The 72,089-nt window shown below is 31.7% G+C and overlaps 4 protein-coding genes across 4 annotated transcripts; all 4 read left to right on the top strand.

Annotated features, from left to right (window-relative positions):
- The first annotated feature begins 23,586 nt into the window (after positions 1-23,586).
- LOC130967469 (21 kDa protein-like) lies at positions 23,587-24,522 on the top strand. The gene has a single exon (XM_057892334.1). It carries the CDS (start codon positions 23,670-23,672, stop codon positions 24,288-24,290), a length of 621 nt encoding a protein of 206 aa, XP_057748317.1. The 5' UTR covers positions 23,587-23,669; the 3' UTR covers positions 24,291-24,522.
- An 18,526-nt stretch (positions 24,523-43,048) lies between these two features.
- On the top strand, positions 43,049-43,878 carry LOC130970540 (pectinesterase inhibitor 4-like). Its single transcript, XM_057896656.1, has one exon. The coding sequence runs from the start codon at positions 43,075-43,077 to the stop codon at positions 43,735-43,737; it is 663 nt and encodes a 220-aa protein (XP_057752639.1). The 5' UTR covers positions 43,049-43,074; the 3' UTR covers positions 43,738-43,878.
- A 3,916-nt stretch (positions 43,879-47,794) lies between these two features.
- LOC130965562 (uncharacterized) lies at positions 47,795-51,401 on the top strand. Its single transcript, XM_057890330.1, has 6 exons — positions 47,795-48,035; positions 49,565-49,648; positions 49,993-50,057; positions 50,169-50,324; positions 51,216-51,284; positions 51,393-51,401. Exons 1-6 carry the CDS (start codon positions 47,795-47,797, stop codon positions 51,399-51,401), a joined length of 624 nt encoding a protein of 207 aa, XP_057746313.1.
- A 3,474-nt stretch (positions 51,402-54,875) lies between these two features.
- LOC130970847 (pectinesterase inhibitor 4-like) lies at positions 54,876-55,566 on the top strand. The gene has a single exon (XM_057897046.1). The coding sequence runs from the start codon at positions 54,883-54,885 to the stop codon at positions 55,474-55,476; it is 594 nt and encodes a 197-aa protein (XP_057753029.1). The 5' UTR covers positions 54,876-54,882; the 3' UTR covers positions 55,477-55,566.
- The last annotated feature ends 16,523 nt before the right edge of the window (positions 55,567-72,089 follow it).

Raw genomic sequence — 72,089 nt, 5'->3', positions numbered from 1 at the left:
TGACCTCCGGTGGGACTAAATTGAAGCTAAATGAAACTTTTTTGGATTCAAATAGAACACTTTAAACCTTAAGAACCAAAACAGAATTACACCTAAACGTAAGGGACCAATTTAGTACTTTACCCTATAATAAATTTTAAGTTTTTAAAATTTAATTTTTCTTTATATATATAGACAAATAATCTAATTAGTTGGGATAAAATTTAAGCTAGTTAGTTAGACTTGGAGGGTTAGGCTTGAACAGTTTGTGCTGCCTCGAGTTGCCTAAGCCGAGCTTGAGGTATAACTTGTTCTGTTTAAGGATTGAACTCTCGTTCACCTAAGTGGGAGAGGTATACGTCGGCTTAAGAAAAACGGCGGCGGCGGACACCTACAAAGACACTTCGACACTTATACTCAAAGTGATCGAGTAGCATCCCTTTTACATAAGTAGGGTTTGGTATTTATAGGTGTAATCCTCTGCAGAGGGGTTGAGATATTTGCCTGATCTTTCGATAACCACCTTAGTGTGTTTCTGAGTGGGTTGTTATCAGTGAAATTCTCTCTAATTGAAGATAAGCCACATTTATTATTGTATTTAAATTCTGACTTATAGACATAGTTGGACCGAATTATAACCACCGGATCATAGCCCCCAAGCTTGATCTGTGGTATTTTCAATACGACGGGTTGAGCTTCTGGGTTTTTTGTGGACCTATGAATTGGAATGGTGATAGTAATAATAGTTCAGAATAGTGATAGTAATAGTAGTAGTCCCCAAACTCAACTTGTTGTATGTTGAAAAATGATAGTCATGCTTGGGAATAGCTTAAGGTGAATAGTAAAATAAAATAAATTTGAGAATGATTAGGAATAATGGTTAAATAATGAGATAAGGATTAGCCCCAAGATTAACTTGATAATCTTGAGAATGAGATTTGGTGTTGCTTGCATTAATGTCCTTTCGAATGAACTCATAGTTGATTGTTTGTTGGATTGATTCCGACTTAGATGTGTCGTTTTGCTTTGACTGGTTCCGACTTATAAATGTTGTTTTGTATGGAGTGGTTCTGTTTGTTTGGATTGATGTTAGTTTATAACTGTCGATTTGTTTAAAATGATTCTAACTTATAGGTGTCAGTTTGTTTGGAGTGATTCGAACTTATAATTATCATTTGTTTAAAATGATTCTAACTTATAGGTGTCGGTTTGTTTGGAGAGATTCGGACTTATAATCGCCGATTTGTTTGGATTGGTTCTGACTTATAGTTGCGATTTGTTAGATTGATACCGACTTATAACTGTCGGTTTATTTTTGTATGTAAACATTAATATTGGTTTATCGTAGTTCCTCTGAGATAAGAGTTCTATTTGCTTTTAAGAATTGATATAGCAATAACAGAATAGAGGATTATTAGTCATGGTCTCATGAAAATTATAAAATATAGAAAGATAATGATTAGTAGAGCATATAATTGTTCGCAAACTAATTGATAACTGAGTTTGTTCTCGAATTGATAGAAAGCCAAGATTTATTTTCGGATTGATTGATAGCTGAGTTTATTCTTGGAGTGATTGATAGCCGAATTTATTCTCAATTTGATCGATTGATTTTGAAGTTGAATGATTGTATCAAAGTATCACTTGTGTGAGTTGTACTCGAGCTTGTGTATCTGATCTTTATGGTCGATCATTAGGAATAATAGAACATGATAAATAACTTGGTATATTGTGCGTCTGAAAATCAGAGTATAGTTCGGTTTTGATTTGATCATATTAGATGGCTTATAGATCAATTAAGGATAGTGATAAATGAAACTAATAGAAAAAATTAAAAATAGAAGAGTAAAGATGTTTTATTAATGAAAGAATAAAACATCACCGTATTTTAACTTGTGAGATTAGCTAAAATGCACCTTTAGGCCAATCTTATACATTAATTTTGGAGTTGAGCTCTGTTAGAAGGTTCAGATTGTTCGAGTTATAGTCCGCATGGCGGTACTGTTACTGGAGTTATTTTTGATGAGTTTGTTTATAGCACCGTCTGACTTTCTTCTGGTCGGCATGACTGTGTTATCATGTATACAAAACTTGACGCAAAAGTATATAGTAGAAACAGTGGTACCAGATATACTTAAAGAAGGTCTATCAGAAATGAAACATAGACTGACAATTTACGAAGAAATATAGTGTAACACCTTATCACACAGAATCTTATGCTTAAGTCATAAAATAGAGGTGGTGAGTTATTACGACCTCTAAAAGTGAAATATTATATAAAATATAATTGAAAGAAAGTTTTATCTAGGAGCCTTTGAAAAAAAGTTAAAACAAAAGTCTTAAACCGAAAAACACAACACTCACGTAAACATTAGCATAACTAAAGCAAGATAAGAGTAAACTAAGCATGGATATATATACAAGAGAGTTCCAAGATACAGATAACAAAGCTTCTGACTCGGCTCGTGAAGATGAACCAGCCAGAGCATATAGGCATATATACATATATACAAGAGAACCCAAAATAAGCCCAAAATACAGTTTTCAGAACCTGTTTCTCCAAATCAACTTGTAAAAGGGATAAAACATCATATACATAAATAGTGGAGATAATAAGTATCTACATATTTACTTTAGAGGAAAAAGTAACGTAATCTGAACCCTTGATAATATAAATGGTTCTGATCATCTTAAATAAATAAATAGTAAATAAATGCATTAAAAGAGAATCAAAACGTTAAAAAGATAAAACGTGCCACTTTAAAAAGATTGCGCGCAAAGTTGAATTTCTGTAAAACTAAATGCGTACAACAATAAAATTTGTATTGAGTAAAAAATAATGAAGAGGACCATACAAACATTGAAGACGACAGTGGATACTGAACCAAAAAATGGTAGTTATAGAGATGATAGAATTACCAAGTGAAACGAGTATGTTGGTTCCATCTATGGACACTAAGACGATGGTGTCCCTAATGGAGACGAGTTTTGTGTTGTCACCTACTAGAGAAACGACGATAGGATTGCCTAGCAAGTCAAACATGGAGGTTTTACTCCCTAAAACTAAAACGGTAGATTTATCAGAAAAAAATAAATGAGTTGATGATCACAATGATACCACCATGAAAAGGTAATTTTTTATTGAATAATTTCAAATTTCACTGCAATATATTTGATAAAATTTTATTCAATATATTTTTTATATATATTTGCCGAAGATTGTCAATTGATTACTCAGAACATAGAAAAAACTCAAATTGCACAACACAATTTTACATTAATTACTTTTTCTAAGTATGTTTATAACAATTATATTTAGTACTCTTATTTTAATACTCTTATCTTTGTATGTTTATAACAATTATATTTAAAATTTTATTATTTATTTTGTTCAGGCCAATCATAGCAAAAAAAAAATACCAAAATTAGGCATGGAATTTGATATGGTACTAGAAGCTAAAGACTTCTGTAAAAATTATGATAGAATGATGGATTTTGATGTTCAACAATTGTATGCAAATAAATGCAAGGTTGATAATTTTGTGAGTAGTTTTAGATTTATTTGTGCAAGGTTGATAATTCCGAAAACCAGTCATATGATGCCATCACAAAGAAAGATTTCAGAAGTACAAACACTGCAAATAGATTTGGCATGGCATAAGACCAAAGGAAACACATGAACTAACAAGTTTACAAGCGGGTGATAAAGATGTTCTTGGATATACCAAACAAGACCAAAAGAACTATCTTCGAAGCAAACGAAAGTGAGACTTGGCCTATGGTGAAACAGGTAGTTTATTAAAGTATTTTGATCGACAACTACTTGATAATCTCTCGTTTCAATATGCTATACAGTTAGATAATGAAGAGAAAATAACAAATATTTTTTGGGTTGATGCAAGAATGGTTATTGATTATGCTATTTTTGGTGATGTAATCACATTTGACACTACATACTGCACAGACAAAGAAAATAGACTATTGGGTGTTTTTTGTGGATTCAATCACCATCGAGAAATATTAATATTTGGCGTTGCTCTTTTGTATGACGAATCAAAAAATCTTTTATGTGGTTATATTAATCATATTTGGAATCTCACATGCACAAAAAAAACCTAAAACTATTTTCACTGATCAAGATCCTGCTATGACAAGTGCTTTGGTAGAAAAATGCCTGAAACATATCATGGATTATGTGTCTAGCATATTATGCAAAATGCTATTAGACATAGACATTTAGGGAATAAGTTAAAAGACGGTTCTTTTATCTTGGAAGATTTCAAAGCTTGTATGTATAATTCTGAAGATCAGTTTCAATTTCAAGAGGCATGGGATGTATCGCTTTAAAGATACAAAGTGGAAGATAATCCTTGGTTAAAAAGTATTTATAAAGTGAAGGAAAAATATGCTCATTGCTATATGAAGAAGGCGTACACTATTGAAATGCGAAGTACTCAACTTAGTAAAATTTTTAACAATGATTTGAAAGATTTTATGCGGTCAAGTTTAGACATAATACATTTTCTCAAACAATTTGAGCGAGTTGTTGGTGGCAAGCGATATAAAGAGCTACAAGCTGAATACAATGTAAGACAAAAACTTCCTAGACTTAAGATGATTCACTCGCCATTATCAAAATATGCTGCACAGGTATATACTCCTAGTGCATTTGATTTATTTCAAAATGAGTTTGATTGGAGTTCTGTTGCTTATATTGTTTCTCGTAAAGAGAGCAATCAAATGTCTGAATATTAAGTTGCCATTTTTAAAAAGATGGAGAATATACCGTATCCGGCAATGTGAAAGATATGATAATTACTTGTAGTTTTGGAATGTTTGAAACAATGGGATTCTTATGTTGTCATAGTTTAAAAGTTCTAAATATTTGGGATGTAAAGTAAATTCTGGATCAATACATTATAAAGAGATAGACTAGAGAAGCAAGAGAGATAATTGTTCATGACTCAGAGAGAAAAGTTGTTCAAAGTGATACTAGAATAGATGCTACAGCACGGTATAAAAATATATGTTCTAAAGCTATCAAATTAGCTGCTCGATCATCAGATTTTGAAGTAACATCTAATTTTGTTGAGCAAGTTATAGACCAGGCATATAAGAAGGTAGATTCTTTTTGTAGACACAACCAAGATGATGATGTTTCAAATATTTTGAATACAAAAAAAAAAAATCGTTAATAGCTGATGGAGATGCGTTAGAAAGATTACTTGAAAATGTGAAATGATTGAAAAAAAAAAGAAGGACGAAAAAGTAGAAAAAGACTCAAAAGTTAGATTGAAAAACAATCAAATAAGAGAATGGCATTAACAAAGAAACATTTCACCCAAAATTGTCAGATTGTAATATTTTTTATTTCTTATTATCATTTTTTAACGTTTTTAAAATTTTTTGAAGTTCTTCTATATTATTATTTTTCTTATAAAAGTGTTTACATTGTAGGCTGAAATTTTCACTTCAAATCCTAAAAATCAAGCTGTTTTGCCACTTTATTTATGTCAATACATCACTGATTAATCATGGAATCAAATTATAGCATCAGATAGAGTCAAGTTACAACACCAAATTCAGATAACTAAATAATAGAATGAAAAGCTATATATTTAAACTTTGCAATTTTTCTTTTGGAATTTATAATGAATGACTTTAAGGAATTAGATATGATTATTTTGTTTATATTTTTTACTATTTGTCTATTCTGATCATAACATATTTTCTTTCACTTTATCATATTTATTGTTTTACATCAATACAATGATGAGAATGATAAGTATAGGCTACTTAAATTAGGATTAATAAGTCACACATTTAAATTTAAACTACAACATTAGACATGAAACAAGCATCCTAAAAACATAAAATTACATAAAAATATAAATAAATTAATTTAATTTATATCAATATAAATTTATTAGAGATCTATTAAACCAACGGACTTCACACTTTAACTTGTGAAGGAACTCAAATTTTATCAAGTTAAGTTAATGCAGTCCTTGGAAATATGAGAGAGAAAAGGTCAAAGTGATTTGATGGCAATTAATGGTAGCTTACACGCTACTACACAAAGCATGGAGAAGTGCACCTAATTTCTTTATTCATCATAACTCTCATAGCTTTGCTTTTATTTTCTCTTTCTTATCTCTCTCTCTTTCTCTTCTCTTCGGTCATTAACCAGGAAACCATGAAAGTTACATTAAGCTACTCTCACCGAAAAGAAGGAGCTGCATGCATCAAGACCATCAAGTTAATGATGGCAGGAAAAAGAAAAGTATGTAGTGGCTGAGATTGTCACCAAATATGGTTAGATTTGGTGAGGTAATCTCGGATCCTTCATACTCAAAAAGAAAGATGAAGATTCGGCCAGTAAGGGAGATTCTTGAAGCATGGCTTGTCTTTGATTCTGCTCAACCACCACAGGAAGTAGCTAGAGTGGCGAAGTGATGGAAGAGGCAGAGATTGAAGCAGATGAAGTCATCATCATCATGAAGCATCAAGGGCCAGAAATCCATCTTGGAGAGCAAGCCAAGGATGGAGAGCTCGGATTGATGAAGAGTGATGATCAAGAAAGGACTAGAGGTAATTGCATGTTGGGTTTTGCATGGTTATCTCTTCTCTCTCTATGTGGCCGAACCGGTTCTGTTTCTTGAAGGAGGAAGAAGTTGGTTTGGGTGTTGGCTTCAAGTGTGGAGGCTTCCCTCTTCTTTAAAAAGAGAGAACAGCCACTGTTTGGAGCAAGGAGTAAGATTTGAGAGTGCAAGGCACAGAGTTCTCAGAGCTACCTGAGCTAATAGATTTCTCTTCTCCTTCAATGTTTTCTATTTTGTAATTTTTCTGTTTAATTTTGTCATGTCTTGAGTTTCATGGAAAAAGGCAAACAGTGAGGTTTGTATGAAAAAACCATAGAGCGAAAAAAGGCAGAGAGTGCAAAATTAAAAGAAAAAGCCATAGATGTCTTAGAGTTCCTTTGTACATCTGTGTTGTGTTACATGATTCTGTGGGAATTCCCTTGTAAATTGGGTTAGCACTTTACAATTTGTAATCTGGATGATTATAGTGAAATTCCATCATTGTTGTGATGGAGACTGGATGTAGGCTGCACTGCACTTAGCAGCTGAACCAGGATATATCTTGGTGTAATCTTCTCTCTCTCTTCTTACTTCAATTTTGTTTTTACTGTTCAGATGAAAAATCAAAAATGTATCGTGTCAAGTGATGAGACAAAATAAAAATGTCTCGTGGCTAGGGACGAGCTAAAAACAGAAAAGTTTCCTCTAAGTCCAGCAAGTGTTAGCAAGCAAAAAGGGGGCTAAGATTCAACCCCCTTCTCTTAGCCACTGAAACCATCAATTGGTATCAGAGCTTGGTCTCAAAGAGATCAAGCTTTGCAGCTTGGAGTAAAGATCCTCATGGCGGAAAATCGTGGCGCAAATGTGGTGTCCTATAATCTGACCGAAGGACAATCAAGCAATAGACCTCCTCTTTTCAATGGGAAAAATTATACATATTGGAAGGAGAGGATGAAGATATTTGTACAAGCTGTGGATTACAGACTTTGGAAGATTATCTTGGAAGGGCCTCAATTTCCAACTACCACAAGTGCTGAAGGAGTAGTCACCCTCAAACCAGAAGCAAAATGGACCGAGGAAGATAGGAAAAAGGTAGAGTTAAAAGCCAAGGCAATAAACCTGCTCAACTGCGCTATCAGCTTTGAGGAGTACCGACGGGTATCACGATGCACAACGGCAAAGGAAATCTGGGACAAGCTACAAATCACTCATGAAGGAACCACCATTGTAAAGAAGACTCGGACAGACATGTTGAACAGAGAATATGAAATATTTGCAATGAAGGAAGGAGAGTTCATTGATGAACTGTTCGAACGGTTCAACACTATCATTGTTGGCTTAGATGCTCTGGGAATTACACATTCTGATTCTGTGCTTGTGAGAAGAGTGCTGAGATGTCTCACTAAAGAGTGGGAAACAAAAGCTTTAATTATTTCTGAAAGCAGAAATCTTGATTCCATGACACTTGATGATTTGAGAGGAAATCTTCTTGCTTTTGAAAACATGATAAACCCCATTTTGACGGTTTATCTTGCATTGATTCTAAGAGATTTTAATACCTTTTACCCTCATTTATCCATTGAAATAGCATGGTTTTGTGATTGTCTCCTTATTTGTGCTTAGATGTAAAAACATGCTTTTCAACCCTTAATTTGATGGTTTTAATCTCCCTTTGATTCCACTAGATGCCTTGATATGTTTGTTAGTGATTTCAGATTGAAAAGGGCTAGGAATGGATCAAAGGAGTGAAGAGGGAAAGCATGCAAAGTGGAGAAATCAGGAAAAGTCAAAGAAGTTGAACTCGCCCATGGACGCGCGCTCACACCTGGCGCTTGCGCGCACCTGCGAATCACCTCATGGACGCGTACGCGTGCTGTGCGCATACGCGTCGGTGCTGATATATGATTTTTTAATGAATTCGCAACCAACGAATTCTGAAGGGTTGTGGGGCCCAATTGCAACCAACTTTGGCGCTAAAGATGCTATTTAAAGCCAAGGATTGAAGAGGAAAGGGGATTCCAACTCATTAATTCATTAAACACACATTAGGATTAGTTTAGAAGTAGTTTCTAGAGAGAGAAGCTCTCACTTCTCTCTAGAATTAGGATTAGGATTAGGATTAGTTCTTAGATCTAGGTTTTAATCTTTGCTTTCTTCTACTTCTACATTTCAATTCTTTGTTGTTAGATTCATCTTCTTCTACTCTTTTGTTGTAATTTCCTTTATGTTGTTCTTACATTTTGTTGTAGATCTAGTATTGTTCCTTCCATTTTCCTTCAATTAAATAAGAGGTAATTCATAATAATTGTTCTTCTTTGCTTTTCTATTGTTGATCTCTTGCTTTTGTAGTTAGATCTCTCTTTAATTCTTGCAATTTATGTTGTTTACTTTTATTGCCTTTTATGTGTTTGTTGAAATGCCTCTTCTAGATATAGTATAGATTTTGTTCCTCTTGGCCTAGGTAGAGTAATTAGTGACACTTGAGTTATCTAATTCATTTGTTGATTGATAATTGGAGAGATAGCTAATTGGTTTGGAGTGCACTAAAGCTAGTCTTTCCTTGGGAGTTGGCTAGGACTTGTGGCTCAAGTCAATTCATCCACTTGACTTTCCTTTCTTTAGTAAGGGTTAACTAAGTGGTAGCAATGAACAATTCTCATCACAATTGAGAAGGATAACTAGGATAGAACTTCTAATTTTCATACCTTGCTAAGAGCCTTTTATAGTTGTTAGTTTACTTTCTTGCCATTTATCTTTCATGCTTCATATCAAAACCCCAAAATAACTCACAACCAATAACAAGACACTCTATTGTAATTCCTAGGGAGAACGACCCGAGGTTTCAATACTTCGGTTTATAAATTTAGGGGTTTGTTACTTGTGACAAACAATCTTTTGTATGAAAGGATTATTGTTTGGTTTAGAAACTATACTTTACAACGAGATTTCATTTGAAAAATTCTAAACCGTCAAAAATCCAATCATCAAAACACTTATTTGAAAAAAGAATCAAAAAAGAAAGGAATTGCATTTTCTTCTGTCACTAACCCCCTGGATGATGAATCCAGTGATAACTCATCTGAAAGTGAATTTGTGTTGTTTGCAAAAAAATTCAGGAAAATGATGAAGCACAAAAACAAAGGCGGCAGCTCAAGGAAAATGAGGAAAGACCTTAGCAAAGTTACTTGTTTCAACTGCAAGGAGATGGGGCATTACAAATCTAATTGCCCCAAGTTAAAAAGGGAAGAGAAGAAAAAAAGAGGAAAGAAGAAAGGTCTGATGGCCTCATGGGAAGACTTAGAAAATGATTCAGACAGTGATGAAGAATCTGAGACTAAGTCACAGCCTTGTCTCATGGCAGATCATGTAGATCAGGTATTTTTTCAAAACCCTGACACCGAAGACCTTCATCTCATGATAGATCACCTCTCTGAAAAAATAAGATATTTTTTGACTGATAATCAAGATCTTGAACAACAAATTTCCATTCTTAAAGCTGAAAATGATTTTCTCAAAGAAAAACTAAGAGAGGCCGAAACTGCTTGTGATCTCGTTGAAGAAAATAAGCAGTTAAGAGCCCAAATTAGAAGCTGTGAAAGTGACCATTCTATCCTTGCATATGTGGACTGTTTTAAAATAAATGAAGAGTTGCTTAAAGAGGTTAAAAGGCTTAAGGAAGACTTAGCCAAGTTTACACTAAGTTCTGAAAATCTTAATCAAATTTTGGCTAGTCAAAAACCTCTTTATGATAAAGCTGGATTGGGATTTTATAAAACTGATGAGAAACCATCTTTTAAAGATAAACCGTCTTCATCCAATGACACAAGGTTTCAAGATCCCACCTACTTTAACAAAATAGCAACTCCAAGATTTTGTAGATTGTGTAACCGAAGTGGTCATTTTCCAGTTCAATGTTTCTTTGGTGAAAGAATGATTGGTGATAAAGTCTACAAAGTTGTTTTTGATTACAATGATTTGGGACATAGGAGATGGTTTAACGTGAAAGGATCCAAGAAAATTTGGATACCTAAGGTCACTTGAGCTTATTTTGTAGGTATGTCTAGCATCCAAGAAGAAAGAAAATATGTGGTACATGGATAGCGGATGCTCTAGGCATATGACCGGAAAGACAACCTTCTTCATAAAGCTTGATGAATATGATGGAGGACTTGTCACTTTCGGTGATGATGCAAAAGGAAAAATAGTGGCTGTTGGGAAAGTGGGTAAAAATCTCTCATCGTGTATAAATGATGTCCTTCTTGTACATGACTTGAAACATAACTTACTTAGTGTTAGTCAATTGTGTGATTTGGGTTTTGAAGTTGTTTTTAAGAAGTTTGTTTGCTTAGTTGTTTGTGAGAAAACTATGGATGTTCTATTTGAAGCTTAAAGATGCAATAATGTGTATGGATTAACTCTTGAGGATTTAAAGGAACAAAATGTAACATGCTTTACCTCTCTTGAATCTGAAAAATGGCTTTGGCATAGAAATTTGGGTCATGCTAGCATGTACCAAATTTCTAAGCTAGTCAAAAAGAATTTGGTTAGAGGAATTCCAAACATCAAGTTTGATAAGGATCTTACTTGTGATGCTTGCCAATTGGGCAAACAAGTAAAATCCTCTTTTAAATTAAAAGATGGAATCTCAACCAAAAGGCCATTGGAGATGTTACATATTGATCTTTTTGGTCCTACTAGAACTCAAAGTTTAGGAGGTAAACACTATGGTCTTGTGGTGGTTGATGATTACTCTAGATTTGGTTGGGTACTTTTCCTTGCTCATAAGAATGATGCATTTTATGCCTTCTCCACCCTTTGCAAGAAAATTCAAAATGAAAAGGATTTGAAAATTGCCCATTTGAGAAGTGATCACGGAAGAGAATTTGAAAATCAAGACTTTGAAAAATTCTGTGATGACTTAGGAATTTCTCATAATTTTTCATGCCCTAGAACCCCCCAAAAAAATGGGGTGGTTGAAAGAAGGAATCGAAGCCTTCAAGAAATGACTAGGGCCATGCTATGTGAGAATGAAATTCCTAAATTTTTATGGGCTGAAACTGTGAACACAGCATGTTATATTTTGAATAGAACAATCATTAGAAAAGGGTTAAAGAAAACTCCTTATGAGCTATGGAAAGGAACCCCCTCAAATCTTAAGTACTTTCATGTTTTTGATGCAAATGCTTTGTTCTTAACAATAAGGAAAACCTTGGAAAATTTGATCCAAAATCATATGAAGGAATGTTTGTTGGATATTCCACCACTAGCAAGGCCTATAGAGTTTATCTCAAAGAATATAGAACCATAGAGGAATCCATACATGTTACTTTTTGTGATTCTAACTTAATTCCCAGTACTGTAAAGGATAATAATTCAGATTGTGAAGAGGATGGAACATGTAAAGAAAATCCCAAATCTGTGCAAAATGAAGAATCTGTCAGTCCGGTTTTATCTCGTCAGATTGGAGGAGACATTTCCATTTTGTCTCCTGAGCAGGCACGAGCAACTGAAACAGTGAGACCACCAGAAGCTCATCAAAGTTCTACACCTGTCCGAAAGCCTAGAGAATGGAAGTCTATGAGGGGTTATCCTCATGACTTCATCATTGGTGATCCCTCTCAAGGTGTAACGACAAGATCCTCCACCAAAAGGCAAACCGAACCTAGCAACCTTGTTCTCTTGTCACAAATGGAGCCCAACAATGTCAAGCAAGCTCTTGAAGATCCATCATGGGTCAAGGCCATGCAAGAGGAGCTTGCTCAATTTGACAAGAATAAGGTTTGGACATTAGTACCTCATCCGGATGGTAAGAAGGTAACGGGTACTAAGTGGGTATTCAAAAATAAACTTGGTGAGGATGGACAAGTTGTTCGTAACAAGGCTAGATTAGTGGCCCAAGGTTACGATCAAGAAGAGGGAATAGATTTTGATGAGTCTTTTGCTCCAGTAGCTAGAATGGAAGCAATTAGGTTGCTTCTTGCCTATGCTACCCATAAAGGTTTCAAAATGTTTCAAATGGATGTTAAATGTGCTTTCCTTAATGGCTTTATTGATAGAGAAGTGTATGTGGCTCAACCCCCCGGTTTTGAACATAAAGATTTCCCTAATCATGTTTTTAAACTTTCAAAGGCTCTTTATGGCCTTAGACAAGCTCCAAGAGCTTGGTATGAAAGGCTTAGTGCCTTCCTATTAGAAAATCATTTTCAAAGGGGAACCACCGACACTACTTTGTTCATTAAAGTTTCTAATGATGACATCCTTCTTGTTCAAGTTTATGTGGATGATATTGTGTTTGGATCAGCCAATGAGTCCTTGTGTGAAGAGTTTGGAAAACTCATGACTAGTGAGTTTGAAATGAGTTTAATGGGAGAGCTATCCTTCTTTCTTGGCCTCCAAATTAAACAAACTCCTAGTGGTACTTTTATTCACCAAGGCAAGTATGCAAAAGAATTGATAAAGAAATTTGTCTTAGAGAATTCAAAACCAATGGGAACACCAATACATCCTAACACTAAACTTAAAAAGGATGATGATGGCCTAGATGTGGATGAGACACGGTATAGGGGAATGATTGGTTCACTAATGTATCTTACATCCTCTAGACCGGATATTGTTCAAAGTGTGGGTGTATGTTCAAGATTTCAATCTCACCCAAAAGAATCTCATTTATCGGCCGTTAAACGCATCATTAGATATATTAAGGGAACATGTGATTATGGTTTATGGTATCCAAAATCTGATAATTTTTGTGCAGTAGGATTTTGTGATGCAGATTATGCGGGAGATAGAGTGGATAGAAGGAGCACCTCCAGGATATGTTACTTCCTTGGAAGCTCACTCAACATGTGGTCAAGCAAGAAACAAGCCACAGTGGCTCTATCCACAGTTGAAGCTGAATATATTTCTGCATCTGCTTGTTGTTCACAATTAATTTGGTTAAAAACTCAATTGGAAGATTACAAATTAAAAATCAATAGCATACCCTTATTTTGTGATAACATGAGTGCAATAAACATTTCCAAAAATCCTGTTTTACACTCAAGAACAAAGCACATTGAAATCAAATATCATTTTATTAGAGAACATGTGCAAAAGGGTACTATTGATATTCAATTTGTAAAATCTGAAGAATAACTTGCTGATATTTTTACAAAACCCCTCTGTGAAGATAGATTCTGTTTGTTAAGGAAAAACTTGGGAATGTTTGATTTAAATCATGTTGAAAATTTGTGAATTTCTGATTCTGTCTGATTTTATCTCGTAGGAATGGATGAGATAAAAATAAGGCATGCAGAAGGAGCTATGATTAAGGGGGAGGCTGCGCAGACTTTGCTTTTGATAGGCCCCACAAAATATTGTTTGACCCCTCATTGACCTTTTTATTGATCCCTCATTTTATGATGATCAAAATCTTTTTGATTGTCATTTCAAATCTCATTGGAAGTGGTTATTGTCAAATTAAATCCCTCTCTCCATCTAATCCCTTGATTCTAGGAAACCACCTTTTTCAAAACCCCTTGGTTAATAACCGCGCCACTATGGTTATTAACTTCCCCATCATCTCTCTCCAATCCACATTTATTGCACCACTAACCTCCTTCTCTCCTCACTATCATTCGGCACTCCCACCCTTTCATATTCAACTTCTTTCTTCATCCTACCATGAAAAAGAAAACGGCACAAAAGAGAAGTGGCCGAACCCCCATTCCTAAAAGTCCACCTTTTTTATCACCTCAAACTCATACACATATCCATCTTCATTCTACCTCCTCTTCTACTCAATCACCTCCTTCCAAAAGGACCGAAACCATGCGTCGCAAGGTTATCGCTCACAAATCTTCAGGGAGAGGAAAGAACAAAGAACCTAATGTTCAAGAAGAAGAAGAGGAATCACATACTTCACCACCACCATCACCGCTAAAAAGACCTACTCCACACACAAAAAGTTCTCAGAAAAAGCCGAAAAGCTTTGTTCTGCATGATACAAGAGAACCTGCAAATTTGGAGTCGCTCGATTTCAAGAACAAATTTCACAAAACTCACTCCCACTTTGATCCATCTCGATTCTACTCATGTGCTTTCTATGAATTTCACAAGGAAGTTTTGCTGAAACGTCCACTCTGCCTCTCTTACTTGGTAAATATTGAGAAACTGGCCACCAAAAGAATCAACTTTACTCCCATGTTTGATGCTCTGAAGTGGACTCCACTGATTCACATTCAGAAATTTTCTTACCCGGGGCTGGTCCGGGAATTCTATGCAAACATGCGTTTGATTGATGGCTCAATTCACTCTTACGTCAAACGTGTTTACATGACCCTCAATCCTCAAACCATAGGCGCTGATCTTGGATATGAAGATGAAGGGCCAAAAGTTTACATGATTGATAAGTGGGATGATCAAGTTGGCATTGCACAACAAACAGTCTTGCAACACATCTGTGCAAATCTCTCTGGTTTGGATGGACTAATCCCAACTCATCGAGCACTCGGCCCTAAGAACTCTCTGTTGCACCGTATCATCACTCACATTCTTACTCCACAAAGTGGTTCTCACCACAGAGTAACAGTTTCTGATTCTATCATTTTATTTGCTCTTCTTACTTCTTCCCAAATTTCATTTGCTTATATTATGATACGTCATATGTGGGAAGCAGTGAAAAGTACCAAAAAGGCTAATCTTCCTTATGGCATGTTCCTCACATGTATATTTGAGTATTTTAAGGTTGATTTGACTAATGAATCTATTGAGAACAAGGTTTCAATGATTAAAGGAGGAGGAATTTCGGGCAAGAAAGGCAAGAAATCTGTCCCTTCTGAACCATCTCTCAGTGATCTAGAGAGCCATCCTGAACCCTCAAATGTTACTGCATCAATCCGGGAGGTTCTCAATGAGATGCGCAACATGTCCAAGTTGATGTTCAAATCCGACAAGACTGCCAGAAAATTGGAATATGAACAGGAAAGGACTTGGAAGAAATGTCATGATAGAGTTGGCTTCATGATTAAGAGCTTTGATGATGAAATGGGAACAGGGGATTACAAAGCTGATTCCGGTTCAGAATTCAATCTTTCTGATGATTGATGATTGTTTACTTTTATTTGATATTGGCTCCATTAGGCTCAATCTATTTTTTGTATGAGCATGACTTGATACTCACTGCTCTGTGATACTTTGATACACTCTTGTTACTTTGTTATGGATATTTTGTTGTGTTTTCCATATTTGGTGCAGGTTTTCCTTGATGACAAAAGGGGGAGGAACACTAGTTTTCCAAAATTGAAATTGAAACTAATGAAACAGGGAAGGATTGATTTGCTGAAAATAGGGGATGAAATTTTCAATTGATGAAAATTCATGATCACCCTTGTTTAAGGAACGCATGTTATCATATTTGTTTCACTATGATTACTGCTGCTTATTATACTTGGCATCTAGTTTATAATGATGTTTGATTTATTGAATGCCTGGTTGTTGATTTATCTTGAGGAACATGTTTTTATTGAAATATTCTTATTCATCTTGATAAACATGTTGGTTGACAATTTATTTTTGGCAGTTCCTTTAAACTGTGATGACAAACAAACTGCCATGTTTTGATGTAATCATGTGTGATTCAAAAATTATTTTCCTTCTTAAATAATATGGCTCTGATATCTTGACTGGAAAATAATTGAAATATTTTTGAACAACATTGTTTTGTGCTTGGTTGATGTATGTAACTATTGAGCAGAAAATCAGTTTATGATATCAAATGAGTTTTGATTATCAATTTAAAACTGCTCATAAATCAAGCATTTAGCATCATATAACATGCTAAATAACATTATTCTTAAAGCTTGATTAAAATGTTACAGATTAGTGCTTTCCTTGGTAAAATTAGCATACATCAAGGGGGAGCCATGTGACATTTAGAAAGGGGGAGAAATTCAAATTCAAAGGGAGTATTCTTTACTCAATCTCTAAATTTCTTTCTATTTCAATTTTAATAATGTTTGTCATCAAGGGGGAGATTGATGAGTTTGGAAAACTCTTGTTTAATTTTGATGATGAACAAACATTATTAAACATTTAATTACAAAATTATTAATTTGATCTTAATTCATATTTGTTTAATTAATAATTTTGTTGTGCAGATTTTGTGTTGGGCCAAAAATGAAATTCTGGTTTAAGCCCAATTGTGTCAAATAATAAGTCTTGCTACATGCTTCTCAAACTATGAAGCTGAATTATTAATTGGGCCAGAATGAATGTTATTGATGCAAGCCCAAATGAATGCTTTCTTATGTGCTCAATGCTTGATCCAAAAATTTACCAGAAAAGCAAATGTTATAAGTGGGCCAAAATTCAATAGTATCATAAAGCCCAATTTGTTTTTTGCATGCCATGGTCTGAAAGAAAAATGAAATTGGGGCACAATAGTTAAAATAATAAAAACCCAAGACATTGAATCTTGGTTGCATGCTTCCAATGGACTTCACACTTTAACTTGTGAAGGAACTCAAATTTTATTAAGTTAAGTTAATGCAGTCCTTGGAAATATGAGAGAGAAAAGGTCAAAGTGATTTGATGGCAATTAATGGTAGCTTACACGCTACTACACAAAGCATGGAGAAGTGCACCTAATTTCTTTATTCATCATAACTCTCATAGCTTTGCTTTTATTTTCTCTTTCTTCTCTCACTCTTTCTCTTCTCTTCGGTCATTAACCAAGAAACCATGGAAGCTACATTAAGCTACTCTCACCTAAAAGAAGGAGCTGCATGCATCAAGACCATCAAGTTAATGATGGCAGGAAAAATAAAAGTATGTAGTGGCTGAGATTGTCACCAAATATGGTTAGATTTGGTGAGGTAATCTCGGATCCTTCATACTCAAAAAGAAAGATGAAGATTCGGCCAGCAAGGGAGATTCTTGAAGCATGGCTTGTCTTTGATTCTGCTCAACCACCACAGGAAGTAGCTAGAGTGGCGAAGTGATGGAAGAGGCAGAGATTGAAGCAGATGAAGTCATCATCATCATGAAGCATCAAGGGCCAGAAATCCATCTTGGAGAGCAAGCCAAGGATGGAGAGCTCGGATTGATGAAGAGTGATGATCAAGAAAGGACTAGAGGTAATTGCATGTTGGGTTTTGCATGGTTATCTCTTCTCTCTCTATGTGGCCGAACCGGTTCTGTTTCTTGAAGGAGGAAAAGTTGGTTTGGGTGTTGGCTTCAAGTGTGGAGGCTTCCCTCTTCTTTAAAAAGAGAGAACAGCCACTGTTTGGAGCAAGGAGTAAGATTTGAGAGTGCAAGGCACAGAGTTCTCAGAGCTACCTGAGCTAACAGATTTCTCTTCTCCTTCAATGTTTTCTATTTTATAATTTTTCTATTTAATTTTGTCATGTCTTGAGTCTCATGGAAAAAGGCAAACAGTGAGGTTTGTATGAAAAAGCCATAGAGCGGAAAAAGGCAGAGAGTGCAAAATTAAAAGAAAAAGCCATAGATGTCTTAGAGTTCCTTTGTACATCTGTGTTGTGTTTCATGATTCTGTGGGAATCCCCTTGTAAGTTGGGTTAGCACTTTACAATTTTTAATCTGGATGATTATAGTGAAATTCCATCATTGTTGTGATGGAGACTGGATGTAGGTTGCACTACACTTAGCAACTGAACCAGGATATATCTGGGTGTAATATTCTCTCTCTCTTCCTACTCCAATTCTGTTTTTACTGTTCAGATGAAAAATAAAAAATGTCTCGTGTCAAGTGATGAGACAAAATGAAAATGTCTCGTGGCTAGGGATGAGCTAAAAACAGAAAAGTTTCCTCTAAGTCCAGCAAGTGTTAGCAAGCAAAAAGTGGGCTAAGATTCAATCCCCCTTTCTCTTAGCCACTGAAACCATCATAAACAGATAGCAAGTAGTTTATGCAATCAGTTAAGCATTCCAAACAAACACACCAAATAAACACATAGATACATATGATGCATGCCTATCATATGGCTGATGAGTCTCATCTGTTGGTTATATAGCCAACCTGACAAGTCCTTGTAGCTAACAATTGGACTGTCATTCTGTTGTGCATCCCCAAATCTCATATCATAAACATTCATAATCATACGGGGATGAGCTCATTCGAAAAGGTCTAATTGTCCAGCCACACTTACGACATAGGGTCAGCAGAGTATTGAGTCTCAACCTGGAGCACGTGATGGCAAGCCATTGCTTTCACCCAGAAAAACTCATATCTCAGATATTTGGAAGTGCATCAATCCACATAATCAATCAATAATCATACAATCATTATCAGCCATAATTCACTTATCAATATAGTCCTCCGACTCAATACATAATCAGCACTTCTGCCATTATCATCGGTGAATTTCTATCATCATTCACAACCATGTTTCATCATTATTTTACCTCTTTCTTTACCAATAAGTTACCTTCCTCACAGTCCTAATTATACTTCACTACCCAAATTCACTTACCAGGGTTTAAATAAGAGTTAAAAAGGTTTTGAAAATTGAAGGAATGCATTTAGAAACAAAAATCAATGTTTTGGAAGAATAGGGGCTCGCGTACGCGAGGAGTGCAACCCGTAACGAATGCTCGCGTCGCGAGTCATCTTTCGCGTACGCGCCTTTGCAAAAATTCGACCTCTCACGTACGCGTCACTAGTTTGCATACGTGAGCCCCTCAACCTGAGAGTATTGCTCGCGTCGCGTGCCATGTGGTTGCGTACGCAACCAAGGAAAACGCCACGTCCGCGTACACGACACACATCCCGCGTATGCGAGCCCTCTGGGCAATGCCCAATGGCCGCGTCGCGCATGTCCCTCGCGCACGCATGTATAGCAGAAGTTTCAAAAAGCTGCTAAGTCCAGGATCTCTGTTTTGCACACCAAACTTTGATCCCGCGTAACTTTCTCGTTTTAAAACATTTTTCTTCTATTCGTCAAATGGTGTAAACCTCTCGAACCAATTTTTCTTTTTAGACACGTTTGATAAAAATCGGAGGTTCGGAGACCAAGTTATGTTCTACCAAAGTTGGTCAAAAATCATAGTTTTTATTAAAATTTACAAACCTCAACTTTCAAAACATACTAATTTCAAACCTTTCAAAAACCAACCCAAACCTTACCATACAGTATCAATCACTTCCAATTCATATTTTCAACTTCTTTATTCATCCCCAACCTACCAATTCTCCACTTTCATCAATATTAACTTCAATAATTCAAGTTCAAACAATATTCAAATTCATTAATCATTATGCATATCAACCAATATCATCTACAAAGTTACACACATTATTCATGAGAGCCACAATCACAACTTCCAAAATCACTAACCACATACATAATACTCAAACTCAACCAACAACAACATAAACAATTCAATACTTATCTTATGGTCAACTAACCTAAATTTTTATGACACATTATATTTTAGTTACGAGAAATCGAAATATACCTTGACCGATTTCCCGATAAATCGGGAATACCTCACAATATACCACACCACAAGTTTGTCAACCTCAGCCCCTCTCCAATGAACCTATCTTCCAAAACTTGATCTCAAGCTTCTATTTTCTCAAATTGACTCCAACCCACAACCAATTTTCAATCTAACATTATAATTACCACTATAATCAATATAGAGTTCACTAATTTAACATTACACAAAAAGTTTGAGGATGCTTACCTAGTCCACAGCTCAAGTGAGCCAAATCCGACAATTTTCGCAAGTTAATTCGAAAAACACCAAACAAACAAAATCTCAACATACACTCTCATAAATTTCAAAAATTAGGGGCAGAGAATCTGACATGGAAAATGAGATTTATCTATGAAATTGTTCTGACGGATTCGTAAAGCTCGACGTGGTGGTTGTGTAGCCGCAAACAGTGCGGCAATCAGAACTTAGAGTTGGAAGTTATGGCAATTTGATTTGAAGCCAAGGGTTTGGAGTTGATAATCTCCCCCCTTTCATGTTTCCCAGCGTGAAAGTGATGAAGAAGAAGGGTAATGAGCTGAAACTCATGTGTTTAAGTATATTCAGCTAGGCCTTGGGCCCAATACGGGCCGGTTTGCTCGATTCGGCCCGTTTGGCCCAATCTTAGGCCAAATTTTTTAAATTAGTGTCAAAATTCTTGTTTTAATTAGCTCTATCTTATTAAACTATAAAATTTAATTTTCTAGAATAAATATTAATTATTGAGTTAATTATTTACTAATTATTCGAGTTTTATATGTAGCATGTCCTAGGTTGATATATAAAATGGTAAGATATATAAAAGCGAAGCAGTTCAAGTATATAGAGTAGTGTATACCTTATAAGATGTCATGTCGTATTAAAAATTAAAGTAAAAAAATTATATAAGTAGATTAGGTTATGCGTACCAATTGTGTTACCGTGGTATAATGTCTTATCGATTTGATTTGTTGCGGTCATTCGTCTTTTGATTGTTTTTCGATGTAATTTCGAATTTTTCTTTTTGTACAAAGGATTGCAAATTCATGTTTTGATTTCGTCAGTTAAAACTAAAGCTCGGTCATTATTCCCAAGGTGTGGTCATCACCGCACTGTCATTATTACCAGAACTTCTTTAGTCCTCCTCATCACTTTGTTCGTTTTAGTTCACAAGTTCGGTTAACTTTTGAATTTATGCTTTCGGTGATTCCTTTATCACTAATAGTTTGGCTATAGTAGGGAGTTATGGAGGTGGATTGTTTTGCTTTTATCATTGATTAAAACCTGTAAAATATGGTAAGTCATTGGACAGAAAAGATGATAATGGGGTTAAGTAAATTCGACCTTATGGTGGACGCCAAATGTTCCTACGTAGTAAGTCGGGTTTGAGGTGTAACTCGTCTTGATCAGGGATTGAGCTCTCGTTCGCCTGAACTAAGAGAGGTATACGTCAACTTCAAGAGAAACGACGGCATTGGACATCTGCAAAGTCACTCCGACGCTCAAGTTAGTAGGAGTAGAAGATAAGTATAATATTACTCAAAGTGAGTAGCGTCCGTTTTACATAATTAGAGTTTAGTATTTATAAAGTGTAATCTTCTATAGAGAGATTGAGATATTTACCTGATTTTTCGATAACTATTTTAGTTTGTTTCCGAATGAGTTGTTATCAGCGAGATTGTTTCTAAATTGAAGATAAGTCACGTTTATTATTGTATTTGAATTTCAATTTATAGATATAATTGAACCGAATTATAACTACCGGATGAATTAGCAATAATCCTTGTAACTAATTGTATCTCACATTTTTTTATTTTTCAGTTTTCTCTAAAAAAACTGTTTATATTTGTCTGCTTTAATTTTTCTCTCAATTCCATCACCTTCTTTACCTCGCTCACCAAGTTTTGATACCTTTTACTAATATTAGGATTGATTTGTTTAACGAAGAAAAAATCTAAAAACTAGTTTAGAAAATTAAAATTGATTAGTTACCAGAATATTATATTAAAATTTTTTTTAAGAATTAATATAGGGTATTACTCTAATCTAACATTTTGAAGGAAACGTATAGGGAGGGGGAAAAAAAAGGAAAATGATATATACATCCAAAATACAAGATCAAGTGGACGCACGATTTGAAACACCTTTGTTATTTGGATAATCATAGTCAAAAGGTTGTTCTACATTTTGTTTCTTTCGTAAAATTATGATGTGAAGTCTACTTATTAATATATTCCACCACAATTTTATTCTTCTTCCTATTATTGAAAACATTACAATTTGGTCATAAGCTACCAATGCAATAACATTTGACTATCAACTTGCACAAATAAATAATTATCTACATACTCTGTAATATACATAACCAAAATTATTATACAAATATCATTTTCGTATTTGGATTTGAAACGTGTAAGTTTATACATGATTTTTGGCGCTCCGAAGCAGGAAGTGCGTCCAAATGTATTCAACTTGACGGATAATATTAAAAATAATACTCGAGTCTAATATGAAAGATCAGAGCAATATTAATGCAGTAAAAATCTTATATTTGATAATTAGTTTTGACACCAAACAAGATTTTGAATATCAACTTTTGTTTTAGTTTTCGATATTTTAAAAACTTCAATCTATAACTTTTAGCAAGGAAAATAGATGAAATAAAGAAAATAAATGATAAATTTGGATGGTCTAATATGGTGTCCAATAGAATACAATAAAATAATTTTACATGTATATTCAATTACGTAACGTCACATCAATAAAAAGTAATTATCTTTTATATTAATCGTTTGAATGATGATTTAATAATTAAAAGAACAGATGCCATTGTATGGTGGTATAAAATATTTTATACTCTGTGCATTAAAATTAAACTCTATCTACAAAAAAAAAAAATTAAAAAAAAGAAAACAAATATTGAGGGGGTAATGTGATATGTTACATTCAATTGGGCCTAGGAAGAGGCCCTACCCACATGGAGCATGCAGGTCAGTGTTTTAGCCTTTAATTGAGGGGAGCCAAGAACCCCACCATTGGCCCCAATTATTGAAACCGCACTATGTTCTTCATTCATAAAAAAAATCAGAGCATCAATCTGTACCGTACCCCTCTTAATTGAATGCCTTAGCTTCTCCTCGAAAAAAAAAAAAAACACACACACACACACTAATTAAAATTATGAAACCTAACACCAGTGATAGTTATCGGAAAACGGAAAACGTTACGCTTTGTATTTGATCCTTTAATTTTGGGATCATGTATGTAACAATTTTTTTTTGAGTTTCTTATTCTCTGAAAGTGAACTTCTGTAAATATATTAATAAATATTCAATAATTTAGTACAAATAAAATTGAAGACTGAGTTGATTGATACAAGTAGCACGATATGGGCCACAAATTGAATAGAATTCTTTAAACAGTGCCTCTAAAATATCTCCCTAATGGTTTAATTAATGTTGTAATATATAGTTAACTAACAAGTAACACGTACAATGAAATCCTAACAACCCAAGATATTTCATTTTCATATACTTGAGTGCTATGCCTATATATATAGCTTCATTCCTTCCCAAATTTTTCCATCAAACAATTAACTACATACATTCTAATTGTGTGTGTGAGAGAGAGAAGAGAGATACATAAATAATTAAGATGGATTATGCAATGATTCATTCTTCTAACTCCAAGTGTGTTGTGACAATCCTTCTCGTAATTGTTTTAACCGTCACAAATTGTGGTGAAGCAAAAGGGAGAGAATTCCGACAATCAAACACAGTATTCATTAGAAGCTCATGTAGCTCCACAACATACCCAAAACTATGCTACACTTCGCTGGTGAAGCATGCGGCATTCATTCAAACAAACCCTGTTCTTCTAACGGGGACAGCCCTCAATGTCACTCTTTCCTCGGCCAAATCGACCTCGGCCGCCATGTCCACGATGGCCAGGAGCGGCGGCCTGAGCGGGAGAGACGCGGCGGCTATGCAGGACTGCATGGAGGTTTTGGCTGATTCCGTGGAGGAGCTGACAAAATCGATTGGAGAAATGAGTCATTTGAGGACAAGTAATTTTGAAGGAACAATGAGTGATGTTCAAACTTGGGTCAGCGCTGCTTTGACCGATGATACTACCTGCACTGATGGCTTCCAACAGACCCCTAGTTCTGTCGCCGGAGATGTTAAGACCGCTGTCCGTGGCCGCGTCGTCGAGGTGGCGCAACTCACTAGTAATGCCTTGGCTTTGATCAATCAGCTCGCTAATGGCCATCCTTAAGTATACATAGTTTGTGGAAATTAATTATTAAAAGGTGACTATTCACATGGTTAAGATATTGTCACGTATTATGTTAAAAAGTTTAGTTAAATCTCAAACTACCTAATGTTTCTTATATCTTTGTGTAAGTATTAAAATGATGAAGTGAGATGCTGATCTAAGGTTAGCATCATCATGTTGGTTTTGCAGTGTAAGTGTGTCAACTATTAATTAATATAATTTATTGTATATATATATACAGTGTTCATGCAATCATGCTTAATTGTGAGTTAAGGCTTGAGCAAACGAGTGAATCATATAATGTTATACCTTGTATGTATTGTATAATTCATGTGGTCATGTGGAGTGAAGTTTATTTGATTTCCTTATTTGAGATAAGTATGCATAATTTAAGTCAAGGTGCTCATCAAGAGCTAGATAAAAATAAAAAATAAAAAATAATATTTAAGCTTGATGTCTTGTCTTAATAACAGAGAGGGGGGAAAAGTACAGGAAAGTGATATTTGATATGGAATCTTATTGATTCACCAACGTAAGGTGTATATATACAGTGACATGGTGTGATGTTTTCTTACCTTATGATTGTGCTCTCTTCCATATCATTTTATTTTAATATTTCATAATTAATAAAAAAGAGAACTAATTCTATATGCAACCAATTTATTAACATAGCAGCACTTTTTAAAAACAAATTATTTTAGAATTCTAAAATGAAAAAGTTTAGGAGGCCAACACTTTTATTAAAATTTAGTTTAAAAAATGAGTAATTTTATATTATTAGATATAATTTTATATTATTAAAAATATTAATAATGACTAATTAATAACTACAAATCACAAAACTTGCTGATCCCGGTCCCTACAACTATTCTTTGTCCTTCTTTTTCTTCTTCTTTTTCAGCTTTTTTATGATTCTTTTTAATAATTTTAAATATTTTTCTTTTAGGTTTAGATGTGTCTTTTTTATAAGTTTTGAATGTTTTTTTATATATATATTTTAGATGTATTTTTAGGATTTGAATAATTTTTTTAAAATTTTAAATATTTCTTTTTTTTATTTTAGATGTTTTTTTTATATTTTGGATGTTTTTTTTCTAATAATTTTTTATGTCTCGTTTTGTTAGGTTTTGATTTTTTAAAAATAATTTTAAATATATCTTTTCTATTATAAGTTTCAAATATTTCTTTTATTAAATTTTGGACATTCTTTAATTTTTTCAATAATTTTAGATTTTTTTATTTTGTTGGCTTTAGATTAGTTTTAATATTTTAAATATTTTTTATTAAATTTTAGATGTTTTTTATTTTAGATGTTCTTTTTCTAATAATTTTAAATGTTTTTCGTGATTTTTTAGACATTTCTTTTAAGCAGCGATGCAAAAGCAGGGGACGGCAATAGATGACAAGATACCTGCAAACACGATGACAATGACCATAGATACATTCTTAACAAAAACATCTAAAATCTTTAAAATTTAAATATTTGATGAAATGTAGATGTAAAAAACTTCTAAAAGTTAAATATACCTTTGTTTTTAATTATTTACTTTCATTTATTTTTAATCGTACATTTTTTTAAAAATATACGATACTTTTAAAATAACATTTAAAATTTGGGTATAAAAAACATCGAATATGATGTCTTCTTTTTTTAATAATTTTTTTATTTATTTTTTATTGTACATTTAAATGTACAAAACAACTAAACTTTAAAATCTAAAATTGAAGTATAAGAAACATTCGAAATTAAAAAGAGTTTTTATTGTGTTTAAATTTTGGATTAATTTTGGATTATTTTTTATAATAATTTTGGATTTTTTTTGTTAAGTTTCGAATTTTCTTTGTTAAAGATTAAATATTTTTTATAATAATTTTAAATGTTTATTTTTATTTGATTTTAGATATTATTTTTTTAGATTTTAAATTTTTTTTATTTAATTTTAAATATTTTTATTGATTTGACTGTTAGTTAATCAATAATAAATGATTGTTGACGGGTACTGTAATTGACTACTTAGCATGATGGTAATAAAAAATATCAAACAAATGTTAGTTCAATCATATCATGAACAATGTTCATAGATATTTTTGGCGAAACCAAGCGCGTGGGACATTACAAACACCGATTACTAGAGTTCATGGAGCTAGAATTACTATTTTTTATTGTGAATTTTATGTCTAATTTCACACATGAAATACACCTAATTTATGAAAACTTTCAGTTCTTCTGACGTCAATACGTCATGATGAATCCACCTTATAAGAAGAAAAAAAAATGCTAATACATATAAAATTCAAGCACACCTTTTTACTTTATGAATGAACTTGGCTAACACATTAAGATTTGATAAATTTTATAGCATATTTTATTATGGTGTCTAAATTATTATTTTTTATAAATAAAAAATAAAATATATAAAATAAAAATAAAATATTCAAAATTTATTAAATATTTGGAATTCTTGGGCTAGGTCGGGTACGTGTAGCTTTGGGTTCTGATCCCCTCATGAAATTTGTGAGGTAACGAATAAGTGGACTTTGTAGGGGAATTGAAGGGGGGTTGAGCCATTAGTTTCTGGTCCTGGTCGGCACAAGTATTCTAGTTGAATTGAATTGATCTAGATAGTTATCTTATTGCATCGTTTTCATTTCAATAGGATTATAAAACTTGAGAAATACTTATCTAATTCTAACGTATATTTAATGTGTGTTTTAAAAATTTATTTTATTCAAACTTTAATTTTTTTTTTGTGACTAAATAGAAAAGAAAGAAAAAAAAAGAGACAAAACCAAATTAATTGGCTAGGATCATTCAAACTTTAATTTAACTATGTATTAGATTGACTTAATATATAATTATTTTAAATGTATAAAAGGTGTGCAAATTGAACTTATATAAAATAATTAAAATATTATTTATATACAAAAATTAATCACTAAAAATAATTATTATATATTTATATATAAATATATATTATTTAATTTATTTATAATATGTATTTTATATTTTAATATATATTTTATATTAGTAATTAATTTTAGTATTTCATATAGTAAGATTATAATTAAAATAATACATAATAGAAGATAATTTCCTCTAATTTCAGAAAGACACGGAGACAATGAACTTTTTTATAAGATTTTATATTTGCAGTGAAATTTATTATTTTTCTTTGATCTTAACTGAAAATTTCATAATTTGAGAAATAATAGTGAATTACGCATGCGTTGTCGTTCCATTCAAAATGGCATTCATGTATATTGATGATAATAAGAGATTGAAGTTGCTTTTAATATAGGTTTATTACGCATATACGTATAATAAGGGTGGTGAAAAACATGCAATCATATTTTGTGTCGAGGTTGTATTATTATATACGTCATCGCAAATTATGTGTGGATCGCATCGCAATCATGAGATTGGTTATATTACTATAAGTGTAAATGATCATCAGCAAAATCACTTTTATTTAAAAACCTAAATTTATTGAAGGTTGGCGTTCAGTGTGAGAGTGATAAACATGCATCAAAATCAATCATCATTGTCCTTGTCTTTAATTTGGGATTTGAAAGCCCTATTAGTGAATTAATACCTGCCACCATATGAAGCCACACGATGTGTCGGTCATTTGATATGAGTCTGATGACGTGGAAGACAGCAGGGTAAAGATGTATCTACATCTTTGCATTCTCCTCCAATTGACTACTTACCTGTTTTCCACGTGTGTATATATATATTTTAATAATTAAAAACGTTACCATTAGAAATTAAACATCCAGAGTATTGAAAGAGAGGGACGAAAATTGAACCCAATTTATTTAAATGAAAAAATATATATATTGGGAAATGGGAAAAAGCAGTTGGGTTGTTTGGCTTCGTTGACATACTAGCTCAAGTTCTTACTTCTTTGATGTTGAAGGATATTAGGGGGAATGCTATTACCCTCACTTTAGTTTTTATTTTTTTGTTTTTGGGCTTAGACCCAATTGGTATACCAAAAATAATTATTTCAAATAATTCATATATTTATCCAAATTAAAAAAAAAAGTATTTTTACCAGACCAAAAAAAAATAATTTATATTTGTAGTCACTAATTTTTTTCTGAAAAAAGTAATTATTAAGAAACAAAAAGGATAGCTTAACGAGTCATTATTACTTATTTGTAATGGATTAGAGATGTTAATCAAAGATAGAACTTAATTTCTTGCATTGTTTCAATTAGTATTTCATTAATAATTAGTAGTTAATAAGTGATTTTATTGAAAGTGAGAGCTTAATTTCATGTTTCAAGTAGGCATACATTAGTAATTAAAAAAACATAAGAGAGGACCCATTTTTAGTTAATTAATATTAGATAAAGTTTTTTAATGTTAATAATTTTCAATTTTTAAAAAATTTATAATTTAGATTTATAATTTATAATTTATAATTTTAAGTTTAAAATTTAAAATAAATAAAATATTTAAAAAAATTAGTTCATATTCACTAAAAAAAGTTAGTTTTCTATCATTGCTCTTAATAATTGATTAGATGTTGATTAGGGATTTTATTGAAAGTGAGAGCTTATTTTTAAATAGGACGGCAAAATTCTCTGAAGTGTGGGAATTTTTGCAAGAATCATCTTAAAAAAAGACTCGAAGAGAAAAAAAAATTTTCACATGGATGGGATGGGACCAAAATTATTAAATATACTTAAATATACTTAATAATTATTTTTAATATAAATTTTTTAGTAGTCATTTCATATACTATGTGTGTATTGAAAAACCTAAACCTATTTTTAAAAGTGTTTTTTTTTTTATCTCCACAACATTAACACTGCGTTGTCCCACTCTCCGGTCACTCCAAAAGGCTAGCACTCACATATCCCAAACTCCCATAACGTCACAATTATACCCCTCATCACTCCTACTCAGTACTCATCGTGTCATCACTTCCTTACCATCTCATTGCCTCTTATCGCAGCGTCCTTTCCCCTTTCCATTTAAGGATGGCAATACCACTTGAACCACGGGTACCCGCTCCTACTCGCTTGAGGCGGGTAATTACCTGCCCCGCATCGGGACAGATTTTTACCAGAGCTGGTTCTTGGACGGAGCCAGATCGGGTTTAGGTAATACACACTCCGGTATATATAATATATATAATTTTAATATATTTTTTGGTGACTGAAATAAATTAAACAAAGAAAAATAAAACAAACAAAACAAGGAACTGCTTAAATAGAGGGGCAGTCCCGTTTAAGACTACTCTTAAACTATTCCCAAGGTGAAAGAAGCTTCACATGCGAAAGTTGTAACTTCATCGCCATCTTTGCCATAGTATCTGCCACCGTGTTTGCATCTCTCATAATCAAACGAAAGTCAACACGCCAATTTCAATGCATGATATCTCTTATTTTGAGCACCAATGGATCAATAAACCCAAAACCATCTTGAGTAACAAGATTAAATGCTTTCACACAATCCGTCTCACAAATAACATCTCGTTGACCCACATCCCAAGCTAAGAGATATCCTCTCCAAATAGCAAATAATTCTCCTTGAAGAATACTATTACTCTTAATCATTCCCAAACACTCCCTTTGCCAACTCCCATTACAATCTCTAATAACACAAGCAAAACCAACACTATCACCCGAACCAAAATAACTAGCATCACAATTAATCTTAAAAGTACCAATGGATGGGGGATTCCAAAAACCATTTAGAGTAGAGGGAAGGGACATACGTTGTAATTCAAAAATATTCCTAAGCTCCTTTTCTGAAGTTAATGCCAGACAAATCACTTTTTCCGGAGGCCAAGTTTCATGGGGATTAAATATGTCATTATTCCTTGCTCGCCATATCCACCAAAGACCCGAAAAGAACTTGAACGGATATGCTCTCTGCTATGATACAAGAACCAGTTCTTCAAATCCAAAGGATGACAAGAAATATCCAACCTATGCCAGACAAGCTGAGCTTTTGGACAATCCCGAATACAATGTAAAACCGATTCCTGGCTAGAAAGACATCTTGGACGCCTATCCGATGACGACATCCCTCTTCTAAAGCGAAAACTTGCAGTAGGAAGAGCCTCCTTAAGACACAACCAAGCCAAAAACTTATGCTTTTCCAGAACAAGCTGACGCCAAAGCCAAAGCCAATTCTCCCGCTCCTCCCAACCAAACAGTTGCTTACACAACCACAAGTAACCATTGCGTGAGTTATAGACTTTGGCAGCAGACCCACTCCAATACCAACCCACTTCCGGACCTGCTTGTTCATCTGGATTGTAAGAGAGAATATTACCTTTCAGATTTTGAGATAAAGGAGAATAAAGAGTATCCAAATGCCACCTACCAACTGACCAAATATCTTGTATCCGGAGATTCGAATCAGAAATGTGAACATAATCCATCTCATTAGATAACCGTCCTTCTCTCCTCCAGCTAGAAAACCAAAAATTCTGGTTCAAATCTCCAATACACCAAGCAAACCCATCCTTCAACACTTCCCAAGCCTTGCAAAGACACCTCCAAATGGGAGAGTCCTTGTTCTTAGGATAACTAAAATAGTCATATAGAGATGATCGGTACTTGGCATCCAATAAAAGACCCATAGCTTGTTTGGCTGCTGGAAAAAAGTCCAAACTAGCTTCCTAAGAAGAGTAATATTTACACAATAAGGATCTCTAATCCCCAAACCTCCATATTTTTTTGGAGTAACTAGTACCTTCCAACTAACAAGATTCAATCCTCTTCCATCAACTTGTCCTTTCCAAAGAAAATTCCTCATCATAGACTCCAATTTACTAATGATTCCTTTGGGAAAAATAGAGACCTGCATCTGGTACGTGGGAATAGCGGCGGCAACAGAATTAACCAAGCAGAGTCTACCAACCCGATTGAGTAAACTCCCTTTCCAGCTTGCTAGCCTACTCCGAACCTTATCCAGGACACCATTGAAAGCTGAATGAGTCACCCTAGAATGGCTAAGGGTAACTCCAAGATACTTGTCCAAGTCCTGGACAAATCTGATAGAGGATACCCCAGTGAAAATCTCTTTCCTTGTTGCAGAGACATTCTTAGAGCAAAACGCTTTAGACTTCTCCACATTAATCTTTATCCCAGATGCTTTGCAAAAAGTCTCTAAAACCAACATCACATTTTGCACTTGTCTCTTTGTAGCTTTACAGAATAGAAGCAAGTCATCCGCAAACATTAAGTGGGATATTCTTGGTCCCCCTATAGAAATAGCAACCGGCTCCCACAAGCCTAAATCAACCTGATGACTAATAAAGCATGCCAATCGCTCCATACACAACACAAAAAGATAGGGTGACATAGGGTCTCCTTGTCTAAGACCTCGACTAGGAGTAAAGTCATTCAGACGACTCCCATTCCAAAGAATAGATAAAGAAGAAGCAGTGACATAATTCATAATCAAATTAAGTGTAGGAATAGGAAAACCAAAACTCTTAAGGGTATGAGCTAAAAACCTCCAGTCAACTCTGTCATAAGCCTTCTCCAGATCAATCTTAAAGGCCAGTGTGCCTTTCTTTGATTTAGTCTTCTTCATAAAGTGGAGGACTTCTTGAGCAATAATGATATTGTCAAGAGTTCCTCGTCTCGGAATAAATCCTCCTTGAAGCGGGCCAACAATATCCGCAAGATGAGGACGAAGCCTATTAACAAGGACCTTCGTGATGATCTTGTAAACTACATTGCAGAGACTAATCGGCCTAAAATCTTTCATAGATACCGGTGATTCAACCTTTGGAATGAGAACCAGTAAAGTCTCTAACATTCTCGGATCAAGAGTAACACCGGAGAATGCCTGCTTAACCATCTTCCAAACATCAAGACCAATGATCTCCCAATATTCTTTGAAGAAGAAAGCTTGAAATCTATCAGGACCCAGAGCTTTAAAAGAGTTTATGTGAAAAATAGCTGTTCTGACTTTCTTCATAATAACTGGTGCCGTAAGATTATTGCAAGCTTCCTCATTTAGAGAAGGAAGAGGCACATCACCAAGGCAACCCAAATCAACATCATCCAAATGACAGAATAAGCTTTTATAGAAAGACTCTGCTTCTTGACTCAGAACCTTTGGATCAGTTTCCCACACTCCATCCTTGAGAAAAAGGCCATGAATCTTATTATGCTTCCTTCGCGCAAGAGTTTGAATATGAAAGAATCTTGTATTCCTATCCCCAAACCTAACCCACTGCTCTCTGGACTTTTGGAACCATAGGAGCTCTTCTTGCACTAGAGTATTATTATAATCATCAAGCAACTGTTGCTCTTTCTGACGCAAATAAATACTATCCACCACTTCCAAACGCTTTTGTAAATAATTAATCTGCTGCTCTAATTCACATTTCTTAACAAAAATGTTACCAAATACCTTCGAGTTAAACTCTAGTGAATTCTTCTGTACTTCCGAAAGCTTGCCATGAATCCCTCTATTACCAGACCACCATGACTGGTTCACAATATTCCTATACCCAGAATGAGTAGCCCAAGCAGCAACAAATCAGAAAGGTCGATTCCCTTTAGGCTGAGGACGACCTTTATAACGCACCAGAATAGGGCAATGGTCAGACTGAAGCCTATTTAAAACTTCTGCATAAGCCTCTGGAAAGATAGATAACCAACTACTATTTATACAGACTCGATCAAGCTTTTTTGCCACGTCAACATAATTTTTCACCCTCCTGTACCAAGAAAATTGCCTCCCAATAGTCTTCAGATCAAACAAACCACTATCCCCTAATGAAGTAGCAAACATGTCTACTCTTTGATGAGAAAATTGACAGCCTTTAGATTCATGAGAAAATTTGACTTCATTAAAATCACCAAGAATAATCCAAGGTCCTTGAAAAACCATGGATTGTGCAACAAGATAATCCCAAAGGAGAACCCTTTTCTTAAATTGAGGACTGCCATAAATACCACTACACCTCCAAATTAAATTATCAAAGTGAACCTCAACAGTAACACCCTGATCAAAAGCATCAAATATAATTTTAATATATAATATGTAATATATGTAAAGTAATTAGTAAAATGATTAATAATATTATATCATGTTTAAATTTTTGCTTTAATTTATATTATGTATGTGATGATAGTTATATAAATTTTGAAATTTTATTTTATTTATTGAATTTTAATAATTATAGGGGTGGGGCGAGTACCCGTGGAAGCGGGTTAGGATTCAACTTTTTACTACTCGAGGGTAGGAGTGGGGTGGGTTCTATGCGGGTTATTGTAGGACGGAACGGGATCGAGTAGAGCAAAAACCCGCCCCTATTCACCCCGTGTCGCCCCTATTTTCATCGATGCGTGACTGCGTTTTTATATGTTGTAATAATATTTTTTATTTTTAAAATTCTTTTATCTTTTTATTAGAACTTTCATATAAATTATTAGTATAGGAAGATAAAAAATGCAGTCCATGAAAAATGAGGATCCATAAAAAATGAAAATAGAGGACAATATTTTCTAAAAACAGGGATAGAGAACAAATTTAGGAGCGAGAACACAAAATAGAAAAGTATCCCCACTCCTACTATATCCTTTGTCATCCCTATTTTTAAAAGGGATAGTGTTAGGTAGCCAAAAAATAATGTATAATATATATATAGTATAGAATAAATGTTAGTCTCATGATAAGCGAATGGAGTACACTTGCTTATCAATAACATACTTAACATACTTATCACTCTACCTTCTTCTTCTTGTCTGAAGGAATTAATTTCATTCCCAAAATTAATTTCAGTTTCTTCTCAATCAAATTTCTAAAAATCTCTTATCTAATTTATTTCAATTAAAATGCAATTTCAGTCCAGTGGAGTAACATCCAAATACACTACAAGATTAACTAGAGTGAAAGATCAAGACTTTTCTCCCCATTTCATTCCATCCATAACCCCACAATTGAGAAAAACCAAAAGACGCAAAGAGGAGAAACCCAACAGCTTCGTCATCGGAGCATCCCAAAGCCTTGTCTCCAACTCCTATAGGTATGTTATTTAGTTTCATGTTTCGATTAATTGTCGTATTAGGGCTCTATTATCTGTTATTGCATGTGGCTGAAATCGATGTTATTCATGAAAGTTTTGGTCTTTATCTCACGTTGATATATTTGGAAAAAAGAAAAAGGGAAAAACTTGAAAAAGATACATTTTAGGGGTGGAGATGAAGGGAAGGGAAAAAGATTTTTTTTGTTTTCATAAGTAGCCATGCTTTTTCTGGTGTGTTACGGTTTTCTGAATTTTTAGATGTTCAATCGTGGTTTGAATTCCTATTTTGCGTGTTTAGCATTGTGCTTTCTTTTAAGTAGTTAATAATGTGACAAATATGAAACAGCCATTTTATTCAAGTTGCCTCTATACTTCGACTAGAAAAGCCGAGCATCGCATACCCTTGTCTCCGAATTCTATAGGTATGTTATATAGTTTTATGTTTAGATTAACTGTGTTTCGATTAATTGGCATATTGGGGCTCTATTATCAGTTATTGCATGTGGCTGGAGTCGATGTTAACGATAAAAATTTTGATCTTTATCTCACGTTGATGGGTTTGGAAAATGGAAAAAAACTTGCAAAGATGGCATTTTGAGCTGGAGATGAAGAGAATGCATCAAAAAAGGATTTTTTTATTTTTTTCATTTTGATAAGTATCCATGATTTTTCTGGAGTGTTACGGTCTACTAATTTTTTATCTATTCAATCGTGGACTGATTTGCTATTTTGCGTGCTTGGTGTTGTACTTTCTTTCAAGTTATTAATTGTGTGGCTAATGTAAAGTAGCTATTTTGTTTAGATTACCTCCATACTTTGAAGGTCTCCACTGAAAAACCGTAATTGTGTCGCTAGATGATAAAGTTGAGGCGAAGGAATAGAACAAAGACGAAATCTCTTTCATTCTAGCCGGTACCTTTCATTTTTTTTCTCATTATCAATTCTACTATGAGACGAAAAAAATATGAATAAAGTATTTTTTGTCATGTCTGTCACATAGATTATGTATTTTTTAATATTTGACTAATTATAGTAGTTAACTATAGTGAGAGTACATTAGGAGTACTTAAAATTAGTGGCAAATTATTTTTTTTAGATTTTTGTTTTTATTCATGTAAAGGAAAAAATCTTAAATACGGATGCAATAGAGATGTTATGCCTTAATATTTTTTTAGTTGAATTGCTTTATCTTTTTAATAGTATTATAGTATAAATATTTTTTAGATTTTGCGTCTTTTTAATCGTATATAAAGTTTTACCATGTATAGAGTAATTAACTATTTATCTAATTTTAGAAATGTGATATTGATGCTGTAACTAGTAAATTTATTATTTATCTTGAGTATGGCAATAGACCTTACACATGTAAATACATCTTTTTGTATTTTAGCATTCATTTCATAACATACTAAAGTGTCCTCTCCCTTTGAGTAATGCCAATACTAGTTACTTTAAATAGTATTTTAAATAGCTAATTTTTGTCTTATTAGTTTAGATGTTATGTATGTCTGACACTTGATACTATCAGTGTGGCCTTATGGATGTTAACTTATTGGAATTAAGGATGTTATTGTCCATTCTGTACTATACTCGGCACGAAGCAGCTTTGGATAAAATTTTGAATTAAACTCATTTATATATTTGAGTGTACTAGATTTATTTGGTCGGATTATATTTGTGCTAGGTGGCCTTTTTTATTATCACTTATAGTTGTTCATCCTCCTATTTATTTAAACAGAAAATGTAGTCAAGATTCACAAAACGGATACATTGGGAGGATAAAATGTGTACGAACAAGACATGTGTGAAAACGCCTGCAGGGGAGGAGACATTGGCCGACACGCCAATGGTAAATACAACAGATGATAATGTTGATGACGGGCCTTCCAAAGAAAGACAAGTTACTGAATTTTCAGTTATAGTATGAAATTTTAATGTTCTAACCTACCTCATTTTTATAGTATACCAGTATAATTTTTTTATTTGAAAATCTACGTTGATATAATTAATCATTACATTTGTTTGTATATAAAATTTTACCATCTATAAAGTAATTTTAATATACATTACCTACTTATAATATTGTGCTTAGTTAAGAAGAATGGCAACATTAGGGGTTGTAACTTGTAGATTTATCTGTGTGGCATTATGGTTGCTACCTGGTTGGCACTGCAGATGTTACTATCCATTCTTTACTTTATTCTGTACGAAAAAGTTTTGGGTAAACTTTTGAATTAACATCATTTACGCATTTAAGCGTACTAGATTTACTTGATTAGATCAGATTTGTATCAGATGTTTTTTGTTATTATCACCTATAGCTGCTCAATTTCTAATTTATTTAAACAGAAACTACAGCCAAGAGTCCCAAAACAGGTCCATTAGGAGAAATACTGTGAGTATGAGAAAGACATGTGCTGAAATGTCCAAAGGAGATGAGATAATGCCTGACACACCTGTTGAAAACGGAACAGATGATAATGTTGATGAAGGACCTTCAAAGAAAAGACAAATTAGATGAATTTAACAATAATACAAAGTATTGATAATTATAGTAGGTGCATGACTTTTTATCTCTGACTCTTTCCTACTTTTGAGGTGGAATGTTTAATCAATAATAGATGTTATCCATATAATCTTATGCTGGTTACACAACTTTCTTTATTTTAATTCGCACTCAATTAAGAGCACTTAATTGTTAATGAATGTGTAGGAAATCCAGAGAACTTACAATGGTAGTGTATGTTGCACCAGAAAACTCAGTTCAAGTTGACTTTTCAATTCCGTCATTCTCGCTTGGCATCACTCAGATGCACATACCAGACTCAACGCCCAGATCTCCGGTAACAAATAAACGAAATGTAACTCCGAAACATGAAGCACCAGAAAATATAAGAAAAACAAAAGATGTGGTGGACACACTAAAACACGCTACTGTAATTTTAGGTGCTAATTTTGTTTTATTATGTATGTTAACGTGGATGTTAACATCGTGTAATTATGGATGTTATTTATATGAACTTATTGATTGCATAAAGCATGAACTTTACACGAATGTTATGTATATAACTAAAGTGTTAAAATTGGCAGTTCACTAAATAGTACAATATAAGTATAAATGAGATAACAATTAGTATCATACTCGATATAGCGAACATTATATGACTGTGCTAGTGCTTGAAATAATAATAACAATAGAAATAATATTTTATATATAGACATAAAAACATGATATGTCTATTTTGATTTTTTTGTCTAATAAAAATTTGTCGATAAATAAAAAAAATGTTCCAATCTTTTAAAAAGACAATATAAAAATTTTATAATTTTTTTATAGATTAATGGGCTGGTCATAATAAAATAATTTTTATATATTTATTTATCTTGAATTTTTTAAAAAAATTATTGTTATTAAGCAAGTTAAAATAAAATAAATTCATAATCTGATAACTAATTAATCATAAGAAGAAGAAATTAAAAGCATGATTAATTATATTAAAAATAACATAAGTATTTATTTAAATAAATATTATTTTCTTCGTCCATATATGCAAAAAAAAAAATAAACAACATAAACAAAAAGGCGATAATTGTAAGGATTTTAGGCTAATAAGCTATAGTGTTTAGTCTTTTTTTCTATTGTTTTATTCGTTTCTTTTTCTCTATATAACCAAAAAAATTAGTGAGCAAAATCAAAAGATTTAAATACTAAATACCAAAAAAAATTTTAAATACTAAAAAAAGTACTTCTTATTTTAGAGATCAACATCATAAAAATATCTTTAAAAATTAAAAAATATAACAAAAATAATAAAAAAATTATTTTTCTTTACATAAATAGCAAACAAATAATGATCAAGAATGTTATGCATATAACTAAAGTTCTAAAAAATACACAAAAATAATCCGGGTTATTACCATACCTCATCAGAGCTAGTGTAGTTTTTCATATTCTCAGAAATTGATTGACCGACAATAATTTTATCGGGCGAGTCCGTCTGTTGTTCAAATTCTTCAGCACCTTCTATCATAGGTACTGTATTAAGGTCAAAATCAATTGCCATACAAATTATAATAAAAAAAAAACTATTTCTTGTTAAATTTCTTGGCTTATACACTATTGTGCTTGCAATGGTGTTATTCTTGTGATTTTTGAAGGAATATGATTGAATTAACATAAAGTATAAATTAGGATAGGTTTCATGTTTCATATCTCCAATAATTGATGATAAATACTATAACGGATAAAAAATCAATTACAATTATTTAATGTAATTGATATTATAATTATCTTTCTTAATTATAATTATTATTAATCTTTATTATATTTTTATATATAAAAATTAAATTATAAAAAGGAATATTAAGTATTGATTACAAGAATGACTAATAAAAAGGGATATGATTTATTTTATCATTAATATCATTAATAAGTAGATTTGATAAGAATAGGATAAGTAAAATGATAAGAGAGTGGGATAAAAAATAAAACTGTTATTAATGAAGGATTACCATGTATTCGTAACACGCAGTGGAAGTAATAAAGTAATTCTAAAGATCTATTTTGTGTTTAAATTTTATTCCAATAATAAACAACATATAAATCAGATCTTGATACCTTTAAGATGCTTTAGTAAAAACTTTATTTTTCGATTGTACGAAAACTCTATGCGTATCCACACCGCGACCAACCTTTGCTGTCAACTCCTTAACCAATGAACATTTGATCTAAATTGAGAAACCTCTTACAACTCTTTGCATGCCATAAAATTCTTCTGCAAGAATTAGGCTCACATACATTTATGTATGTAGAGGTAAAGGAATAAAACCCAATCCTTGTGTTTTATTCTCTTTTTCGTCACCTTTCTCTACTCTTGGCATACATATATATAGTATGAGATTTGTTACTGATTTTAAATTTGAATCTCAATTCAAATTTAAATCATATCTTGAAATTCTAAATCTGAATCCTTCAAATTTTATGAATCATATCATAACAATTTAAAACATAATCGATTTGGATCTCATTCAAATTTATAATTCAAATTCAGAAATAGAATAATTAATTATTCTCAAATCTCGTTTAATATTCTCAATTATCATATTATTATTATATTCTTGGTGCTAGCAAAGAATATAATAATATTCCATTTGAATTAATATAATTATTTATTTGATCAAATCAAAATAATAATTAAATAATTCTACAGCAAAAATTAGAACAATCGTTAGTGTGTGACCCCATAGATTCAATACTAAGCGGGTAGTAAATTAGTCATACTAAATTTACTAATCAAGGTTGGCGTCTAGCAACACTCCTCAACGACCCGATAGTATGAAGTAATATATTTTTACTAAGAATCTTAGAAGAACAAAGTATAATTCATTCCATCTTTCCAGCTCTTGGTTAACCCTTAGAGTATGGTTTAATTGTCAAACTCTAACTTGTTACCATTATTATAATGAACTGTGAATGACCTAAGAAACTCATTTCTTCATTCATTCAATCTCCTTGGCCAAGGTTTTATTCATCTCAGTCATTGTAATCATAGAGCTCAAACTCTTTACCAAGAGTTAACAGATTCCTTATTGATTAATCATTAATTCTACAAGTATTTAAATCATACACAATATCCATTCAACTAGCACCCTAGGGTATTAGGTATCCGGAATCAAAGTATAATAAATATATTGTTAATTACTATGATAGTCGCAGGTCAAAGGAAACTCTATTACTATATTCATCTTGAGAATATCCTATTGACAAATATGCGATAATTATAATTATTAGGAATTCTCAAAGTGAGTCAGTTCAATGGTCATATCTCTATATGCACCATCTATATATATAATTTAATAAATGAGATATATTAATCTTCATCCAATAAAGACCATTATATATAGATCTTTTCGGATTATTAATGTCCTTTTTAATAACTATGACTAAGAACAATTTAGATTGAATTATAAAAGATTTATCTCTCAATATTATGATTACTGTCACAATGACAAATTTCTAAATTTAACCAAGGACCTTATTATATTAACATTTTAATATAATAACATAAAAAATTATTTGACACATGATTGATTGGATTGTGATCATACTCCTTATTTTCAATAATTAAATAATATAAATAAAATAAATTATAAAAAATTTTGACTAATTATGGCTGAAAAATTTTGGTTATCAAACTTTTTCTTTTTAAAAGTGATTAATAGTGTATTAGTGGTTTAAATAAAAGAGCCCTTGATTTTTACCTTTGAAGTATAGCTAGTCCTTCATCTTTAATAAGGAATTAGCTGAATTAGAGGAATTAGGGTGTGATAATCATCAAAATAAAATTTGGAATTTTTTACTTAAATAAAATTTAAAAAAAATATATAATAATATCTATTATATATTACTAATTTTATAATTAAAATATGTTACATGTTATTTTTTATTTTAATTAAAATTAATTTTTTTTCTAAAATTAAAAAGTTTTCTATTCTTCTCTTTTCTTTTCTTTATCTCTCTCACTATTCTTTTATCCACTCTATCTCTTTTATATATTATTATTAATGTGATTAATTATAATTTAATAATTAAAATGTGTAATATGATATTTTTTCACTATAACTAGAAATAAATTAAATTTAAATTTAAAATATAATTATATTATATTACTAATTTAACAATTAAAAAGTGTCACCTGACACTTTTTCATTAAAATTAAAATAAAATATAATTTTTTAAAATTAATAAACTTTATTTCTCCATGCATCCTCTTATGTACCTGACTACCTCTCTTTCCTTTTCTATTTCACTTTATCCTTTTTACTTTATACATAATTTATAATTTATATTTTATATTTTATATTACTAGTTTGACAAACCAAAATATATGTGATGATATATTTCTTCTTTTTCTTTATTTTTTCTCTCTCATTATTTATCGCCCTCCAAAAAAATTATGAAGAATACATTAATAAAATAATATAATTTTAAAATAAATTTATAAAATTATAAAAATATATTAAATTTATAATTAAAAAAATATTCTGTAATATTATTCACATTAACAAATATTATTATTATAACTACTACTACTATTATTATTATTACATGTATACTTTTTTAGTTTTTTTTATTTAGTTTAAAATTTTTATTGTTTATTTTTTTAATTTATATTTTCACTTCTCTTTTTTAAATATTTTGGAGAGAATATTAATATTGTGATTAATAATTAGACTCAAAATTAAATTATTTAAAAAAAATAATGTTAAGTTAATTTTATAACTATCAATATAATTTTTTATGCTAATATCTAGTTATATATATATATATATATTAAAAAATTATTATTTTTAAATAACAAACATGAAAATTAATTATTTTGATTTATGCAATAGATATAACATCTAATCAAATATAAAAGTATACATATTAATTAAGTTTTATCAAGTTTTAAATAATAAATGTTAAAATTAATTATTAATAAATAATTAAACTATTTTACATAAAAATAATGACTAAAAATTTATTATTTAATTTTTTTAATTTATCTTTGGAGACTTTGATCTTTTTAGCGAATGAAATTTTTTGTTTTCTATGACCATTTTTTAAATGTAGTTTAATTCGATACATTTTTTCTATTATAATTTATAATATCAAAAATAAAATTGATATAATTTAAAAAATTTATATTCTCGTAATATTATTATGAACAAAAATATTATTATATTATCTGAATTGACCTAAAACCAAACTGGTTATATTCTAAATCATGTGTAATGAGTTCAATGTTCTTAAACCAGAATGAAAAAAGTCACCCAAAAAAAAAAAACCAGAATGAAATGAGCGTCTGTACAGAATAGCTCTTATCTTAAAAATCTCGAAACCAATTTAAGATAGAATCAAATAGAGCACTGTATGTAGAGATTGCCGCAATGAGAGTGCTGATTTTAGATGAGTTGAATGAAGAACTAATTAAAAGTCTTGTATGTAAATGTAACTGGGCGCACGTTGGTGCTACATTGCTTGCGTATTATATTTGACTTCTAAGACTTTTGACACGTGTCATATTCACATAGAGTGCCGACTCTTCTTTCTTCAACTCTCTTTTTTCCGATACCATTGTTCATTCAGCCCTAAACACCTGCTAAGCCTCACAATGCCCGTTTTCTCTTCTCTTCTTCCCAAGAGCCATGTTCTTTCATGATAATAAATACTATTAGAATAGTTAAACTATACCAGCAATTTTAATTTATATTGACTAAAACAATATAATAATATTATTGTTAAATTATTGGCCAAAACACAATAAATTATATTGGTGGAAAAACAAAAAACGGTTATATACGCTTTATTTCTATTCCCCTTAATCACAGGGCCGGGGCCTTTGTCTTTTTAAAACCTCATGTATGTGCCTACGAAATAAGGGTTGACCAACGAATATATATAAAATTGAATTAACATAGATGTAATAAATTGGCATAAATTATGTTATAGCTTCTGACCAAATTTAAAAGAGAGAAATAATTATGTGCTATGATATGTATATATATCGTTAATTCCAGATCATTAGATAGAAGCAATGATAATATTGTTAGTTTATTACTCTTTATTTTATCTATATATAGGAAAATGGGCTGGCTAATTATTTTATAAATAGAATTGAAACTGAAAGGCACTTGCCTATAAATGCGTCAAGTTTAAGACTCTTGAAAGAACATATTCACATGCAATTAATTAGAGTCTGAGAGAGATAATCATCAATCAGAGAGCAATGGATGTGAATGTTGTTTTTCCACGCTCATCAGCTACCATGTATTACCCTGTCTTGTTATTATTAGTTCTTCTCTCTATATCCAATTCTTCTTCTTCTGCTGCTGTTTCTTCTTCTCCTACCAATAATGACCAAAACACCCCTGATAATACACAAACGTATTACTACAAAAGCTACATAAAAAGCTCATGCAACACAACAACATACCCTTCAATTTGCTACAAGAATCTCAACCGCTATGCTTTGTCCATACAAGCAGATCCTTTTCTGCTCTGCAACACTTCACTCGGCCTCGCCTTTAAGGCGGCTCGCTCCGCCTCCTCCACCGTCTCCAAGATCCTCAAGCACAATAGTAGCAGCCTCACGCCGCCGGCCAAAGCCGTGGTTCGTGACTGCTACGGCAACCTCAAAGATTCCGTTGGGCAGATAAAAGATTCTATTTCTGAAATGGGGAACTTGTATAAGAGTAGCGACAAAGATTTCAAGATGAGTAACATAAAGACATGGGTGAGTGCTGCTATAACGAATTATAATACGTGTTCGGATGGATTTGAAGAACAGAGTGTGGATGGTGATGTTAGAGATAAGATCAATAAGCTTGTTTTGAATGCTGCGAGGATGACTAGTAATGCATTGTATTTCATCAACCACCTCGTATATTGATACTAATTAATTGGACATTAGCCAAGCTAATTATATATGGCTTGCTCTTTTATGAAATTCAACTTTTGAGAATTTTCTCAAGAGTTACGCTGTGTAAATCCGCATGCACCATGTTTGTTCACTTTCATGAATAAAACTATTCTTCATTTGCACTTGGTCATGTTATACCTGTTCTGAATAGAACCATGATAACTGAAATGCCCAAACTTTGATTTGTTATTTAATTTAAAAAATTTTATATGTATATTAAAAATTAAATACCTTGAATTTGCATAAACATATACATTAACAAGATAAAATATTTTATACAACTATCTAAATATCTAATTATATTTATTTTTAAATAATTATTTACGTAATTAATGTAAAAAGTAATTTTATAACAGTATGATATTACATAATTAATATGATATTATATAATTAAATATACGTATAAAACTATTTTATATTATATCATATTTATATATAAAAAATTTAATTTATTTTTATTTATATTTTGTATTTTATATAGATAATTTATTTTATTATAAATTTATTGTATACATATAATATAATTGATTTAGTTAAATTATTTAACATAATAATTTTAGTTATTAATTTTGCAAATAAATTTTTTATTTTTTATATTAATATGAATAATAATCACCATTGAATAATATTACATATACAATATATTGACAATTAATTTTACTTAAATTTTATATACTTTACAGTGTGAACGTTATGTATATTTGTTATATTCTAATTTTCTACTCTGGTCTTATATATCTTAATATATTTTATAAAGAGGCTCTTTAATTTGTGTGAATTTTTTTATAGTTTTTTTTATCTTTTTTTATTGAATTTATGCTAATTTTATTTTTAACAAGGATCGGTTGAAATTTAGAATTTTAGATTATACAAATTTTTATACTAATATTATTTTTTTAAAATATATACCCTAGTAAGAAAAAATACATAATTAATTATATTGTAAAAAAAATTTAAACAATGCTCAAAATTTGTCAAATTATCACAGGTATACATTTAAAGTATTTTTTTAGAGTTATATATTTTCCTAAAAGCTAAATATATAGTAGTATAGAGTTATTTAAAAGAAACCGTCTTAACACCGCCGGCAACTCAGCCACAAATTTTTTTTTTTAAATAAAAGCTATTTAGAATATGTAAAACTCACATATCAATATACATAACTGAGTTTCACACCCGTTTAATTTATTAATATCATGTCCGTGTTAGAAATCATTTTTCCACTTATATGTATACTTATTTAATTTTATGCCTATATATATATCAATTAAAAATTTCGTTTTGCAATCGGCATTATTTTCTTCTATTCTAAAAAAAAAAGAGGGAAAAAAAAAGAAGAGGCTAATTTTTAATATCAAATTTTCATTCTATTATAATACTTCACTTCTCTACTAAGCATTAACTAAGATAATATTGTACTGTATATGTGTATGCCAATTTTTTTCCAAACTCAACTTCCATTTTACTTCTTGCCACAAAACATTTTTATAAATAAATTATAAAAATGTGAATTGACATGTACGAAATTTCCGGAAGATACTAGTATTTAATAATGTTGATAAGTAGTGATTTGATTTTTTTTTCTTATTATTCAGTACTTTTGCATAATTGTACGTAAATAATACTCTATGTAGGGATTGGTGATTATGTGGTAAGACAAATATCTATTTATCCTTGATATCTGTACAGTGTCTCACTGACTACTCTATCTTTAATATATAATAATAATATAATGAAATGAAAATTAATTTAGTATATGTTAATTGCACACTGGATCCAATAACATATGATAATATATTAAATATGTTATAAATGTTAGTGTTCAAAATACATTATCCAAATTAAATTTAATAGGTCATTAACGGAAAAAAGAAGAAATATTTCTTAGGAGATGTGTTTTGGTTTTGGAGAGGCTTGGACGTGACACATTGCTTAATATGTGATAGCATAGCAAATTAAATTACACGCATACAGTATATAGTTGAATTGAAGTTTCAATATATACTACGTTTTGAGTCTCAAATTAATATAACATATAATAAAGAGTATGGTTTAGGGTACATTGACTATATTCATTATGAATATACTTAACATTATCTCAATATTAAACAAAGAGTTTAATTTTTTTTTAAATAATTTTGATGTAACTGATGAATATCTATGTAAAATATACTCACATGAAAAAAAGTTAGCCATCTAGAATTTTTTCTCTTTTTTAAAGAGTATTAAGAAACCAACATTTTTAGTATAAAAAAGAAGAGAAGTTGTCAGTGTCAATTTAAATATAAAATAAAAAATAATAAAAAGTATATAATTAAATGAGTAAAATCATTAGATTAAGATAGTAATGATAGCATATCGAAGAATAAACTATTATTTATATCTATAAAAGTTTTAAACATTGACAAATGTACTAATGAAATAATAAAACTGAAGTTATACTCATAAAAAATCGACTTCTTACTACAAAATTATTTGAACTCTAAAAAACTACTCAAAATTTTAAAAAATTATTTTTCTCTTTCTTTACTGTTACGATCATCATTCTCCTGTCTCTCTCTTTCTATATTTTTTTCATCTACTGTACTCTCTTTCTCTTTCTCTTTTTGTATTTTCTCTCTCACTACAAGAAAATGAAACATTTGTAACAAAAATTTTGTAACAAATTTAAAATTGTTACAAAAATTATTTTTTTGTAACAAAAATTAGTGATTGTTACATAATAATAATGTTTTGTAACAACAATATAATTTGTTACAAAACGTTTTGTTATTTTGTAACGATTTGATTTTCTTGTTACAAATTATATTGGCTTTTGTAACAAATCGATGTTTTGTTGCAAATTTTTATAATATTTTGTAACAAAAGATGAAGTTGTTGCAAAAGTTCAAAATATTTTGTAACAAAATATCCATTTGTTTCAAAAACTTTAATTATTTTGTAACAAAAAATTAATTTGTCACAAAATTCAATACTGTTTGTAACAAGTTATTTGTTTGTCACAAAATGCAAGAATTTTTATAACTGAAAAAATTATTTTAAAATATTAAAATCTTTAAGATAATTTTATTTTGATTTAAAAATTTAATTTTTTAAAATATTATTTGTATTAATTAATTATTTTTTATAAAAAAATTAAAGATTAAATGATTAATTTTTAAAAATGGTATATATTATTTAATTTTTTTTATAAAACTAATATATCATTTTTACTAATAATCAACTCTTAAATATTGACTAAAAATTAATTTTTTAAATTAAAAAATTAATTGTTAAACATAAATAAAAATAGTTAAAATTAAAAAATAAAAACAAATATAAAAAATAAAGACCTTAATTCTAACCCTCACTTTCACTCTTCATTCTACTGTTCGTTGTTCTCGTCCACTTTTACTGTCTCCACGACTCTACTTCTCACACTCAAGGTAAGACAAAATCGCTCATTGGGTCACCCTCCTCTTACTTAAAATAAATTGATAACAAATATTTTTTTTGTTTCATTACCACTCTAAAATTTAACGTATTTTTACATTTAAATAAATTTTTTTAAAAATTTTTTAAAAACAAAATATAGAATTCTAGTTTTATCCTTCTTTTTAATAAAATTTTAAATCCACCATAACCCAACACTCATTATTAAACCTTTAAAATTTTTGGTTGTTAAAAAATAAATAATAAATTATTTATAATTTATTATAATTAATTCATGATTTTATTTTCAAATTATTATTTATCAAAAAGTAATTAAATCAAAGTAATGAAATTTTTGAATTTAAAATTAATTAAAACTTATATAATTTTCATAAATACTTAATAATTAATACTATATAGTCTAATTTAATTAAAATTACTAAATCTCAATTTATCTAAAAATATCTAATTTTACATTTTTTTTTTAAAACAAACCCTAATTATCAAATTAAAAATCCTAATCCTAATTTTACCCCAACTCAACCCACACTTACTCACTCACCTTCACTCACCCTAACTCTAAACCCTCCCAGCCGCCACACCACCAAATCCCCAAATGCACACTAACAACACAAAAATACACACACAGCAAGAGAAAGGGAAGAACGGAGAGGGAAAGAAAAGAAAAGAAAGGGGAAAGCTGGAATCAGAGAGCAAGAGAAAGAGAGGGGGAAAAAGGAGGACGGCACCGGCGGGCACTGCCGCCGCGCCATCGTGTCGCCGTCAGGAAGGGGGAGACGTTGAGCGAGAGGAAGAGCTGCTCGATGAAGGAGTGTCGATGTGCCTCCATCGCCACCGTCAGTTTGCGTTCTACTGTCGTCGAGGGAAGCCACCGTCTTAGTCGTCTTCATCTCGAGTGGGTCGTTTACAGCTTCCACCGCCGTCGCATCTCCCTTCACCGACGACGTTGAGGACGCGTAGGAGAGACAAAGGCGTGGAGGGAGGAAGACCAAGGAAGAAGGAGGAGGCGCTATTCGTGCTGCTGCGCCCAGTCGCCGTTCGTGGAGTCACCGTCGTCGCCGCTGTTAGGGTTGCGTCACTGAGCCCCTGTCGCCAGAAAATAGCGTTGCCTCACCGGGATCCACTGCCGGTAAGGGCATTCTCCCCTCTGATTTTGATTTCCTTTTATTATGATTTTCAAAATTTTCAAGCCTTAGGTTTTTTATTTATTTAATTCTGATTGTAAATTGTGTTTACTTGCAAATCACTTGTTCATTTTTTGTTCTGATTTCTTGTTTATTATGATTTTTAAAATTTTCAAGCTTTAGGTTTTAATTTATTTAATTATGTTTGTAAATTGTGTTTACTTGTTAAAACTTGCAAATTCTTTGTTCTGATTCCTTAGGATTTTTTTTAGGTTTGTTCGTAAATTCTGATTTATTTGTTGGAATTAGTTGTTATGGTTCTAATTTTGAAAACAATGTAAAAATTGAGGCACGGCCCTGTTATCCTACTTTAAAGATTGAGATTAAAATAAGTTAATAATATTTCAAACAAGTTTCTACACATGTTATAAGTTAGAAATTTCTTTGATTTCTATTTTGAAGGTTAGTTTGGCCAAGAGGGTAATGATTATCCAATATAACTTAGTTTCGTTGTCTAGTAATCACATATCTCTAGCCTATATTGGATTATATCTATCTCTTTGTTAAGTGATGTTTCTTATGGTATTTAATGAAACAAGTAAATTAAAATTTGAAATAGAAGAAGTAGAAGAGAATAGGAAAAACGGATCATATTGTTGCTTTCTTCAGAAAACAAATGATTGGTACAATAGCTATATATAGAACTTGCTATTAGTATTCACAAAATCTGAAAGGTACTAACGGAAAGATACAAGGAGATTTGGTTAAGATTCCAGAATGGGGTCTTGCTGGCATATGCTGGATATGCATTTCGTCTTAAGTAATGTGTGTATAAATTTAAGTACTGAACAAGAACAAGTACTAAAAATCATTCTTATTACAATAGATGCTAATATAATGGCTGCATAGAAATCTGAACAAGTACTAAAAATCATAAATGGATAGCTCCATAGTAATGGAAATTGAACAATATTAGTTACAGCTACAAAGTAAAACTTGCCTCTATTTGGTGAGTTGGATAGGATTGTACGTTTTCCGCAACATTCCTTGTTGATGGGCCGTGTGGACTCCCTATAGATGGCAATGAAAATCATGAGAAGAATGATGAGATGAAATCTGGAAACTGCAAAACATCAACATATCATGGAAAAGGATTTAATTCAAAAAACCGCACAATGTGCAAGTGTGCTGGTTTATACATGTTGTACTAACTTAATTTTGTGGGATAGTTTTTAATGTAGCTGCTCAAGACTCAGAAAAAGGCAAGGGCTGGAAGCGATTTGAGTTTGACAAGGATGCGCCTCTTGAAGATGAGGAAATTGAAGGTTGGACTTGTTTGCCAATTTCATTATTCTAAATAAATTTGCCCAAATTTCTTTATTGCAAATACAATCTGTTTTAAAATGGACAATTTTTTTAGTCTTCCTATGTTTTCCTGATAATGTAAACTTCATTTTTAATTGATCCAATGTTGAGTACTGTTGTTGTGTGCTTGTTAATACCACCAATACTTACTGATTTTAATTGTCATTGCTTAGTCATGGTGATTCTTTTAATTATTGAATGCCAATGATATTTTTTCTTATAAATGATAATGAGTAATGGTTTGGAGTTTGGCTTGAAGCCTGAAACTTAATTGAACTGATTGTATTTGTCCACCTATCTGCAGTGGCTGAAGATGATGCTTCCTTGGTCAAGCAAATTGGCCAGAGTTTCCAGTATTCTAAAATAGAGGTATATTCCTCTTCTTATATTCATGAATAGTCAGTTTTGTTCCTTGTTAACATACATGCATCATCTATGTATGGAAGACTAAACGTAGATCGAATCCATTTTCTTATCAAGGCAAGAAGGGAGGAACAAATCCAAGTTGCTCATGACGAAGCCATGTTTGGTGCTTCAGCACTTCCACCTCCTACCAGTACTGACAGTGAGCCTGAAAGGGAGAATGAGAAAGAAGTTAATAAAAAAGCTGTTGTTACAAGTCTCTTAAGTGAAACGGTAAGTGGTTTCACTGCAGACTTATGTGGATAAGCATGATGAGTCATTTAAGTAATCCTTCTATTTGTGTGTGCATTTGTTGTTGAATAATTTCTCACATTAAGTTGTTATTGCTGCTCTATACTTGCTGTTGGTTACTGCTGATATTTTCCCTCATTGCTTGTTTATTGAATGATTGCTAAATTCAATGAGAAAAGAAATGATGCTGAGTTATTGTTGCTTGTGTTGAAATAGATGATGGTTGCTGAACTGAGATTGGTTTTATTGATAAATCTGTTGCTGAAATTGTTTAGTTTGACTTGATTGATTTTCTGTTGAATTAATGGATAAACTGCTATGCCCCTGCTGCTTGCAAGTGTAATGGTTATTGACTTCAATGAATAGAATGCCGCCTAAATCCATTACCTTTGTTCATTTTATTGTTTTGGGTGCTGTATGATGGGCCATTGATTGCTGTTCTGCTGAGTGCTGCTTTGCTTCTTGCTGGTTGGATTGGTTTTAATTGTTTCCTTATGTTTTCTTACTGGAATTAGCTTATTTACTTTCTTCCTATGAATTCATTATGATTTTTTGTGTTTTTAACTGTCAAAGAATTCATATGGAATTTGAATTGATTGATTGAAATTGTGAAATAGGCAAATTTACTACTGAAATGCTGCCAGAATTTATTTTAAGCTGTTTTCAATATTCATCTTTGATTCAATTAATTGATTGAGTTGGTATTTAATTGCTTTTGATTTTTAACTGTTGCTAAGCTCAATTGATTGATTATCCGGCTAAGTGCTTCACTGTTTTGGTTGTTGGAAGTTGGAAGCTTCGGATTTTGTTATTCACTATTTGGTTGTTGTCCTATTTGGTTGCTCAATTAAACTGCATTGTGTTGTTTGAAAGGGTGCAAGTTGTGAATTGGTTGTGTTTGTTGGAACCGTGGACGGTGGAAATATCCAAGTTTTAGGGGAGGTTCTGCCGAAATTTTTCTAAACATTTTGGATAAAATTTAGTGGAAAAATTATAATTAGTGTTATATTTTGTTTCTAACTTTTTTGTTTCAGTTTTTCTTATTTACAGGAGTGCTGAAATGGTGACCATATGCTACCTTGAGGGCTTAAGAATGTTTTGATGTATAGAGACACTAATCTATGTTAGAACTTTTATGTTTTGATTGAACTTTTATGTTTTGGTTGAACTAATCAATGTACTCACTAGCTAATGTTATTTTGTTTCAAGACAATTTTAGCTAAAAGGATCTTGTTTGACTTATGTATGTTTTTGCATATTATATACATGTAAACTTGCTTATTAAAAGCGTTAATATATTAGTTAATTTAAAAAATAATGTAGTAAATTATACATGTAATTTGTAATAAAAAAAGTTGTTATAAAATAATTAATTTGCTTTCGTAACTAAAGAAAAAAATGTTACAAAATCATGTTACATTTTGTAACAAAATTTTTTGATAGGAAAAAAATTGACTGTCACGAAAAATACCTTCAAGATCAAAATTTGTTACCACTTTTGTAACGGCTTCTGGTTTTTTGTATCAGGAAAAATTGTTACAAAATATGGTATTGAATTGTAACAGTTCCATTTTTCGTTACAAAAACTTTTTGTAACGGGACTTACTGCAATGGACCCTTTTTTTGTTACAAAAAATTTTTGTTTCAAAATTTCAACGTTTTGTAACAATATTTTTTGTTAAAAATATGCCTTTTTCTTGTAGTGTCTTCTCCACCATCTCAACTTTCGTGAATAGGGTTTTTAAGGATAGCTCTTCCTCTGACTACAACCTCAAATCCATCACAAGCAAGGCAATATATACTATCGCCGATGTCACTATTGACTCGCAGAAAAATGGGATTCGACTCGTCCACACACATGGCGTGCGCGGAGGCAGTCTATCAGAACAACTTATCTCTTACGGAGGCGCTTTAAAGCAGATCGGGTTCTTCGAACCATGCGCAAAGTAATCATATACTTCGCTGAAGCCCTCACTTTCTAGATTTACGGTGTAAACTCGAAGAACTCAGTCCACTACTCGTAGAGAATTTATCACGAACAACTTGGAGAATCTTGACGTCTGGATGCTGAAGTTGAGATGTACTAAAACTGAGACAATGACGATTCTCCATCTCAAGAATGGAATTATTGGAGATGATTTCAGGAAGATGAGATAATGTGATGATGAAATTATGTGACTGCAGTTAAAGATGAAGATGGAGGAGGTAAGGGATAGACTACTGTGTGGTTACGGTTGAAAAGACGACAGTACAAATGGTTGAGATTAGTGACAATGACAGAGATAAGGGTGATGACTGGTGGTTGTTAGAAAGAGAATAAGAGAGAGAATGATAATAGTAATGGTGGAAGAAAGATAACTTAGAATTTTAGATAATTTTTTAGAATTTGAATAATTTTATCGTACTAAACTTATTTTTTATGAATTTAATTTTAATTTTATTATTTTCTGAGTATATTTATTAACATTTAAAATTTGTGTGAATATAAATAATAATTTATTCGCATATTGAAAGAAGAATTGCTTTTATTTCACTATCTTATTTTAATTTGAAGTGTGAAAGCTCTTTCAAACAAAATAGCTGTTACAAAAGAGATAGATGTTGCTTGTGCTAAACTTCTAAAGGCTGTGTCCAGGCATTTAAAAAAAATCTAGTACCTTTAGGATATTAATTCTATACAAAAGTTTTAACTATTAAACGATGATTGATTTTATATTTTCTGTCATATAAAGTATATCTATATTTAAAATATTTTTCTAGCATACATGCATTATATACTATATAAAATTTGATTTTAATATACTGATGATATAAAATATTTTAGACAGTTATTAAATTTTATCTTTTTTGGATATCCGTTCAGATTATTAATAAAAAATTAATTATTTTTATTAATATAATATTATATAATTAATATATATAAAATTATTTTATATTAAAAATTATATAATAATATTATATAACTAATAAATATTATTACTTTAAATTAATATTTAGTCAGTAATAATTTTTATTCATATTTACATAAAATTTGTATAAAAAAATATATAATTTATCATATAATTTATATTTACTAAAATTTATACACATAAATTAATAACATTTATTTATTAAAAATAGTGTGATATTCGTATTGATTAAATATTGGTCAAAATTACTAAAAATTATTTACTCCAAAAATATCTGTACATTGTAATTTTAATATTTAAATTTAATAAATTAAATTAATCTATACAAAAAAAAAGTAAAAAACGGCCGGCCATAACTATTGAAACGCTAGTATTGATAAATATTAAAGTAGTGATTTCTTTTTATGAATTAACTCTTTTTCATAGTTATAAAACAAAATAAAATAAAAAATTTAAGTGATTAACATTTTTTCTTATTTTTTATGTTATATTTAAATTAATATTAACCAATTATTTCTTTCTACATTAAAAATGTTGAACTCACTTCCTAGAATAAAACTAGCTAGTAGCAATAGTAAACTCTTCTTTTCCCCTTCTCATCCTTTGATTCCAATTTCCTTGCTTATCTTTAATCCAGAGTTCAAACCATATCAGTTATATAACTTATTTGTTTCAGTATATGTTGCCCTTCTACGTTAATTTGTTTCAGTATATGTTGCTCTATTAGGGAGCTAATAGAATATTTGTACAATGTATACAATGGACTATATGAGTTATAAAATGAACGTCACTCATACTATCTAAAATAATCATTCGGATACTAGGGATAATAAACATCTCATGTCATAAAATCACTCATCCTAAAAAGTTAAGTTAATTTTTATCATGTCATGATATCACTCATCCCAAAAGCTTACGCTAATGAAAAAAGATAACACTAATGGTTATATCTCTAATACTGAATCGGACATCCCTAAACCTCCATTGTACATATTGTACAAATATTTCATTGGCTCTCTATACTTTCTCTAACTATTTTTATTATTAATTGTTTCCCTTCACTCTTCATTGACATGCATGCATGAATATTCCCCCTCTATTTATTTAATTATTTTTCAATATAATATTTTATCCATAAGGATTTACATTGTCACTATAATTAGTTGATAAACTACATGCTTAATCACAATTAATTATTCCATATTTTTTTAGCGTAATATGTACTTGTAAATGCATTTAATATATATATATATATATATAAGTCAAGCATGTGCTAGCTACTCCATTTTCCTTCAAATCAGATTGTGATTCATGATGTTACATTCATAGAAAAGAAACTAAAACAGTATCCATGAAATCATCACCATGTGGCATGTGCTATCCCCTTCTTCCACGCTTTAGATTTGGCTTATCAACATTACAGAATTTTCCAGCAATTTTTAATTACTCATCTTCATGATTTAATTAATTTCCTCATTGATTCTTTTTCCACCACATCATTGCTAAGAACCTCAAATACTCATCATAACAAATTTTCCTTATAAAACCCACCATTACATTCCTTCTAGCTTTGCATTAATACACATTAATACATTAATACTAGAGATAATTAATCATCATTATCATCAATAATGTTGAGAATACTTGTATCCATTGCATTAATCTCAACCCTTGTTCATACATCATCTTCAAGTTACTCTCCCACCACACAAAAATCCATAAACACATACAAGAAATTCATAAAGGATGAGTGCAATTCAACCACATACCCTAATTTCTGTTACAACTACTTGTCACACTACGCATGGCAAGTCAAAACAAACCGCGTCACACTCACAAAAGTAGCCGTTAACATAACGGTAATGATAGCGAAGAGCTCGTTCAGAACGCTGACAAAACTATCCCGATCGACGAAGCTAACAAAAGCGGAGAGTTCGGTGCTGGCGGATTGCCGGGATAACATAGACGACACGGTGGACCGGCTGCAGCAGTCGGCGAAGCAGTTGGCGCGGCTGAATGGAACGAGGACGGTGGAGGAGAGGTTTGAGTGGGACAGCATAAAGACATGGATGAGTGCTGCAATTACGGATGAGTACACTTGTACGGATGGAATCGGTGAAATGAAAGTGAGGGTTTCATTGCAGAAGAAGATCCAATCGAGTATTGCTAATGTTGCTTGGATGAATAGCAATGCTCTCGCTCTTGTTAACAAGATTTCTTACTAGAAAGATCCATCAATCTTAATTGGATTTTCCGAATGGATTCAAGTGGATGAATATTCGTGTGCACAATTATTTTTTTGTGAAATTAATGATTCAAAAATATTAAATAATAATTTAGTCAAATATATTAAATTATTTAATAATTTTTAATTAATGATTTCACATAAATACAACTCAACTCCAGCTGAATTTTTACCCTTTAAGTTATACACATACACTATAGTAGTGTTTTTCTTCGTATATGTGTTTAATGGTTCCTATCAAGTTAATTAATTCTACTTTTAGTGATTAGTCTTGTTTTGCATGCATAATGTAGAGGAAGGAGTCTATGCGCATCGTGAAAACTCAATTATGCTAACAAACCCAAACCAAACCGATATATACAAGAGAAATGGTTGGCAATAAAATTTTTTGTTTTTAACTTTTATTTATTTATTAATTTTATTTTTAGTCAAATTTTATTAATTTAATAATCTAACAATATATTTTATTTTATATTTTTAAATATTAATAATTAACTAATAACCAAAAATAATAAATTTTAATAATTTTTTTATATTTTTTTCATACAATTTAACCGGATATAATAAGCTAAAATTTTGTTTAAACGGTAATGAATACTCGATCCAACCCTGAATACTCGATTACTTATATATTCAATTAAAAATATAATTTGTAGGTTTGACTTTTGATATTAATTTGTAATTGTAATATTTATCTGTAATGATAATTTATAATTTTAATTTTTTTATTTTGTTTATATTTATTGTATTTTTTGTTCTTTTCTATAATTTTTTTATAATTTATTTATTTTATAAATTTTAATCAAATACCTAATTATCCAAACTCATTCGATTTTATTTTAATTGAATTGGTTTAAGTCTGAGTTAAACAAATGCTGAATTTGATCCAAATTTTGACACAATTGTATTTTAATTAGTTCAAGTATATTTTTCGTGTAAATCCGAATTAACCAACCCCGATTACACCCTTTATAAAAGTATTTTAATTAGTGGCATAAGCTCATCATTATATATATAAGTATTTTTTTAGACATTTGTACATTAATTAAGAAATTCAAAATCATTTACTAAAATTATGTTAAATTACATAAACATGCAAAAAAAGTTAATAATTATTATAAATATAATCATTTGTATATCTTCTTTTATCGGTTAAAATTTTCAAATATTATAACATAATATTAAATTCTTTATAATTTAAAAACATAAAATTAGTTTTTTATTATTGAAAGGTATCAAGAACCTGAACCAAGAAGACTCAGAGATCTGATGTGAAGGTTTAGAGAAAAGAGAGAGAGAGAAGCAGAGAGAAAGGAATGAATCTGTGAATTGTATTGTGAACCAAAAAGGTAATTTCTATAGCAGCAAGTATTGTTACTTATAATCAATAGTTTCTAGAGTTTTCTAACCACTAACTAATTCCAACTCAGCAACTAATGGACTGAACAGAACTAGTTGCATTCTAACTGATTTAGCTAAAGGCAGTTACTAGAACTTAAGCATGCCTAACATCATCTCTACTTTCTCCTTTTTCTTGTCTTGCCCTGCTTTGACTATCATGTATCATCATCTCTAGTTGTATTGCTCTGCTGATCATTGCTTTTGACCTTTCTGCCTTTTATTTCTGCAGCTGTGCTATCCAATTCCTCAATGTTCAGTCTAGTCCTGAAGTATAGAAAGTTGTCAGAAGACACAGCCTTTGTTAGGATATCAGCCACTTGCATGGTTCCTGGAATGTGACTTACTCTAATGTCTTTACTATTCACATGATCTCTGACAAAATGAAGATCTATCTCAAAGTGTTTGGATTTTGAATGTAGGATTGGGTTGGCAGCAAGTAGAACTGCACTTAAATTGTCACAGTAGACCATAGGTACCTCTTTTAGTGGAAATTGTAGCTCACTCATTAAGTTTTTCACCCAAATTAGCTCAGCTACCAGATCTGCCATACTCCTATATTCTGCTTCTGTGCTTGATCTTGCTACTGCTGTTTGCTTTCTTGAAGCCCAGGAAATTAGATTGGAGCCAAGAAACACACAGTACCCACTTGTCGACTTTCTATCATCAGGGTCTCCAGCCCAATCTGAGTCACTGTAGGCTGTGACTTTTATAGAGTTAGCCTTCTTCAGGCGCAATCCATGTTTTATTGTACCATTGAGATATCTGAGTATTCTCTTTACCATCCTCCAATGAGTATTTAGAGGAGCTTGTACAAATTGTGACATCTTGTGTACACTATATGAAATTTCAGGTCTAGTCACAGTTAGATATTGTAGGCTGCCAATAATTGACCTATACAGTTGAGGGTTATCAAAGTTGGAATCACCATGGGCTGAAAGCTTTACTGTTGAGGGCAGAGGGGTGTGACAGCTTGAGCAACCTTCCATGTTTGCTTTCTTCAATACTTCATTGATGTACTTCTGTTGAGAAAGAAGCAGTCCTCCATCACTTGTCTTAGCTACCTGAATTCCAAGAAAGTAGTGAAGATTGCCCATGTCTTTAAGTGCAAACTTGGCATTCAGTTTTTCAATTACTTCCTGTACTTGTATTTCAGATTCTCCTGTGATGATTATATCATCAACATACACCAACATAAAGGTCTTCACTCCATTCATTACCCTTAGAAATACTGACACATCTGATTTGGTTGCTTTGAACCCAATTTCTGTTAATCCTTTGGCAAGCTTGTGATACCACTCTCTAGGGGCTTGCTTTAATCCATAGAGGGCCTTGGTTAATCTACAGACTAGTGTGGAATCCCCTTTTTCATACCCCTTTGGCTGCTTCATGTACACTTCTTCCGCCAAGTCTCCATGTAAAAAGGCATTGTTCACATCCAATTGCCTGATTGTCCATGATTCAGCTAGGGCAATTGACAATAGAATTCTGATTGAAGTGGGTTTGACCACTGGGCTGTATGTCTCAGTGAAATCAAACCCTGGTCTCTGTGAGTACCCTTAAGCTACCAGCCTTGCCTTGTATTTTTGTAACGACCCATCAGAATTGTACTTAATTCTGAATACCCATCTGCTTCCTATTGCTTTTCTATTGGGAGGAAGGGTGACTAGTTCCCAAGTTTTGTTTTTCAACAGAGCTTCATATTCCAAATCCATAGCTGCCTTCCATTCAGAGGATTGAAGTGCTTGCTGTACATTCCTTGGCTCCATACTAGCTAGAAACACTCTTGGTTTGAAGATACCAGCTTTGCTTCTGGTGACCATAGAGTGTGTATTTACTGTTGGTGCTGCTGGAGGTGCTTCTTCATCAAGTGGCAAGGCAACTTCAACATCATTTATAGGTATTAGGATGGGGGTTGCTGAAGCTGCTACTGGTCTTTGAAGTGTTGTTATTCTAATTGGTAAATTTTGTTGCTGTTGAATAGTCTCAGGGCTGCCTCTTCTTAATTGTTGCTGCTGCTGTGTGTAGATAGTCTCAGGGGTACTTTTTAATTGTTGCTGCTGCTGTGTGTAAGTTCTTAACTGCTGCTGCTGACTTCTTGATTCTTGCTGCTGTGTGTAAGGTATTGTTTGCTGCTGCTGCTGTTGTGAATTGATGCTTCTTAATTATTGTTGTTGCTGTGTATAAACAATCTTAGGGCTGCTTCTTAATTGTTGCTGTTGCTGTGTGTAAGGTCTTGACTGCTGCTGATTTCTTAATTGTTGCTGCTGCTGTGTGTAAGGTATTGTTTGCTGCTGCTGCTGTTGTGAATTGATGCTTCTTAATTGTTGCTGCTGCTGTGTGTAAGGTCTTGATTGGTGCTGCTGATTTCTTAATTCTTGCTGCTGCTGTGTGTAAGGTATTGTTTGCTGCTGCTGCTGTTGTAAACTAATTCTTAATTGTTGTAGTTGTTGTGTGTTGAGTCTTGAATTGTTCTTTAATTGTGGTTGCTGTTCCTGCCTGTTTGCTGAATTGATTAGTGATACTAGTGGTTGCTGCTGCTGCTGCCGTGGACTGGATGCTGTATTGATTGAAGGTTGTGGCTGCTGTTGTATATTGATTGTTGAGCTATCCATCTGGTCTTGAGGCTGCTGTTGTGTATTGAACCTTGTTGCTGAATTGACTAATAGTTGCTGCTGTTGCTGCTGTTTTGGAGTGGTTGATGAATTGATTAAAGATTGTGGCTGCTGATGTCTATTGATTGTTGAGCTGTTCAATTTGTCCTGAAGCTGATGTTGTGGATTGACCATTGAATTGTTCAATTGTTGCCGGTTCTGCTGTTGTACATTGATTGCTAGGCTTGCCAATTGTGACTGCTGCTGCTGTCTATTGTTTGTGTTCAATTTGTCCTGAAGCTGATGTTGTGGATTGACCATTGAATTGTTCAATTGTTGCCGGTTCTGCTGTTGTACATTGATTGCTAGGCTTGCCAATTGTGACTGCTGCTGCTGTCTATTGTTTGTAGAGTTGATCATGTGTTGGTGTGGTTGTTGTTGTCTGATTATGTCAGTGATGCTTCCTGATTGTTGCTGTCTTTCAATATTGATTAAAGGAATCCTTGGAACCATTGAAGCTGCTGAACTTGCCATTGGACTGCGCTGCTGCATATCTTCACTTGCACGTGCTGTTTGTTGTCTCAGGATTGTGTCATGTTGCTGAGCTGTTGCTACTGATTGCTGGTGCTGTTGTGTTGAGTCTGAACTGGGATGCTGCTGCTGTCCACTATCAATGTCGATTGAGGGAATTCTAGGCATTATTGAAACTGTTGGAGTTGAGCTTGGATCAACTGGCATCTGTCCCTGCTTAGCTGCTTCTTCAAATGGAAATCTGTCTTCAAAGAAAATTACATTTGGGGTTGTGATGATTTTTCCTTGTTGAGTGAGACACTTATACCCTTTTTGTGTTGTACCATACCCTATAAATGTACAGGGTGATGATCTGAAATCTAATTTGTACTTGTTGAAAGGTCTTTGGTGAGGAAAGCATAGGCACCCAAACACTCTTAGGTTCTCATAAGGAGGTTTCTTCCCAAACAATTTTTCCGTAGGTGACTGTCCATGTAAAACTGGTGTGGGTAACACATTGATTAACTTGGCTGCTGTTGTAAACGCCTCTCCCCAGAATTTGGTTGGCATTGAGGCTCCAGCCAGCAGCGTTAGTCCCATCTCAACTACATGCCTGTGTTTTTTTTCTGCTGAGCCATTTTGCTGATGTACATGCGGACAAGAGAACCTGTGACAAACTCCTTTTTCCTGCAAAATCTTTGACAAGCCAACATATTCAGCCGCATTGTCACTTTGTACCATTTTTAATTTTGTGTCTAATTGCAGTTCAATCATTTGGTGAAAGTGATTAAAGACTGATTTAAGCTGAGCTCTAGTTTTAAGAAGGTATATCCAAGTAAACTTTGAGAATGCATCAATGAAATTTACAAAATACCAATTTCCATTATTATCAGATATGGGTGCTGGTCCCCAAATATCTGTATATACAAGTTCTAATGGCTTTGTGTACACTGTTTGTGAAATAGGAAAAGGTAATTGATGCGACTTGCCAATACAACAGGCTGGACATTCTAGTTTATCAATTGTAAAAGAAAGATTACAAGCACTCAGAACTTTTGACATGACATTTTTATTTGGGTGTCCTAATCTAGCATGCCAAAGAAGAAGCTGATTCAAGCCTTTTACTGACGAAACATAGGCTGCTGGTGTGTGTGCAGTGGTGAATCTGACAAACTTATACAACCCCTTATCAACACTCCCTTGAAGAATAACTTTCTTGTTTTCCTGTGATTTAACACAACATTTATCAGCATGAAATTCAAAGAATACTTTGTTATCACAGCAGAATTGGTACACACTCATCAAATTCTTAGTGATTTCAGGTACGTGCAATAATTTTCTCATTAAGAACAACCTAGAGCTCAAATCAGATTTAAAGCACGAATTACCAACATAATTGATTTGCAAACCTGTTTCGTTGCCTATCACAACTTGCTCATCTCCTCCATACTCCTCCTTCTCCATTAGATTCTGCTCATCATGTGTCATATGGTGTGTAGCACCTGAATCAGGGTACCAGTTCGGATCCTGAATGGTTGCTGGAGTTGTCAGCACATTACTATAGTTGGCCTTGGGTTGAGAGATCTGATTGTTATAGCCTTCTTCATTGTAATCTGCATCATACTGTTCCTCACTGTACCTATACCAGCATGTTTTTGCTGTGTGACCTATTTTGTCACAGACCTGGCATTGTGGCTTATTAGATTGAGAAAATTGAGAGTAATTCCTTTCTTGACTATAGTTTCTTGAATCTTCATAGTTTCTTGAATTATTGTAGTTTCCTCTTCCATACTGTCCCCTTCCATAGCCAGATGAGGGGTGACCTTGTGTTGCTCTGCCCATATATGAGCTTCTGCCTCCTCTATACGGCCGGCCACCTCTGCCTCGAGAACTACCCCTGAATCCACCTCTAAAGTGCTGAGCTAGATTAGCTTGAATAAAAGCTTCTGGTCTCCTGAATCTTGATAACATGCTTTCATGTGCTAAGAGTAAAGCTTCTAACTCACCTACTGTTATACCTTGATATCTTGCTGTGGTCAGAACAGAGGTTATCAACGAAGAGTATTCCTCAGTCAGGCCGTTCAAGATTGCGTTTACATGGTCACTTTCTTTCATGGATTCTCCTACAGAGGCTAATGCATCTATAATCCCTTTTATTGACAGTACATACTCAGTGACAGAAGCACCGATCTGAATGGTGCTCAGCTTGTTCTTCAGCTGCATCACCTTTGCCTTTGCCTTCAGCTGCAACACGTAAAGGTACAGCCAACCATTCTTGTTGTGAACGCTTTACTCATTGAAGCTAACAACCATGACTTTAAGAGTGCATCTTGCCTCTTCCATTTCTGAAACTCAGGGTTCACTGTGCCAGCTCCACCGTCCTCTGAGACTAGAAATTGCAGTGGTATTCCTTCTCCTGTGATGTGATTCAACATGTCATTTCCTTCAATTGTTGATTCCACCTGATCTTTCCACTGCAGGTAATTATCCTCATCCAATTTCATTGAAATCGGTGTTGCTGTAAACACTTGAGCCATTGTAGTTAAGCTTCACTTGGACCAGATCTGCTTTCTTAGACTGTTACGAAAGCTGTGGTACCAAGCTCTGATACCATGAAAGGTATCAAGAACCTGAACCAAGAAGACTCAGAGATCTGATGTGAAGGTTTAGAGAAAAGAGAGAGAGAGAGAAGCAGAAAGAAAGGAATGAATCTGTGAATTGTATTGTGAACCAAAAAGGTAATTTCTGTAGCAGCAAGTATTGTTACTTATAATCAATAGTTTCTAGAGTTTTCTAACCACTAACTAATTCCAACTCAGCAACTAATGGACTGAACAGAACTAGTTGCATTCTAACTGATTTAGCTAAAGGCAGTTACTAGAACTTAAGCATGCCTAACAATTATCTCGAACGAGAAAACTTCCCATATAAAACAAAAAAAAGTCTATGTAAAATTTACCTAAAACTTAAAAGGGGACAAGCGATTTTTATCACAATTGTATAAGATAAAAATAGGGCAATTTACGTAAATAAATAAAGTGGGAGAGTTATTTACGTAAATGTGCAAATCTGTTTGTTGTTACGATTTTGTGCAAAATGGATTTATATGTAAACCGTGGCAACCCACCACGGTTTCTAAACATGCATAAACCGTGGGAGGTCACCACGGATTAGGAGCAAATTTTTGTAGGAGGAAACCGTGGTAGGTCACCACGGTTTATGAAGGAAATTTGGCAAGAATAAACCGTGGGGAGTCACCACGGTTTATGAAGAAACTTGTTTGCACATAAAACCTTGTGGGTCACCACGGTTTATGTGTGGTAAATAATGGCCAGAAAACCTTGTTAATTTTATGTCCAAGAGACACAAAGCTGTTTATTATAAAAATTATTATTTTTATAATAGAAAGAGTACAATAAAAAAAATCAGATAATACTAAGAAAATGATTTTTATAGTGCTTAAAAAATTGATGTCTATTTACTAAAAAATAAAAAATTAATATTTAATTTAAGATGATGAAATTTAATAAATTTAAAATATTTAAAATTTGTTATGTAAAATAAATTAGAAAAAAATTAGACTCTAATAATAAACACCATGAAATTTTTGGATTTTTTTCTATTATAAAATAAAAAAATATTTTTAAAAATAAATTACACTAACATTAATGTTTGGAATCTGTGTTTTTATTTTTTATTTTGAGTTTTTATGAAGTTTTCAAAATCTTAGGCGAACTTATAAAAACTACTCAAATGTTCGTTTAAGCTTAAGGTGACCTCTCTCATTATATACATCTTTATTTTTTCATTTATAAAATAAAGATTTATTACACTATAACATATTAATGAGTACAATAAAATAATTACTTGTTAATATTGGTATATTAATATTCATTAACATGCTTATTGATTAAATCTTTTATATAGATTTAATAAATTCACATATAAGTGTATATTGATACATTAGTATTTGTTAAATTTAAAATAAAAAATATTTATTATATTTTAAGAATATTAATGAGTACTCTAAAAAATATTAATAAGTAATTATTTTATTATGTTCATTAATATTTTTTATAGTATAATAAATATTTAAATATAGTGTACAATGAAAAATAGGAATAAACATAATGAAAAACTAATTGATAATACATGTAAAAATTTTATAGTATATATTAGTCAATAATATATAAAGAGAACGAAAAAATTTTATTATAAATATTCAATAGAAATAGATGATTTTTTTTCTTTATAAAATGTACTATATAGTGTGTATTTATTAGGCTGCCTTTGTTTTCAACAACAAAATAGGATAAGACACTGAAAATAGGACAGGACAAGACACTGATGGATAGAGACACAAAATTTTGTGTTCTTGTAATTCTGCTTGGTGATAAACTAGAACAAATTATGAAAATCTAATTTATTCTCATTTTTTTCATTAAAAAAATTTGAGATGAAAAATATAATAATAAAAAATATAATTATAAAAAATTTAACAAGAATAATAAAAAAATAAAAAATAAGTTGTGTCTCTTGGACATAAAATTAACAAGGTTTTCTGGCCATTATTTACCACACATAAACCGTGGTGACCCACAAGGTTTTATGTGCAAACAAGTTTCTTCATAAACCGTGGTGACTCCCCACAGTTTATTCTTGCCAAATTTCCTTCATAAACCGTGGTGACCTACCACGGTTTCCTCCTATAAAAATTTGCTCCTAATCCGTGGTGACCTCCCACGGTTTATGCATGTTTAGAAACCGTGGTGGGTTGCCACGGTTTACATATAAATCCATTTTGCACAAAATCATAACAACATACAGATTTGCACATTTACGTAAATAACTCTCTCACTTTATTTATTTACGTAAATTGCCCATAAAAATATGAATTATATATTAATAAGGTTTACGCATAGTGCACCCTAAGCAGTCCATCAATATGATCGAGTTCTTTGTTCATCATGGACGAAACGTGAAATCATCTAGGCACACTGCCCCAGGTCACTCATAGAATTTGATGACTTATTAAATTTATGATTGTTCAAAAGGAATTTCTCGAATTTGATTATCTATACACATCTAACGTAATATTATATTAATAGGAATGAAAAATTTGAGAGTATATGCTCGAATAAATATTTAAAAAATTTTGTATAAGACTTTTTATTTTTTTAAAAAAATTATTATATCAAAATTTTTGAATTCTAAAAAAATTCTGTCACATTTTTTAAGATTTATTTATGTAAAAACAACAAATCTAATTGAAATAAAAATTTATATATTTTATTTTTATAAAATTTAAATTTTAATATAATAAAAAAATTTTAAAGATAAAAACGTACTATACGAAATTTTAAAAAACTTATTTGAATATATACTCGTAATTTTATAAATTAAATTGGCATATGATAGGAATATGTTGGATCTCGCATATTCAATATATATGAAGAGAGAATAGACATCCGATATGATAAATGAGAAAAATTAATGTAGCCAGCTAGAAATAACAACATTTGGATGATATTTTTTAAATAAAAATATAAAAATGAAGAAATAAAAATACTTTTTTGCAATAAGGAACATACAATAATTTTCTGTTTTTGGAAAAAAATTATGTTTCTATTTTGTTTTTGCAATTTCTATAATAAAAGAAATATATATTTACCATACTTTTGTTTTAAAAACAAAAAATTAAAATACAACTCATCATAGTTTAGATGGAAAGAATAATAGTGGTGTCATGGAAAAGCATCTGAGAAAATTCTTTGAAAACAACTGAGATTAGTTAGTGACATGAGTTAGCTTATTGGTCAAATCCACATTCGATCAAAATAGTAGGCCACTAACCTAACCTATATGACTCTATATATAGCACTTGTAATAGCTAAGCCTAATAGGCAAATTAAACCATGTGAAGTGTGATTAACCAATGCCTTAGCCAAGCTTATTATTAATTATTAGCTTAGCTTGGATATATAGGCCACTTTGTTAAGCCCTTCTCTTTAAGCTTAATTAATACAACCATTCTCTTTAAGTAACTAATTACGTACATTGCTACTCTTGACTTAATATATATATTGTCTATTTTATTCAAGGAGATTCGTTTCTTTATTATTAATTTTAATTTTGGGCTATATAGTATATATAGCTTTCTTATGCCTATTTATGAAATAAGCCTCTTCTCACGTTCATTCATTATTCTTATATCAGACGCAATATATTCGTGTGTGTAATTAATGAGATATTCGAATTTATTAAAAAAAAAAGAGTATAACTTAATGCAATGACATTCATTTTGTATTGATCAGCATAGACAAAGGTTCCTTCATCTACGAATCGAATTATTTTCTAAATTTGTCTCTTTCTCAATCAAATTAATTCTTTAAATATTATAAATTAATTATTTTTGTCTTTTCATCATTCAATTAATAATTTTTATCAACAATTGATATATAGAATATTAATTAACATCATACATGACACTTAACATATTTAATTAGATGTTGAATAAATATATTTATAAAAATTTATTAATTTAATCTATTTTTTTTTCAATTATATAAAGCATAATCCTAATATAACCCAATGATACTAAGTTAATAAATTTTCATCAATATATTTGTTCAACGTTTAATTGGATATACTAAGTGTTATATATGATGTGAATTAACATTCTATATCAACAATAGATGAGGAAAATTATTAATTAAGTGACTAAAGGACAAAAATAATTAATTTATAATTTTTAAATGATCAATTTAATTGATAAATCAAAAAATTTAAGAAAGAAATATTTTTTAGGAACTAATTTGACTATTACCAAAAAATATAATTTGCTATAACTTGAAGTTACACAACACTCTGGCTAGCACAATTCAATGTATGCAGTAAAATATTAAATTAGAAGAATATTTTGAAACACCAATTAGCAAGACTTAATTCTATATGCAAATTTGTATTTTAGTTTTTACTTAATTGCTTACCTTACTTCAACATTGTGTATCACCTTCTTATTTTGAAAGAGGGTTTTATGCTTCAGAACAAAGCACCATTTGAAAAGAATCAAAGTATCATTAGGGAATGATCACAAGTTACTAGTTGTTTCGTGGAGAAAAAGCGATAAGATGAGAATAATCAAGCACATGATTAGATGTAATGGTGTGTTAATACATGGAATCTAAAATACTCTGGCTGCGACCACCACTTGAGAATTCAGTTATCTGTTTTCTTCCACAGTTACCAATTGTTTTACTTTTATATAATACATATATTTCACCTTAAGTTTAGGATCCCAGCCTCATCTTCTTAATAAAACTACAAGTTTGCTGGAAGAAGCAATTTGTTGGTCAATCATAAGCAGACTTCTGTTCTATACAATGTTTTAAGTAAGCCTCAAGTAATTACTTGATTCAACAGTAATATTACAAAATGTCAATGAATTTTGTGACTTCTCATGGGTAAGAAACTATTGATGCTAATTTCTACATACAATGCATCCAAGAAACGTGAATCAAATTCAACAACAATGTATGAAGACACATTTTTATATATCTATTCTTGTGGATGGCAAAGTACACTTAACCACCTAGTAATTCTTTCTAAAAAACACAAATATATAGTCCGTACATAAATGAAATACTATATTTGATAGAAAAAGTTTCACATGTACTAGTTTACTTGGTATAGAAATGATTTTGGAGCGATTGATATTAGATAAAATATGTTGAATGGTCAGATTTTGCCGACTATTTTTGACGTGATGATGTGATTATGCAGAACACTGTGAGAGATTTACTGAATGTCCCCTTAACCAAAGCATGTAGATTGAAAATTCTAAGTGGATGTCTTGAGTGTATAAACCTTGCGATGGCGGCTCAACACTCAACAACCCAGTGTATGGGCAGCTGCATTATGGAATTGGAGATAATGGGCCAGAGTGCTTGGGCCTTTTTTGGACAATGAGTCTGAAAACAATAATTTGGACGAGTCATAATAACCAAAGCATTAATTATTTGATCAAAAAAAAAATCAAAACGTTAGACATAAAATTTTGAATTTCATTTTAAAGGGTAAAGAATAATCTATTACCATTTATTTTATATATGAGTTCAAGAAAAAATATAAAAAAAATATTTAATGGTAAGAGATCTTACTTTATCTTTTAAAGTGAAAATCTAAAATTTAGAGGATTCAAATTCAGAAATATATATAGTTACAGGGATGATTATGGGACCAAAAATGGGAAAGGAAAGTAGTATTGATTGAAAGCAAAAGGAAAAAAAAAGTCAAGTAAAAGGTAAAAAAAAAAGAAAAAGAAAAAACAATTATTTGACAAAGAATTTATCATATAAGAATATTGTTAGAGTCAAGATGGATAGTAATTAGTGTGTTTTATGATTTTTTCCAGCTACACTTGATGGTTTAGATGAATAAGCGACCTTGCAATGTAGAAGTAGGTCAGTGATGATGAGAATGTACTAATAAATCACAAAATATATGAAATTTGCGTTGTTGACATTATCCACGAAGGGTATAATCAAATAAGGCAATTAAGGAATTAGCTAGAAATATTTAATGAAAAAAAGTAATTCATACATTAATTGAGATAGAAATTGAGTAATTTTAGTGATAAAAATATGTAGATTGTTGTGATATATATGAATGGATGCCCATTTAATACATTGTAACTTTCTTCATAATGTTGGGCGGCTAGCTTTTCCAATAGAGAATTTCAATTTCTGAATGACTAAGCTTTATGAAGCTTTGAAAAAAAATGCATTGTACAAGTATAAATAGGAGGAGGGTCTGAAGCATAGTAGGTACAGCAATAATAAAACAAATATATTCCCTCCTTATGTTACAATCAAATACTCTTCTCCTTATATTTCTACTACAACTCTTCCTCTTTTTTTATTTTATAAGTATTTTAAATTCTATTTTCTATTACTCTTTACATATAATATTAATAGCAATATTAATCATCTTTATTATATTGAGATAGTAACAATAAACAAATGCAATTCTCTCTCTCTTTATTTTTAATACTTCTTTCTATCTTTGTATATATATACACAATACAACATATAATATTATTTTATATATATAAATATTATTGAGCTAATTATATTAATAATAGAGTCTTCTATTTATACATCTTTATTTTATATTTAATATATCTTTTATTTATTTTACAACACGTTATCAGCACGAGACTCTGATCAAATATTTAGGAAGACTCAGGTAACATTTTCATTATGTCAAAGCTCTCTCATCTTGAATTCAATGCTCTTGATATATTTGGAAACAATTATTTATCATGGATATTAGATGCTGAAATCCATCTTGATTCAATGGATCTTGGAGATACCATTAAGGCTGAAAATAATGCATCCCAGAAGGATAAAGCTAAAGCCATGATTTTTCTTCGTCGTCATCTTGACGAAGGATTGAAAAATGAATATCTTACATTAAAAGATCCTGCAGATCTTTGGAAAGACCTTGAAGAAAGGTATAATCATCAGAAAACGGTGATACTTCCTCATGCCCGATATGAATGGACGCATTTGCGTTTACAAGATTTTAAATCTATAAATGAATATAATTCTGCAATGTTTCGAATCACCTCACGAATGAAATTGTGTGGGGGAAAAATAACTGATCATGATATGTTGGAGAAAACGTTCTCAACCTTCCATGCCTCGAATGTGCTCCTGCAGCAGCAGTATCGAGAGAAATGATTTAAAAAATATTCTGAGTTAATTTCTTGCCTTCTTGTTGCTGAACGCAACAATGAGTTGTTATTGAAAAATCATGAGACACGCCCAGCTGGCGCCGCCCCATTTCCTGAAGTAAATGCGGCAAATCATTACCCCAGAAGAGGTAAATGGCAAGCTTTTAATAATAAGAAAAATTATGGAAGGAAAAAGAATTATGTTCAAAAGAGAGGATCTCACCAGAAGTGGGATAAAGAAAGGAATATCGGGTAGAATAAATCAACCGAGGAGAAGTGTTTCCGCTGTGGTGGAAAGGGCCATTGGTCACGTACCTGTCGTACCCCAAGGCACCTAGTCGATCTTTACTAGGCATCTTTGAAAAAGAACGACAAAGGAAAGGAAACAAATTTTGTTTCAAATGATGCTGAGAACTCCACCACTCATTATGATGTATCTGATTTCTTTGAGGATCCTGAAGGAAATATTGGTCATTTGATCAATGATGGAATAGTTTAATATGTGGGATTGTGAAGTATATATGTAAATAAATAATGTAAAGAACTTATTGTTAATTTTTGTTTTCTATGTATTTAAGTTTCAAATGTGATGTACATAAATAATGAAATATTAATGTTTATGAATTTTGAAATTATTAAATGTGTCAAATTTTAAAATAAAATTTCAGTATATGACATTATTTTATGTACAGTGTTTCTTAGAAAAATAATTCTGATCAAGTATTCAATTTAACTGTGCATATTACTCATTTTATTATTATTTGTTTTTGAAGAAAATGGCAAGGATATGTAATGAAGATGTATGCCTTGCGGATAGTGTAAGTTCGCACACTATTCTCAAAAGTGATATATATTTTACCCATCTTGTGCCAAAAGAGGAATATGTTAGTACTATTATTGACTCAGGCAATGTGATAGAAGGCTCCGGAAGAGCTATAATTTTGTTTCCTGGAGGAACAAAATTTATAATAAATAATGCACTATTATCTACCAAGTCTTTGAGGAACTTGTTGAGTTTCAAAGATATTCGCCGAAATGGATATCATGTTAAGACAATGAATGAGGAAAATCATGTGTATTTATGTATCACAACTCATGATTCAAATAAGAAAGTTATATTAGAAAAGTTACCCTCACTTTCATCTGGGTTATATTATACCAAGATTAGTGTAATTGAATCACATGTCACTGTAAACCAGAAGTTTACTAGCCCAAATGAATTCATAATTTGGCACGACCGATTGGGTCATCCGGGAACAACCATGATGAGGAGAATTATTGAAAACTCTCATGGACATTCACTAAAGAACCAGAAGATTCTTAAAACTAGTGAATTTTGTTGTGCTGCATGTTCTCAGGGAAAGTTAATTTTAAGGCCATCACCAGTAAAGGTTGGATTTGAATCCCCTGAATTCCTAGAAAGGATTCAAGATGATATATGTGGACCTATTCATCCACCATGTGGATCTTTTAGATATTTTATGGTCCTAATAGACGCATCTTCGAGATGGTCACATGTGTGCTTATTATCTTCTCGCAACCTGGCGTTTGCGAGATTATTGGCTCAAATTATTCGATTAAAAGCACAATTTTCAAAAAATCCAATGAAAGTAATTCGTCTTGATAATGCTGGTGAATTTACTTCCCAAGATTTTGATGCTTATTGTATGGCTAATGGAATAAGTGTTGAACATCCAGTAGCTTATGTTCACACACAAAATGGGTTAGCAGAATCACTTATTAAGTGCCTCCAATTAATTGCTAGACCCTTACTTATGAGAACAAATCTCCCAACCTCGGTTTGGGGGCATGCTATTTTACATGCCGCAGCACTTATTCGTTTGAGGCCAACGAGTTATCATCAATTCTCTCCTATGCAATTAGCTTTTGGCCAGCAGCCAAATATTTCCTATTTAAGAATATTTGGGTGTGCGATATATGTTCCCATTGCACCACCTAATCGCACCAAAATGGGACCCCAAAGAAAATTGGGGATATATGTTGGATATGATTCTCCCTCTATAGTGAGGTATCTTGAGATACAAACTGGTGATGTGTTTAAAGCCCGGTTTGCGGATTGTCATTTTGATGAATCAAAATTTCCAACATTAGGGGGAGAGAATAAGCTTTCTGAAAAGGAACTTAATTGGAATGCATCATCGTTGATGCATTTAGATCCTCGATCAGGGCAATGTGAACTAGAAGTTCAAAAGATTATACATTTGCAAAGGATAGCAAATGAATTGCCTGATGCATTTTCCGATACAAAGAGGATAACCAAATCTTACATACCAGCGGAAAATGCCTCAATTCGAATTGACGTCCCAGCAGGACAAGTAGCCACTGAAGCAAATT

Source organism: Arachis stenosperma, chromosome 3 (genome assembly GCF_014773155.1).
Source record: "Arachis stenosperma cultivar V10309 chromosome 3, arast.V10309.gnm1.PFL2, whole genome shotgun sequence".
Taxonomy (NCBI): Eukaryota; Viridiplantae; Streptophyta; class Magnoliopsida; order Fabales; family Fabaceae; genus Arachis; species Arachis stenosperma.
This window is presented reverse-complemented; position numbering and strand designations above follow the sequence as displayed.

Coding starts and splice junctions, on each gene's coding strand:
- LOC130967469 (XM_057892334.1), top strand. CDS start 23,670: ATGGATTATGCAATGATTCATTCTTCTAACTCCAAGTGTGTTGTGACA.
- LOC130970540 (XM_057896656.1), top strand. CDS start 43,075: ATGGATGTGAATGTTGTTTTTCCACGCTCATCAGCTACCATGTATTAC.
- LOC130965562 (XM_057890330.1), top strand. CDS start 47,795: ATGCACACTAACAACACAAAAATACACACACAGCAAGAGAAAGGGAAG. Junction 49,649..49,992: donor TGAAGATGAGGAAATTGAAG/GTTGGACTTGTT, acceptor ACCTATCTGCAG/TGGCTGAAGATGATGCTTCC. Junction 50,058..50,168: donor TCCAGTATTCTAAAATAGAG/GTATATTCCTCT, acceptor TTTCTTATCAAG/GCAAGAAGGGAGGAACAAAT.
- LOC130970847 (XM_057897046.1), top strand. CDS start 54,883: ATGTTGAGAATACTTGTATCCATTGCATTAATCTCAACCCTTGTTCAT.